At 38.0% G+C, this 60,948-nt stretch overlaps 1 pseudogene across 1 annotated transcript; it reads left to right on the forward strand.

Moving 5' to 3' along the window:
* Nucleotides 1-34,042: 34,042 nt before the first annotated feature.
* On the forward strand, nucleotides 34,043-57,141 carry LOC145132753 (uncharacterized; annotated as a pseudogene). The gene is made up of 5 exons (XR_013718230.1): nucleotides 34,043-34,114; nucleotides 54,845-55,752; nucleotides 55,891-56,120; nucleotides 56,241-56,705; nucleotides 56,822-57,141. The product of XR_013718230.1 is annotated as an uncharacterized LOC145132753 (transcript).
* The last annotated feature ends 3,807 nt before the right edge of the window (nucleotides 57,142-60,948 follow it).

Below are 60,948 nucleotides of genomic sequence, written 5' to 3' on the forward strand. Positions count from 1 at the left end.
AACTCGAGTTGGGACTTGTAGATCCAGAGATCTATTTCCATTTTCAACTTCTTCAAGGTAAATGCCCATGTCTTGACTCATCTATGTGTTCATTCATCTTTGAAATTGGGGCTTTTGTGGCTTTCTAAGCTATTTTCGCATTATGAAGTGTTGAGTGGGGTTTGACTTCATATCTGGGCCTTAAGAGGGGTCTCATGGCATAAAGGTGCCAACTTTAGGGCCATGAGAGCCCCATGCACATTGTAGAGCACTTTCTATGGATTTTTGAGCCAAAAACCCCATGCATGTGCATCAAGCTTGGAACTTTACGTGTAAAATGGACATTAGGAGGCCAGACCTATGGTTTTGGTGTGTTAAATCCCATTGTAATCGACTGTATAGAAATGGTCAATTCTGGAATCGGCGAGTTGTTCTTGGAACTCGACGAGTCGGAGAGCTTTGGGCACCAAATCCTTTATGTGGATGGATCAGTTGTTAGGAAGGAAGTCCCTTGGTTGTTTAAACACAAAAAGGGACCTGGACCTCATGGGACTCGGCGAGTATATTGAGCAGACTCGGCGAGTCCACGGCAATCTCCCAAACTTTGAAGATGGACTCGACGAGTTGTTCATACAACTCGGCGAGTCATAGACTGGACAAGTTCTTATGTGGGAGATGAACTCGACGAGTTCAAGGAGGAACTCGGCGAGTCGAATGAAGATGGTCCCGATGTTGGTTGAAGGAGAACCCGTCGAGTTCTTGCTAGACTCGACGAGTTGAGGCGGGGTTTATATCGAGTTAGAAGAGCATGGACTTGACGAGTTGGTAGGCCAACTCGGCGAGTCAGGTCAACTGAATGTTGACTTTGACCAATGTTGACTTTGACTGGAATTTAGTTGACCCTGGTTTGGGCTGTCGTGTAGGGATCGAGGAGTCAAGGGGAGTCGACTTGCACGCCGAGGATAGTTCAGACATTGCACGACATTGAGGTGAGTTACCTTCCAGTAGGGGTGGGTCTAAGGCCACAATGCCGGCCCACCAAAAAGTGGTATTTGGTATATGATTGTCTTTGTGATAATTATCTTGGTATGGTTAGGTGCATTGGTCATGAGACATGTCTGTATGATATGCAATATGTGTAGTAGGGATTAGCTTTCCCTGACATCGGTCTTTAGGACCGAAGGGTAGGTCAGTACCCAGTAATGCCTGACTGTATGTTCATATCTCGCTATTGTATGCTAGTGGTAGGGGGTGAAATAGTCCCCAGTTACCGGTTGAAAGATATCGATGGCAGTTACCGGTTGAAAGATACCGATGGTGCGTACCGGTTGAAAGATACCGATGATGATTACCGGTTGAAAGATACCGATGGCTGTTACCGGTTGAAAGACACCGATGATATTTTTGATGGGTTTTGTACATAACAAACAATCCTATGTGTGCATGCAACCCTAAGGTGAGGATCTATGTTTTCACTATTAGACATACAAGCATTGAACACAAAAACTAGAAACCCTAGGCGGCACATGTAATTTTCGAAATTAACATATAATTAGGGTTAAGATACATACCTTGATTGTTATATTGTAATAACAATCAAATCCTTGAAGATCTTGAACTTTGGTAGCAAGCGCCACAAGTGTCGCGCCTCTAATGGCTCACAAACAAACCTAGCAACCAAGAATTACTATGGAGAGAGAGAAGTAGAGTAGAATTTCGGCCCTTAGCCTTTCTTGGACTGCCTTAGACGAAATCCAACTCTATAGGGGTTTATATAGGTGATAAGGAAGGTTTAGGATAAGGCAGGTATATCTTAGATAACCCTAATCCCTTAACTTCCTCCCTAAGGCTTCCAAGGCACCCTTAGAGCCCAAGGAAACCCTAGGACACTCTAGATTTCGTTCCCCTACCTCTAAGGGAGGTTCTAGAATGCTCAATGCACAACTTTTGAACATTGTCACATTTAGTCCCTGTAGTTTCAATTAATTCCTTTAATCTCAAAATTAATTCCAAATTAATTTCTGATTAAATATTAATTAAACAATATGATTTCTAATTAATATATTATATCCACAATACATTAATAAATCATTTATCTTGATTATTAATTTATTAACCAAGCAATAAATTAATAGATCATTCTTCTCTCTCCAACAATTATCCTATTCAATTGCCAGGTTTGAAGGCAACCCAAAAGGACATTGCTACTATCAATTCAAGTACATAACAATTATAGTTATGGGCTTAGACACCTAATCCAACAACTTTATGGTATGTGGTATGATGGGGGAACTCACTAAGCTTTGTGCTTACAATTTCAGTTTTGGTTTCAGGTACCTCTTCGTCTAAAGGGAAAGAGTCGGCGGTGTAGCAGCGCATCACACACATGGTTTCCGCATCAGATTTTCTGGGATTGTACTCTGATTTTCATGGTTCCTGATGATATGGTTTTTGAGACATGACTTAATGATTTTATAATGATGTAATATTGACGATGTTTTGGTAACCTGTTTTATGATTTACTTAATTTAAAAACGAAATTTTTGGCCTCAATTTTTGGTATGTTACAAGTTGGTATCAGAGCCCTGGTTTGAGGGATTCGGACACACCCTCGGCAGTGTCTGAACTCAAACCGAGGGACTAGAAGATTTTTACAAAGAAAATGGTTTCCTAAAATCTAAGTTAAAGGATTTTGAGAAAGACAAGGTGTGTGATGCGTGCGACCGGCCGGGCTCGAGTAAGTTTCCCCAAGATACCCATACTTGTTATGTTATATGGTTTTGATTCTTAGAACTGCATGCTAGATAGGGCTAAGGATCTAGGAGGATGCCTTGTGTGCCTGATATGTGATTCTGTGAACTGCATGCTAGATAGGGCTAAGGATCTAGGAAGGATGCCTTCAATGCCTGTTGTATGAGCTGTATGCTAGGACTGCTTAGCCAGCGGTAGGACAGCCCGAATAGGTTATGCCTGATGTGGTTACTCGATGCACGAATGCTGCTTGCTTTGTGCTATAGGGGTTCTGGACAACTTTAATTAACTAGCGAGCGGATATGTAACAGTATCTGCAAGCTAGTTAGGAAGAGGTGGTGAGGACTCCTAGTGCAGCTGATGGCAGAGAGTAGGTCGGAGAGTGCCCTAGGGAAGCCTAGGATGAGGTCAGTGGAAAGGGTATCGGTGAAAGGGACTTGGTGAAGTCGAAGCAATCCTTGAGGAAAGTACGGATAGATGTGGAAGGTAGTATGGGCCCGTACTACTGAAAGCAGAGGATCCGTACTCGAGTCAAGGAGGGCCGAGATGGAACCAGGAAACTTGGAAGTGTGTGAGATCTCTCGGAAGTATATGTGACCCTGACAAACGTATGTTTATTTCAGAATGGTGGTCACGCGACATGGAGCGGGAGGTTCCGGATCTGGTTCAGGATCGGGCTCGGGTGCAGGATCCAAGCATGTGGATGATGGGTTACGCGAGTTCATCACGTCCGAGATCACGAGAGGTATCCTTGATGCGACCCCGGTTACCTTCGGGTCGATCAAGGAGGGGATCATCGAGTTGATGGAGGATCGCCTCCGATCATTCAGGAGTGATCTGGCGTCTAGCCAGACGGGCACGCGCATACTGTCCTTTAAGGACTTCAGAGGGAGTGGTGCGCCGGATTTCCATGGGGTGAAGGACCCCATTGCTGCTAGGAGATGGATCACAGACATCGAGTCTGCGCAGCTGACGAGCTTCTGCCCGGAAGGGTCGAAGGTTCGTTTCGCTGCAGGAAGTTTGAGGGATCAAGCCAGAGATTGGTGATACGTTGGGAGCCTCAGCCATTGAGGCTATGACGTGGTCAGATTTTGTGACCCGATTCAGGGCCGAGTTTGCACCAGCTGTGGAGTTTCAGCAGCTGGCCAGGGAGTTCTTGGATATGAGAAAGACTACGGAGACTGTGGCGGAGATCACCGCCAAGTTCCGGGAGAGGGCTTTGTTGGTGCCCCATTATGCGGGTGATGAGGACATGAGGAGGACCCGCTACCATGACATGCTACGAGCTGAAATTCGGGAGCATGTCAGTTTTTCAGCTTGCCCTAACCTGGATTCCATGATTGCCAGGGCTAGGGAGAGGGAGATTGATCTGGAGCACGTCCGGAAGAGGAAGGTAGAGGAGGGGCAGATGACGAGGGCTTCGGGGAAGAAGCCCAAGGGATCCGATGGTAGGCCGAAAGGCCAAGCAGGACGAGACCGCTGTGGGAAATGCGGTCGGTCACATGAGGGAGTTTGCCGCACCGGGCCGGGTTCAGGCTGCTATAAGTGTGGCAAGATTGGGCATTTTGGCAGAGATTGTACTGCCCCTACTCCTGCGATTCAGACATCAGACCTGATTTGCTTTCATTGCAATCAGAGGGGCCATAAAAAAGCCAACTGCCCTAGATTGACAGCAGCAGCGGCGCCGGCAGTGGCGCCAACTCCAGCGACAGCACGGGTTGTGGATGGCCGGAAGGTCAAGTCAGAGGCTCCAGTGGTTCGGAGCCGAGCATTTCAGCTGACAGCCGAGGAGGCACGCGCTGCACCCGATGTGGTGACGTGTATGATTTCTTTTTTATGCTTTTATGTTATGTCGCTGTGATTTTGATATATTGTGTGCCTTGTTTAGGATCGTTCCATCTGAACGGTATCCCAGTTCAGGTGTTGTTTGATTCGGGTGCCACCCGATCGTTTGTCTCTCTTGCTCTTAGCAAGAAGTTTCCTGAGTCTTCGGGCGTGTTGGATTGCCCTCTAGAGGTCGAGATTGTGGACGACCGATCTGTACGAGCATCAAAGGTCTACCGGGATTGTGTTTTGAGGCTGTTCGAGGAACGTTACCTGGTAGACTTGGTTCCCATACCTTTGCGGGGGAACAAGGTTATTATTGGTATGAATTGGCTGAGCCCCAATGGGGCGGTGATCGACTGCGCGCAACAGTCAGTGCGGATTAGAGCCCCAAGTGGGGGAGAGCTGGTGGTTCAGGGCGAAAGGCCACAGCGAGGACCAGCTTTATGTTCAGCAGTGAGGGCTAGGCGCTACCTCCAGCAAGGTTGCACAGGATATGTCGCCTATGTTATGGATACCCGGGAGGCGGGCAAGGCGACGGTGGGCGATGTACCCGTGGTGCGGGATTTTGAGGATGTCTTCCCCGAGGAGTTGTCTGGGGTACCTCCGGAGAGACAGGTGGAGTTCAGGATCGACCTAGTCCCTGGTGCGGCTCCGATAGCCAAGGCACCCTATCGGTTGGCTCCTCCTGAGATGCAGGAGTTGTCTACACAGCTGCAGGAGCTGTTAGACAAGGGATTCATTAGACCGAGCAGTTCACCCTGGGGAGCCCTGATTCTGTTTGTGAAGAAGAAGGACGGGTCGCATCGGATGTGTATAGATTATCGGGAGCTGAATAAGGTGACGGTGAAGAACCGTTACCCACTCCCGAGGATTGATGACCTCTTTGACCAGCTGCAGGGAGCATCTTGGTTCTCCAAGATTGATTTGCGTTCAGGGTATCATCAGATGAGGGTCAGAGAGGAGGATGTGCAGAAGACTACTTTTCGGACACGTTATGGTCACTATGAGTTTGTGGTAATGCCTTGCGGGCTCACCAATGCTCCTGCCGTGTTTATGGATCTCATGAACCGTGTGTGCAGACCGATGCTGGATCGGTCTTTGATAGTTTTCATCGATAACATCTTGGTCTATTCCAAGACGCGAGAGCAGCATGAGGAGCACTTACGGGAGGTTTTGGATACTTTGAGGAGGGAGAGCTTGTATGCTAAGTTCTCCAAGTGCGAGTTCTGGTTGCGCGAGGTGCAATTTCTTGGGCACCTTGTCAACCAGAACGGGATTTCGGTAGACCCAGCCAAGGTAGAGGCTGTGATGAGGTGGGAGCTCCCGAGGTCTCCATCCGAGATTCGGAGCTTCCTGGGACTGGCAGGCTACTATCGGAGATTCATTCAAGACTTCTCCAAGATAGTTGTGCCCCTGACCAGGCTGACAAGGAAAGCAGTGGTCTTCCGTTGGGGGCCTGAGCAGCAGGCTGCATTTAAGACATTGAGACAGAGATTGTGCGAGGCGCCGATCTTAGCCCTGCCGGAGGGCATGGAGGATTTCGTTGTATACTGCGATGCGTCCATCTCGGGTTTGGGCGCAGTATTGATGCAGAGAGGGCATGTTATTGCTTACGCTTCGAGGTAGCTGAAGCCTCACGAGGCGAACTACCCGACGCTTGATTTGGAGCTGGGGTTGTTGTGTTTGCCCTCAAGATTTGGCGTCATTACCTCTATGGGGTGCGTTGTACTATTTACACGGACCACAAGAGTCTGAGGTATCTTATGGGCCACCCAAATTTGAATATGAGGCAGCGTCGGTGGCTTGATGTGGTAAAGGATTACGATTGTGAGATCCTCTACCACCCGGGGAAGGCCAATGTTGTGGCCGATGCGCTTAGCCGCAAGGCAGCGCCGATCAGGGGTATTTGTCTGAGGATGACAGTGGTGACTCCGCTGTTGGAGCGAATTCGAGAGGCCCAGCAGGAGGCCATGAAGGAGGAACACCGGAAGAACGAACGAATCGTGGGCCAGGTTTCCTCCTTCGACTATGATAGTCGGGGACTGTTGACTTTGCACCGTAGAGTGTGGGTTCCGTATCATGGGGGTGTGCGCCAGGTATTGATGGAAGAGGCGCACAGATCCAGGTTCTCTATTCATTCGATTCAGGAAGCGGGGCAAGTTGGGCCCCTGGTATATAGGACCTTTCAGGGTTATAGCCCGGGTGGGCAAAGTGGCGTATAGGCTGGATCTGCCAGCCAAACTCAGTCAGATTAATAGCACCTTTCACGTTTCCCAGTTGCGGAAATGTTTGGCGGACGATTCGGCAGTGGTGCCATTAGAGGACATTCAGCTTGATGACAGCCTGAACTACATCGAGCGGCCAGTGGCGATCCTTGACAAGAAGTCAAAGGATCTGAGGAACAAGAGAGTGGAGCTGGTAAAGGTGCAGTGGCAGCACCGGAAGGGCTCGGAATAGACCTGGGAGCCGGAGGACGAGATGAGGGAGCATTACCCCGAGCTTTTCCAAGATCCAGTAGCAGACTTCGAGGACGAAGTCTAAAATAAGCGGGGGAGATTTGTAACACCTGGTATGTTTTTCTTCAATATTTTGTGTTTTTTTCTGGGACTCGACGAGTTGGAGGACCAACTCGTCGAGTAGAGTCGAGACTGCGGGCATTTTAAGTGACCGACTCGACGAGTCAGGAGATGGACTCGGCGAGTAGGTGCTGGAAGAGTGAAACCCTAAATCTGAGGGTTTGCACCCTATATAAACACCTTAACTCAGCCTCCCTTGTCCCTAACACTCTCCTAGAGCTGCATATCAAAACCCTAACCGTTTGTGTGTGTGTTAAGGCCATTTTTAGTTTTCTTGTGTGGTTTGTAAAGCTTGGAAGGAAGGAAGGAGCTTGGAATTCGAGTTGGGACTTGTACATCCAGAGATTTATTTCCATTTTTAGCTTCTTCAAGGTAAATGCCCCTGTCTTGACTCATCTATGTGTTCATTCATCTTTGGAATTGGGGCTTTTGTGGCTTTCTAAGCTATTTTCGGATTATGAAGTGTTGAGTGGGGTTTGACTTCAGATTTGGGCCTTAAGAGGGGTCTCATGGCATAAAGGTGCCAACTTTAGGGCCATGAGAGCCCCATGCACATTGTAGAGCACTTTCTATGGATTTTTGAGCCAAAAACCCCATGCATGTGCATCAAGCTTGGAACTTTACGTGTAAAATGGACATTAGGAGGCCAGATCTATGGTTTTGGTGTGTTAAATCCCATTGTAATCGACTGTATAGAAATGGTCAAGTCTGGACTCGGCGAGTTGTTCTTGGAACTCGACGATTCGGTGAGCTTTGGGCACCAAATCCTTTATGTGGATGGATCAGTTGTTAGGAAGGAAGTCCCTTGGTTGTTTAGACACGAAAAGGGACCTGGACCTCATGGGACTCGGCGAGTATATTGAGCAGACTCGGCGAGTCCACGGCAATCTCCCAAACTTTGAAGATGGACTCGACGAGTTGTTCATACAACTCGGCGAGTCATAGACTGGACAAGTTCTTTTGTGGGAGATGAACTCGACGAGTTCAAGGAGGAACTCGGCGAGTCGGATGAAGATGGTCCTGATGTTGGTTGAAGGAGAACCCGTCGAGTTCTTGCTAGACTCGACGAGTTGAGGCGGGGTTTATATCTTGTTAGAAGAGCATGGACTCGACGAGTTGGTAGGCCAACTCGGCGAGTCAGATCAACTGAATGTTGACTTTGACCAATGTTGACTTTGACTGGAATTCAGTTGACCCTGGTTTGGGCTGTCGTGTAGGGATCGAGGAGTCAAGGGGAGTCGACTTGCACGCCGAGGATAGTTCAGACATTATATGACATTGAGGTGAGTTACCTTCCAGTAGGGGTGGGTCTAAGGCCACAATGCCGGCCCACCAAAAAGTGGTATTTGGTAGATGATTGTCTTTGTGATAATTATCTTGGTATGGTTAGGTGCGTTGGTCATGAGATATGTATGTATGATATGCTATGTGTGTAGTAGGGATTAGCTTTCCCTAACATCGGTCTTTAGGACTGAAGGGTAGGTCAGTACCCAGTAATTCCTGACTGTATGTTCATATCTCGCTATTGTATGCTAGTGGTAGGGGGTGAAATAGTCCCCAGTTACCGGTTGAAAGATACCGATGGCAGTTACCGGTTGAAAGATACAGATGGTGCGTACCTGTTGAAAGATACCGATGATGATTACCGGTTGAAAGATACTGATGGCTGTTACCGGTTGAAAGACACCGATGATATTTTATGGTATGTGGTATGATGGGGGAACTCACTAAGCTTTGTGCTTACAGTTTCAGTTTTGGTTTCAGGTACCTCTTCGTCTAAAGGAAAAGAGCTGGCGGTGTAGCAGCGCATCACACACATGGTTTCCGCATCAGATTTTATGGGATTGTACTCTGATTTTCATGGTTCCTGATGATATTGTTTTTGAGACATGACTTAATGATTTTATAATGATGTACTATAGACGATGTTTTGGTAACCTGTTTTATGATTTACTTAATTTAAAAACGAAATTTTTGGCCTCCATTTTTTAGGACGTTACATGGAGATAAGAAGAGGAGGAGCATACTGAAGAGGAACACATTCCGGAGCCATACCTGAAGTCCAGAATGTGTAGTGATCCGGACCAAACCTTCATCTCCGGAATATTACTTGTCCGGATTGAAGTTGTTTTGTCTCTTGTGCATTTATTACTTTTGTCTTGTATTTTGATGTAACGTTTCATAGGACTTAGTCTAAAGTTGTATTAGGACAATCAGAATGTCAGGCTTATGCCATTTGTCCGGTCCTATGTAAACATTTGGGATAATTCGCTGTAACATCCACTCCTATAAATAGGAGCATTCAATACAAGTCAAACTATGGATCTTTCACTTACTTTTGGCATTTATTCTTATCACATTAAAGACAATCCTCTTGTTCTCCATTTATTAACTTTACTTTGATCATTATCTACTTGTTCTTAATTAATGCCTTGATCATTTGTTGAACTGATCATCTAAGACTTGACTGGTCTTTCTAGTATCGACTTGAACATCCATTATCAAGCAGACATTGATCTCAAGCATTCACTCAAGGTTTGAGTTCTCAAACCTTGTCCCTGCGCATAGATCTTGTTCTCACAATTGGTATCAGAGCTCGAGTGGTTGTCCTTTGAATCCATCAGATCAGATTATAGTTGGTTTGAATTTACCTTGGTATTTCAACCATTTCTGTGTTAAGGATAAAAGTTCTTCTATATACCACTTAAGCTTGAAGATATATTGACTTCAATGGCTGCTTCAAATCCTCAGCAAATGATTTCAATGCAAATCGCAAATAGCGTGGGTGGCCCTACACGTGCCCCACTGCTAGTTGTGGAAGAATATGATCATTGGAAAGTTAGAATGGAAAGGTTTTTACTAGTCAAAGAGAAAGGTGAACAAATCTGGAGATCCGTCAAAGAAGGCCCTCATGTTCCTATAAGAACAGTTGTAAGAGATGCAGCTGCTCAGCTCATGCGAGAGGATGAAGCTCGTCCAGCCCCTCTAACTGCAGATGATATTGAAAAGTTGCATGTTGATCAAGTTGCCTTCTCAGAAATGGTGTTTGGTGTTCCTCCATCACTCTTTGAGTACATCAAGTTATGGAAATCAGCCAAAGAGATTTGGGACACTCTTCAGGATCTGATTGAAGGTTCCGAAAATATGAAGGACAAGCGCCTCACCTCGGTTGTCAATGACTTTGATACCTTCACTACTACTCCAGGACAATCTGTAGCCTCAGCCTCAAACCGATATTGAATCGTAGTCAACAACATGACTGCTCATGGGATTGTACGAACTCCTCTTGAGTACAATCTCAAATTCATTAACAGCCTTGGTAAAGGATGGAGAAATGTAAAGTCATGTCTTCAAAGCAATGCTTCCTTAAAAAAATTGAAACTCTATCAACTTTTTGATGAGCTTCAAGGACATGAATCAAACGTTACATCAAAATACAAGACAAAAGTAATAAATGCACATGAGACAAAACAACTTCATTCCGGACAAGTAATATTCCGGAGATGAAGGTTTGGTCCGGATCACTACACATCCCGGACTTCAGGTATGGCTCCGGAATGTGTTCCTCTTCAGTATGCTCCTCTTCTTCTTATCTCCAGCTCCGTACAGGTTCCGGATCACTTCTTCTTCGGAACCAACAGCCTTCGGACTATGTACTTAGGATTGCTAGAGGTTCACTTTCAGGTTCCAACAATCTCCCCCCTAAGTGAACTTAGCAATCCAGCAATCTTAGTTCATTTCTTCCTTGATGAAGGTGTATGCTCGGAACAACCACTCACGCACTACAATGTACCAAGTCAGTTGACTTACAAACTTTGCCTTAACCTGTTTCGGAGCTTCAGACTTGGACGCCCGGGATATGAACTTTTGCAGCGCTTTGGTGGGAACTAGGTGTTTGTCAAGGACTCGGAAGAAGTCCTTCTTGTTTGTTCTTCTGGTGGTGTAGACAAACCCTAGAACCGATTCTTCAATTGGACCATCTGCAAGAATTTCGGCTTCCGAAAGAACAAAATCAATCTTTGCAACAAATTGTTCGGTTCCGTAGAGGTGATCAAGTTCGTAATCACAACGGCAGAACTCAGCAACATAGTCTTTGAGGAAACTGAGAGTTGCGTGGTAGGTACCTATACTGATGTCATCCTTTTGATTTTCTCTGAAGTAAGCAGCAAGTTCATTGAAGGAAAATCCGAATCAGTAACAGTTCTGGGAGTTGGTTTGTTCTGGAGGAGATGGAAACGGAACAGAGGACAGTTCAGCTCAAATTTTACCAAAATTTTTCTTCCAAAGCCTTGAACTTTGGTGATCCTCTTTCTTGTCCATGCTTCCTTGAAGGGTTGAGCATTTTTGGCGTAAAAGGTCTTGAGCCTTTCACGTTCTGTCCGGATGATCACTTCCGGATCATCGATTGGGTGGAGCGAAGCAAACTTCGTGTAGAATTTGCTAAAAGGAGAGAGAGGAAGATCCAGTTGATCAGTGTCATTTGAGGGAAGTTCATAGAAGAGTTCTGGGATGATTTCCTTTGCTTGAAGTATGCCTTCACGGGAAAGAGGAGAGATACCACGCATCGGATCAGGATGGTCTTTTAAGGCTTGAATCTGGATGCTGTCCTCTAGTGCCTTTTGAATTTCTTCCTCAGAACATCCAAATTTTTGTTTGAGGGGAGGTCCGGAGTGAAAGGCTTGTTGTTCGGAAGTCATCGGTTTCTTCCCTTTATCTCTCTGAAGAGCATCAATAACCATCTTCATATTCTCGTCAATGACAAATTCCGGAGTAGGAGTTGGAAGCGGTTCTTCCGGAATTTCATCTGGGGTCCGGAGAGGAGTGCCCTGGTCAATTGGAGCTATTTTTGGTTCCGGAATGGGAGTGGGAGACAGCATAGAGGGAGTGGCTCGGAAGGCTTGAGATATAAGGAAGGATTTTGCCTTGGCCATTTCAAAGGCGTCCGGAAGAGAGGATGGCCATGAGACTGCAGACCAAATCCTCTTTTGTTCCTCAGTTAACACCTTCGGAGTGGTTAACTTTGGATCTTGAAGACCGAGAATCAACCACTGCTGAAGGTTCCGGAGTAAATGAGTTCGGAATGGTTCCTCAGTTAACTTTGTAAGGTTCCGGAGTAGATGAGTTCGGAATGGTTGATTCGAAGTTGTCAGGGGCAACTCCACAAGAGATTTCATAAAAAGCAACAGCATCATTTTCCATTTTATCGAGATCGTCTTTGATGGGACGGCTCATGACTGGTTGACCTCCTCCTAGTCTAGCTGTAGCTCCGTCAGTTTGGACTGGTGTAAGAACTGGGACATGTGGTCCTTCTTCTACGGATCGCCATACATATCTACCAAGTCTCCTTAAGTATATTTCCATTCTCTGAGACCAGTGATTATATTCATTTGCCACCAATATTGGGGCTCGATTAGAACCACCAACACTGTTGGAAACATTCAGAGACAACGATTGTGCCATTTTTTCCTTTTTTGAAAAGTTTCTTTTTTAAGAATGAGCTTCAGTGGTATAGAAGGCTTTCTGAAAGTCAGAGTTTTGTTTCAAGAAGCAACCACTATGGCTCTGATACCAATTGTTGAGAGAAAAACTTGAGACACATTTGAACAAACGTTAGAACAAGTATAGTTGCGTAATAGTTTATCTCGAAGGATCTAAAAGCTCAACAATAATATTAATAAGTTAGAGTTAGATAGTTAGAGAGTTAGTTATGGAAAAGTAAGGAAATGTAAATGGACAGCAGTTGTTATATCAAGTATACACATAAATTGATTCATAACGAGGAATGCACTCAGACCAAGTTAGTAAATGAGATCAAACTTAGTGATTAAGTCACAAGTGACTTGCTCCGAAGAGAGATAGTATTCAGTTGTATTCAAGTGAACTTTGAGAGTAAGAGAGTGAAGACATAAGATAGAGAGTGTTTAAGATGCGTAATCAGATTGTCATTGAATAAGTAAGAATAAGCTCTATTTATAGAGTCTCAAGAAATACATTGGATCACATCTCTAAGAGTAGCCATGCAAGGCATACTAGAAAATAGAGAGTATTACAATAAAAGTAGATAAAGTAAGTTAATCTAGTAAGCAAGAGTGACTGCGGTTGATGATGACTTCAGGTGAGATTGCTGAGGATGATACCAATTTGTCACACCCCCAAACCAAGGATGGTGGAAACGTCCGGGGGGGTGGGAATGACTTCATGTATAGTATCACAACAACAAGTGTAATAGTGCTCATAGTAAATACAACCATCATAAATATACTTAAAAAAGTTACACCATAGTATGAGTTTACATGTTCCAAAATCAATTACATTATGATGACAAAAATGTATAAATTGACGTCTTGCGTCCCATCCTCCAAATGTTGTTGGTTACCTATTTCACTGGTTTCCTGAGAATACAAGTAGTTTTGAAAGAGTGTCAACAATTAAGTTGGTGAGTTCATAAGCTTTTGGATGTAGAGTTTGAAAACCTTTATTTGTAAATGTAATGTATACTTCAAGAAAAATCCAATGTTTTCCTTATAAAAAGTCGTGTAGTCTTAAATCCCAAGACCGAGTGTATGTGCGTATTTTGTACTTATAACGTATTCGTAATTGTAATGTGTACCCAAGAAAAATTCAATATTTTCCTTATAAAAATTCGTGTAGTCTTAAATCCCAAGACCGAGTGTATGCAGTTTTAGATAGATAAAACCCCTTTTTAAAGTAGAATTTTCCCGTAAACTTGAAATGTTGTTAACTCCCTATGTGAGTCGTTATAACCATACTATAACTAGAATGAACCTGCTACAATGTTTTTCAGACGTCAAGATCCTATGACTTTTGTAACCCGTAGACCTGCAGGTCCCGCTGTAGCTAGCAGCAAGGTGTGGGGTGTCAATCCTAATATAGATCTATATACAATTATCACGCTCTCCCTACAAGAGATTCTGGTTATAACTTACAGTAATTTTTAACCCGTACTCTAAGAGTACTGTAACACCCATAAAAATCATGCCAAATTTAAACTTTTAAAAACATTTCAAATCTATTAACCATTACAAAACTTGTTTTCAAAATGTATCATATCAGAGTATCCCAGAAACAAAGTCATAAAAAGTGAGGAGTTGTACGATCACACCTTCGCCTTGACGAGATATCTGAAGTACCTGAAACAATAAACTGAAACCGTAAGCACATAGCTTAGTGAGTTCCCCCAAAATACCAACACCATACAAATATAACCATATCATATAAGAAATACAAAACAGCATGCATAATGAGTCGTCAGCCTGAGTGGACCGCCTCGCAGGCCTTCAGTCTATCTGGACCACTCTCCGAGCCTTCGGCACGTCTGTACCACCTCGCAGGGCCTACAGCCTATCCGTACCGCTAGCCGGGCCTTCGGCCTGACTGAATCCCTTTGCAGGGCCTTCAGTTTATCCGGACCGCCCTGGGTATGTTGGCCTACATCACAAGGCAGGACCGCCTCAACCCAACCCCCAACCAAACAAACACGTGCATATAAATATCATACGCTAGCTCATTTCATATAACAGTCAAACCGATCTAACAGATCACCAATCATAGCAACATCCCAATAACCGGGATACAGACCTAACCGGTCACTAACATAGAATCATCCTATAACCAGGACAATCATGTGCACATAGATATCGTATAACACTAGCATGTATATATATATATATATATATATATATATATATATATATATATATATATATATATATATATATATATATATAACAATCAAACTGATCTAACAGATCAAAAAGCATAGCAACAATCCTATAACCAGGATATCGAACTAACAGGTCACTAATATAGCATCATCCTATATACCAGGATACCGACCCAACCGGGTCATTAAAGCATAGCATATCACCATCCTAACTACCAGGATGTAAATCAGTAAGCATAGCATGCAATAATCCGAATACAATCCATAAAGGGCCGGCCTTGGTGCCTTAGACCCTGTTGATATAGTGAGGATAACTCACCTGGCATTGCTGAAGTCCCGCAGGAAAAGCTCCCGCTGCTGGTTAACAGATTCCCGAACTGTCAACATCAAACAATACCCAATTAATGATTGGGTTCCAAGCCCAAGGTCCAACTCACACTACAAAAACCCAAAAGTCAAATCATGGCCAAAGCCCAGCACATGGCCCAATTTTCCAAATTGGGCCCAAGACTGTCACATAGGGCTTGTCCTAAAACCCATATACTTATTTAGTCCATTTGCTTATTCTTGGAAAGCCCATTAATAGTCCAATCGCCAAAGCCCGATAGAAAGGCCCAACACCAAGTCCAAGTGAAATTAGGGTTTCACATAAAATGACAATTAGGGTTAAGTGTTTCTCACTTAACCCATTAAGGACTTAATCCATTAAGTCCATTCTTGCCTTAGGTTAGTTTGCGAAAGATTATTAATTATTATTTTAGGTTTAATAAGTAATTCTCGTGTGTGTCCCAAGCAATTCCCACATTTAGGGTTTTATGCTCTTAGGGTTTTTCCAATCCAATACTAGCCCATTTAGTCCATTGGTTGGGCTTTTAGGTCCCATTGGGCCTTATTGGCCCATTAGGGTTCCATTGGGCCCACTAGGGTTTCTTTGGGCCCATTAGGATTTCATTGGTCCCACATTGTCCAAACATCCCACAAACGAGGTCCAAACGGAATCAAAGCACACCGCCACCCGACACGGCGGCCGGTGGCGGCAGGAGGCGGCAACCACCACCCTACGGTGGTGGTTTGGGTTTTTCTTTTCATTATTCCATTTTTTTACAGTGTACAATGCAATCTCAATAACACACACTAAGCTACACATACAACAATAAAATTACACACACACACATCCACCCTAGTGGTGGCTGGCGGTGGCACATGGTGGCAGCCACCACCTCACGGTGGTGGTAGCCTTTCTTTATGTTTTCCGGCCAAACCCAAAACACACACACCCTATCTGCTCACAAAACAACTCCAGCCACCCATCTGGTGGCGGCAGCGACACGGAAAGGCGGCAACAGGAGCGGTTGCGACGACAGCCACCACCTGCCGGTGGTGACAAGTTCCATGAGTCTTTTCCAAGCACACACGTCCACACGAACACGTACTCGCCGAGAGCTCCGCACTGAAGTGCATCCCGATCTCAGCCACTACCGTGGTGGCGCAAGGCAGTCAGCGGATGACGCCAGTCGCAACAGCCGCCTGGAGTGATGAATATGGCGACCGTGCAGCGGCAGAAGGAGGTGGGGAAGACCACTGCACATCAACCGCTCAGTGGCAGCAGCAGAGTTCGTCGATCTCCGTGGTTCACAGCCTCATTGGCGGTGTGGAGCGATAGCGCTGGATATTCCGGCGCTCCTCCGGTGGTTTGTGGCCTCGACAGCGGGGCAGCGAACGGCAAAAGGTGGTAACCGGCTTCGGATGATGCAACGGCTGTTGAGGGACTCTCACATGGTGGTGGCGGCTGGGGGATGGGAGGTATAAGGAGGGTGTCAGTTGTAGAGGGTTAGTTAGGGTTAGGGTTTCGTTAGCTTTATATATACCCGACAATGAAAATGTAGGGGTATGAACTCACCTTGAGTGGTTTTCTGAGATGGATGATGAAGAAAAAGGGTTTCAAAGTCAAGAACACTTGGTACAAGCTTGGAGAGTTGAAGATCTAAGAACAAATATGGCGACATTTGTTAAGAGAGATTCATAATTTGAGTGAAGGAGTGAAGAATGTTCAATGTAGGATGAGAATACTTACTGAATGTGGGTGAAAATCTCAAAATCAGCCTTGGAGTCTCGAGTTCTTAGAGATGGAAAGTGAGAGAGAAGTGTTTGCTTTTTGGGGAAAGAGTGAATAAAGTGGAAGGGGAGATGGGTTTTTCTAGCTTTTGATCAAGTTACCCAGCTGGAGGAGGGGTGTGAGAGGACAAATAGTTGACTAGGTAGGGATGAATAGTGACTGAGGGTTTTCCTATGTGGGTATGGGGGATAGCTTATGTCACACTTTATGGAAAGTCAACACTCTAACACAATATCTTACCCAACAGATATTATTCGTAGTTTAAGATCCCCACCCCCTAAATGTGATTAAAATATGATAATATAGGGTCTTATATGTCAAAATATGGGTTTGGGTGAAAATCCTATGTTAATATCATGAAAAACGAGCTTAAAACACGAAACTACTCGAAAACCAGAAAAAAGAAGCGAACTTACGAGACCAGACCGAAGGTTCGGTCCTATATGGTGAGAACCAAAGGTAGGTTCGGTCTATGGGCTGGGAACTGAAAGTGGTTTCGGTTCAAGAAGACTTGCATGCGAAACTGCTCGAGTGGGAACCGAAGGCACATGGGAAGCGAAATGGTCCGAAATGCACCGAAAGGACTTGTTCCGGACCGAAAGTGAGTTCGGTCCTATAAGGAGGGTTCGGTCCTAATAGGTTTCGGTTCTCAAGAGGGTTCGGTTCCTTAAGGGAGGTCCGGTTCTCAAGAGGGTTCGGTTACTTAAGAGGGGTTTCGGTTCTTTAAGGTTGTTTCTCCATTTATCTTCCCGTTTCAAGTTGTTTTCGAATAAATTAAGGGTCGGGATGCCCCGAGTGATTATAAAAAGTTAAAAGAGAGATTTGGGAGAGATTTGGGAGAGAGAGAGAGAGAGATATTTGGGAGAGATTTTTATAGAGAGAGATAGAGTGGGAGAGACTTAGAGAGATTTTGTCGGGGGCCTTTATTAGTGTTTTTCTTTGTAGTGCAAAGACCGTAGGCTTCGCTAAGCCTTGGTATGAGTGTTATATGACCCCGTAGGGTACTTAAAGGTGCCTTATTGAGCTATTACATCACTTACTCCTTTTAGAATTTTTAGATTTTCTGAATATTGAAAACTCTAAGCGATACTTTATATTAAGATAGCGAGTTGTAAATTAGTACACATAGGGTAAGTCCTATCACACAAGCACTAATTGAGTTTACCAGTTTGACTTGTTGACTTTATTTGACTTTGACTTGACCAGAAATTGACGGTTGTCACATGTTTGTCCCAGAACTTTCGCTTATTGCTCTTAGGCTTGTGGTCTGGGGTGTCCTTGTCAGCAGACACTCGCGGGTTCCCTTGATTACTATTGTGATAAGAATAACCGGCACCGCTTCCGCTTCCACTGGCGTTATTAGTATTAAACTGTGCCAGAACGGCTGTCACATCAGCTGTGACCGCAGCCTGAAAAGTAGCGGAGTCTATTTGCAGAATTGGTGCTTCGCCTGTTGGTTGGTTCCCTCGTTGTGAAGACATGAATCTGTTGCATGGCAAAGAATGATCTTGTGAGTAATGATGGTCATCACTAGATGCATTCCAACATATTAATTACACTTAATAGTTTCACGCTTTTCTGGACTATTCTCAATGTTTCTGACAACATTCCTGAGATGTGCCCATGATGGTGAGTGGAAGTAGGTATTGTACTAGTGATATTCAAGCTAAGTTATCACTGGTCTGAGTGTATCTGGTTCTGACGTTCATAGGGTTCTGGAAACAATTCATAAAAGAGTCTATGCAAAATAAACTTTATGAATTAGAAATGGCTATCCTCGAATGAATATATGTGACCTGAATAACTGTTACCAGTTGCACGAAAGAAAATAATCCTAACACATAATGTGAGCAGTGTCTCCACTGACTCATTAAGTTAAACAAGATTATTATTTATTAGTGTGACGCATAAGACGTGTTGGTTACTTTGGCTGTTCTTCCCTTGAAAACTTCTCATGAACCTGCTCTTGTTCCTCTTTGACTCTTCTGTTGACTGCTATGAGGAAGTAGTTACATCTATTTGGGTTTGTCGTGCGAGAATGGAAGTGACTAAAGAATCTATGAGATATAAATGAAACTTTATGGGGTGATCCTTAAGTAGACCTTCGAATAAGTGATCCTACTCCAAAACCACAACCAAACAAGGAACAGGTAGTGAAGCATAGATCACAAATTCTAAGTCTATAAAATCTCAATTATATAAAACCTTGGAAGTATACACTCCAAAATTATAGACCTATCCGTAAGGGTCTTTTAAATTATCACATAAGTTATTTATATAGTGCCTAAAATACTCCTATAGTATTTTAATGTAATGTACTTGGTATGTTTTAAACTTGTTGTCGTGTTATAGTATCATAAAATACTCTCATAGTATCTTAACCTTATGTACTGATCTAGAAATCCCTTGACTAGCGTTAGGTAAGTTTTAAGACTGTTGCAACACCACATCACTCCCAAACACATGTCGGTCACATCTCGAATGAATATAGTTGATCAGGATATATTGATCCTAGCTATGATTACATAACTATCCAGGTTTGACCGCAGTGTTCAACCTTTAAATACTTCTGTTTTGTTCTTCTTGTGATACTTGTTCTAGTATGTATATATGTATAAGCATGTATATATACTTTTATAAGGTATCATTATATTTAAAATATAATATTATCCAGAGCACTTCGGCCCCATTATACTTATAGTTGTATATCTTTTATCGGTTGATATACTTAGTTCACTATAAACAATGCTCTGATACCAATCTGTCACACCCCAAAACCGGAACGGCGGAAACGTTCGGGGTGGAGGACGTCATGTTTAGTATCACAAGTCATGCATCATAGTAATCAAAGTAACAAACAACCATTTCATTAGAAAGAAAGTGTTTACAAAGTATGTGGTTCACATAACATAGACTACAAAGTAAATAACAAAACAAGACATGAAGCTATTATGCTCCATCTTCTGAATCCCAGAGCGCGTACCTGTCTACTAGTCTCCTGAGAATACAAGTTATTTTGAAAGAGTAGATCAGCATTTAAACTGGTGAGTTCATAAGATTTTAGTGATATAAGTAAGTTGTAAGTTCTATTTAGAAAAGTTCGCATGTTCCTCCAGAAAATCCTATACATCCTGCTTTGATGAAAGATAAGTAAAAATGACACTACTATCCTTTCTATGAGTACTAAATGGATACAAGTTATATAAAATCCATGGTAAACAAACAATTGGTTGTGTGTATCTGCCCTAAGCCCACAACCAAACAAGGAACATGAAATGAGGCGGAAGGCACACATCCCATTGTTTGTTAGATCATTGTTGTATATAACCCTGGCGTATTCACTTGGTACTCACGGAGTTAACTGTAATAGTTCCTTTATATTTGATGAAAAGATTCTTTAAGAAAACCCTTATTTCTTTTAGTAAAAATGGTAACCACAATATTTCCTTCTATAATCACTTAGTTTATACTAGCTATATATAATCTAATATCGAACAGATAGTTAGTTGTGTGAATCTGCGCTAAGCTCACAACCAAACAAGGAACAAGAAGTAAGGCGGAAAGCACACATCCAATTACCTATCGAGTATTAATTATATATAACCCTGATGTATAAACTAAGGTTTTATAGAATTAACCACCTAAGGTCCTTTAAGTTATACTGGTTTAAATAAATGGATTTAACCCTTATTTCCTTTAGTAAAAATAGTAACCACAATAGTTCCTTCTATAATCACTTATTTTATACAAGCTATATATAATCTAATATCGAACGGATAGTTGATTGTGTGAATCTGCCCTAAGCCCACAACTAAACAAGGAACAGGAAGTAAGGCGGAAAGCACACATCCAACTACCTATCGGGTATTAATTATATATAACCCTGATGTATAAACTAAGGTATTATAGAATTAACCACCTAAGGTCCTTTAAGTTATACTGGTTTAATAAAATGGATTAAACCCTTTTACTAGTAAGTTTCTAGTTTTATCTACCAAATGTTCTACTTGAAAAGTATGTTTTGTACTAGAAAACGGTGTATTGAATTAGTGTACTTTGACCTGACCCATACCTGGTACTCCTTATGATTACTTGGTGTGTATATATATATATATATATATATATATATATATATATATATATATATATATATAGCTATGATCGAATAGATAGTAGGCTGGGTGAATCTGCTCTAAGCCCACAACCAAACAAGGAACAGGAAATGAAGCGGAAAGCACACATCCTTCTACCTGTTGGATCCGATTAATATATATCCATGATGTATAAACTAAGGAATCATAAAGTTAGCATTATGGGCCCCTTTCTACTGAATGTACTGACTAGCTTAAAACTAGGTTGTTTTATTAAGGTCATAATGTGATGTGGTTGTACCCATACTATACGCTCTCCCTGCAAGAGATTCTTGTTACAAAACGCAACTTCAGCAAACGAATTGCTAAGTCGTGTAATAATTTCACATTAAAGTTATCTTGATCTTGTATACCCAATTTATTATCACCTTTTGTTTAGAACAATGTGTTAGTGATCATTGGTATATCTTGATCTTGTATACCCAATTTATTATCACCTTTTGTTTAGAACAATGCGTTAGTAATCATTGGTATAATTTAGTATGTTCTTCTGTTATAGTATATAGTATGTTCTCTATGTTATCATGTATTGTATCTTCCTCCCTGTTTCTCTTTATAGTATGTTCTTTATGTTATCGTGTATTGTATCTACCTCCCTGTTTCTCTTTATAGTATGTTCTCTATGTTCTAGTGTCTAGTATGCTCTCTCTGTTCTAGTGTCAACTGAACCCCTAAACTATACCAGTTATAGTTTACTAGTATGTTTACTTTGAACTGTTATTGACTTGAAGAAAAGACTCATTTATCTACTAAGTTATAATTGTACTTTAAAAACGGAGTTTTGTATACTATAAAGTAACATAACTTTAAAAGAGTTTTTGAAATGTTTTGATCACTTATAAATACATAAGCAATCCTTTAAAAGATGTTTATAACAAAACATTTACACAATTATCATTGTGTCCAACTTGTATTCCCCCCCCCCTTAAAAGTATTTAAAACAGTTAAAAGATGGATTATAGGGGTATGAACTCACCTTATGTGGGTGATTCAATCGAATATGTGCGTAAGGATGAGAAGTTCCACGAATGAAGTCCCGAGACACAAACGAGTCCTAAATGACATATATGGCATATATTGGCATGAATATAGTGTGTAGAAGCAACTACATGCAAGGAAACACCCTTAGGGACTAGGAAACACTTGGACTAAGTGTTAGAATCACATGTGATTCATCAAAGGGTTGTTTAAGGCCACAAAATGGTGTGTACGGCCATGGAGTGTACGGACGTACACTCATGGTAAATTATGCACAAAAAAGGTGATTCAACAATAGGGAAACTAGTGGGTCTCATGCTCAACAAGAATATGAACTAAGTTGGCATTTTGGAGGCCCTTTTGGGGTGTTTTGAGGGGTGTATGGCCATACAAGGGTGTACGGCCGTACACTCATTTTGTTCCAGCTAAAAGGTCATTTCTAAGGTGTTAGACAAGATTATCCAACGTGTACTAAGCATAGGGAAAGGATACTTACGTTTTGGAGGCTCAAAAAGGTGTTCACGGCCACCAAGAACAAGTGTGTGTTCTTGGTGTTCTTGGTGAAAGATGAAGATCTAACATAAAAAGATGTTTTCATGGATGAATCAAGAGATGTTTACAACACCAAGGAAGATATCAAGAAGGGTAGAAGAATCACTTACGATTTTGGAGAATTTGGATGAAGAACTTGATGATAGTTGAGAGAGAAATCTGATTTCTAGACTTGGAAGTGTGAGAAATGACTGAAAATTGAAAGGATCCTCTAAATATGGGGGAGAGTGTACGGTCAACATGGGTGTACGGCCATACACTCGTGTGTACGGCCGTACACTCCCGTGGATGGAGTGTTCGGCTCGATTTCAACACGAAGAACTTTAGCTGACACTACCCTAAACCCATAGCTTGATTGTACTGAGCTTAGAACCCTTAAATAGACTCTAAAAATGCTAACTGATAGCAGAAACGGGTCTGACACTCGGTTGAATTGAATGGCTGGACTTTACAAGGCAAAAATTTCCGGGTTGTCACAATAACAAAGCAGCATAAGTCACAAAGACAGTATGCACAATAACACATATCATAGTATAACAATGTGACCCTCCGGTCAATAATGAGGACCCTCTGGTCCAGTATCTCTATGAAGACCCTCCGGTCACACAGTAACTACTACTCAGATATGTATAGTGAGAAGACTCACCTTGCGAGCAAGCAAGAAAATATCCTCGAACTCGAATCTCGAACTAGCCACCGCCTAACACATAGGGTAAATATCTCTAATTAATACTCGATTCTCGACTCTAAGTAACCACATGTTATTCTTCTCTCTCTAACTCTCGAATTGGGTAAAAGGCCATTTTACCCCTCCATGATCTCCATTACTCATGTTGACCAAACCCTAAAGTCAACAAAAGTCAAACTCGAGTCAACAGTCCATGTTTGACTCGACTCGTCGAGTGCACTCTTGCGACTCATCGAGTCCCCTTGTTTCCTTAGAAGTCTCAAGAAAGTCCAGCTCAACTCGTCGAGTTGACCCGCAACTCGCCGAGTTATCACACAATCAAACCCATCGGGACAAACCCTTACCGACTCGTCGAGTCGGCTCCTTGACTCGGCGAGTCCATTCGGACTCATATCTCATCTAGTCGTTTCCAAGGCAGAGAACCCTTCGCAAATTCTAGATCTGCACTCCTAAAGCTCATCAATCATGTAAAGTCACAGGCTTTACGTTCATACATGGCATTTTGAGCTTAAAATGCCAAAAACACCTCAAAAAGGGTTTTTTACTTAAGATCACTATTATGGTTGGATAAAGCAGGGACTTTTGGACTCTAGGGACCTCACATGGTCCAGATCTGAAGTTCAATCCCTCTCAATGAACATAAACACTCAAGGTCCTCATATTTAGGTGGAAAAACCCTAGATTCATAAAATCATGAGATCTATACAAAATAATGAGAAAGGTGCAAGCTTTATACCTTTCCCAGAAGCTCTGAAGAGGAACAATCTCAGATCTAGTAGCACCTTCTTGACCATTGGCTTGGAATTCTTCTCTTCACAAGATGCACCAAACACTCACAGTTAGCCAAGCACTCTTTCTCAAAGCTCAAAGGTCATCTAGGGTTTGTTCTCAAGGAAGTGTAGCCGAAAATGAGGCTATAAGTGCCTCTAAATAGGCCCCAATCCCCGAAAATTAGGGTTTCTCTGCCCAGCACCAACTCGGCGAGTCATCTCTCTGACTCGTCGAGTCCACTCATTAAATCCACATGGCCAACCCGACCCTACTCGGCGAGTCGGACTCACAACTCATCGAGTCACTCCATATATCTCAAAGATAAACACACATTAATGCATCTGAAAGTCCGGATGTTACAGTCAAAGTCAAAGTCAACTGGTCAAACCCACTGAGTCAACCCAGCTGATTCAACTCAACAAGGCTGACCCAGTACGAGTACATAGGGCGTACTCCGGAGGTAAGCATGGCGTACGCGAAGCCTCGTAATTGACCAGCATCGGGGTGGTTGACCAAGTATGCGCATGTTACTCCCATGTACGCGGGGCGTACCCTCGCAGCCTCTAACTCCATTAAGTGCTTAATGGCTCAAGCACTTAAGTCTATATATCAGATCTAAGGTCCAAATACACTCTAGAGTCATAAAGTTTCCAACTTTATGACTTTACAAGTCCAAAAAGTGCTTAACACAAGGTCTTAATCCATTAAGACCTTCTACAAGATGCATGAAGCAAATCTAACAAATGGGACCTCATTTTTATGGTTTAGGACCTCTCTTAGGGTTTGCAAGGACAGCTCAAATCGACAAGAACAAACCATGCACAAGATGAGACTTTTGGGACCAAAAATTAACATAAAAACACCCACAAATGTGATCTAGCAAACAAGTCATCAAGGTATGAACTTTATACCTTCTAATAATGGAGAAGGATGCAAAACTCCCAGATCCAAGCTTGCTTCAAGCTTTCAAGCTTCACCACCACCTTCCTCTTCCTTTAAACACACAAAAACTCACACTAAACCTTCAAATAGCTCAAATAGGGCTAGGGTTTGCAAGAGAACACGAGTATACTGATGGAGGCTGGAAATAAGAAGAGAAATGAGGCTTAATGTTGCTTAAATACCACCCAAACCCTAAAATTAGGGTTTCCTTCTTTAGCTAGTGTGCCCCGCGTACATAAGTGTACGCCCAGCGTACTAGGGCACGCCCTAGTACGCTCAGCGAAACAGATGTACGCATGGCGTAGTTCTCCTGCTAAAATTACGAAAATGCCACTAGGGCTTCAAGGCACTTCTCTTGGCACTTAGGGACCAAAATTTCATAAATTAAATTTATAGGGATGAATTTAGAAGTACCTTAACATCGGGATGTTACAATTCTCCCCCACTTGAACTAGACTTCGACCTCGAAGTCTGCTGCTGCGAACAACTCAGGATAAAGCTCTCGCATCTCAGCCTCTGGTTCCCAGGTCCACTTGGAGCCTCTCCGATGCTTCCATTGTATCTTTACCAAAGGTATCTCCTTGTTGCGCAAGACCTTCATCTTCTTTTCCAAATTAGCTACCGGCTTCTCAATATAGTTCAGGCGCTCATCGACCTGAATATCATCCAAGGAAATTTCATCGCACAGTTTGTAGACTAGAATCTCACTCTTCAACACTGAAGATGATCGACTTCGTAGCTTAAAAGACTTTGAATACAGAAATTTCATTGCCCAGTTTCAGACATCACAAATACTTCGGAGTTTCAGAGACATTTCAGCATTTGGTTTTCATTTTGTATCATTTTTATTACCGCACTTGCTAGTTGGTTACTATGTATTATAACCTTTTATCACTGTATTTGTATCCCTTATCATTTGCGATCATTTAGGGAGAGATTGTTAGAGCATGGAAATGATCCACAAATTATGAGTGATATTTAGGATAGTTAGGTTATTTTAATCACTTTATTGTTTGTAAGGTACCTCTCTCTATAAATAGAGAGGGAGTGGTCATTTGTTTATTGTGCACCAAACATGTAGTCATCTAGTTAAAGAGAGTATGGTGGGATCTCTCCCACCAAGTGTTCTTCATTTTCATATTGTAACTCTTTTTTTCTAGTAAAATATCAAATTACTCATCTTGTTAAGTTCTTCATATATTTTGTTATCATTATATCTCAAGATCATATTATTCCGCACAAGCCGATCATTCAAAATGGGTTCCTACAAATAAAATAGAATGTTTTATATTTCTGGGTTTTCGGATCCATCCAAGTCTAAAACCCGAAACTGGTTCTAATTACCAATTTTCGGTTCCATACCAGCTTTACCTGGTCTGATACCCATAACCGAACCGAAATTGGTTTCATTATACCGGTCTGGTTATCGGGTCTTATAATTCGTTAATTCCGGTTTACGGGTCCAAGTCAAACGGGTCGGGTTCGGACCCACTTTCATCCCTACATCCGACAACGTAGCAAATTTCACAATGCAGTTTACAGAAACCAACGATGGTGCAGGCGTTGCTTCCATTAAAACCGGTGAAACTTCAAACATTCCCTTTCGACGAACCATCCCACCACGACGTCTCCTTTCATCCCCCTTAGCTGCCGCCACCGCCTTGGCTGTTTCCCAATCCCCGACCATTTCTTGCCCTACTAGTCAAAACAGGAAAATTTGTTCACTTGGTTTCAAATAGTTGAGATTGGTGTGACTTCTTCTGTGTTCTTTAATTTATTCTGAGATGTTGAGAGCCTGAGATTGCTTTTGATTTCTTGTTTATGGTTTTGTGTTTTTCTAAGATTGGTTTTGGTATGTTGTTTATGATCCTTTTTTTCTTCTATTTCTTCTGAGATTGGTTCTGAGTAGCTGAGATTGGTTGCACCTAAAGTTAAATCTGATATTGGACACGATTTAACGATGGTGGAGACTCTTTAATTATGGCATGAAGAGGCTCTCCGATTCCGGCATAGAGGAGGCTTTTAAGATTGATTTTGTTTGGCGGAGGCTATCCAATTCTCAATTATTTGAATCTCACAGAGGAGACAATGATGAAGATGGCTGATAGTGATATAGGTATATGGTGGTGATGTAGGTGGTTAGTGGTAAGGGTGGCCAGAGAAGAGAAGTTTTCCGGGTGACTAAGTACAAGAGGGGAAGTGAGGATGTGTGTGGGTTTTTCTATTAATGGTCACCACACGTTACTTAAATTATATTTTTTCTAACATGTTTAATTAATATTTTTTCAATTAACTAATAATTTAAAAATGAAAAAAAAACTAGTAAGGGAAAATCAGTATTTTTATGTTGATTAGGGACCAACCACGTTAGAAAAAACAAATTTTAGCGATTTTCGGAGTTAAAAATAAAGTTAGGGACCAAACGTGCAAATTACCCCATACCATAGGGACCATTCGTGTAATTTACTCTTTTATTTTTATAGTCTTCTCACATTAGTGTTATTGCCTCCTCTTAATAATAATCTAGAAATTGTCCACTCCCCACTCTGTAGTGGACGCTAACAAGGTTTTGCTTAATATGTTTTATTTTGGGTGTGCAGTGGCGGACACAGGATTTTACAGTAGGGGTTGCACGAGAGAGTTAGGGGTTGTACAGTAGTAGAAAAAATAAAAATTTCGGCCGGAAAAGTTAAGGGTTGCCGGTACCACCGTGGACCACCCCTAGGTCCGCCGCTGTGTGTGCGGCGTTTTTTTTTTTTTAAGGGTGGTGGTGGGAATAGTGTTTAGTGTTACACAACGATGTATTTATTTATTTTTGGGGAGACCAAACTTGCCCACATATGAAAGTGTAGGGAAAAAACTTGCAAACATGCCAACGTACAAAAGTTCAAGTGGTTGAGAATATCGATGTTCAAATTTAAGGGGATAAAATTGATATTTTACAAAATAAAGGGATCGAAAGTGACATTCCACAAAGTAGGGGAGAAAAAAGCCAACATATGAAAGTGTAAGGGCCAATTTATCAATAAAAAAAATTTTGTGGCCAAAATGTAAAACAACAAAACCATAATCTAGAGACTAAATATATCAAAAATAAAATAAAATTTTATGGCTAAAGTATAAAATGTAAAACATATAAGTGGCTAAAGTATGAAAACATGTACACTATTCCTATAGAGTTTTGTTTTGATATACAGGATAACACTGGTTTGTGTACTTTTTAAAAAATGTTTTATTTTTATGTCTTTATAGTCGCCTCAATTATTGTTATAGTCTCCTCTTAATAATAAACAGACAAAATTTGAGAATTGGTTTGTGTACTTTTTAAAAAATGACAAATCGAGTACAACTTTGAAAAAACGCTTTAAATATTGACCTATGCTTTCATAAAGTTGCAACTTTGGTCCTTTTTAACACTCTTTCCATTGAATGTGGGTTAATCATATATTAGAATGAATAATTTATCCTTTTATAAAACCAAACACTCTGACACCCCTTTACTCTCCCCTCTTCTACCCAGATAACACGATTTGAATTCTTCAGACATTTCAAATAAAATCCATCATATAATCCAAAGTTTCCTTCAATGTTGGAGTACTTAAAGGTTTGATATTTACACCAAAAGGAATAATCTCCGTTGGATTATTGTATGCAACACTAAAGTTTGACAAGTATGTAAACTAAAAGAAATTGAGTAAGAACCCTTCATCTCTCAGGCTCATATTGTTCACCTTCATCAACAGGGCCGGTCCGCTGATTTTGAAGGCCCTGTGCCAAAATTAAAAGATGGACCATATATATATATATATATATATATATATATATATATATATATATATATATATATATATATATATATATATATAGGAAACTTATTGTGACCGTGATAATCATGACCCTAGAGAATTGATCAGTAAGCTAAATTTTAGTGATTCTAGGGAAAACACGATTTATACCAATAACATAACTTTTGATTGGAAATTTTTTCTTATGCCGCCATGAAGTTCCCTGCCTGCATGAAGATGTCATGAAGAAAGGAACAACATTTTTCAAATAGTATCTCCATTGATTTCCATTAAAAAAACAGAAGAAGGAAAAGCTCAAGAACCGGCTCATCGGCTCATTTGGTCATCTTTTTGCCTGATCTCATACTACTACTCATAATGATGAGATTTGGTGTAATTCCTATTAAAATTGATTTCATATAGAACACATTTTGATACAAGTTGTTTTGTCAATCTCAACCATTTGCATTTGCCATCCGAGTTGTGGAATATCCCCAAATTCAAAGGATTAATTTTATAATAACCGGATCTAAAGAGCTTACAACAAGACATGAAATAATAGAAATTTATGTCTATTACATGGTATTTTGATAATTTTTATTACTTTATTATAAACGGAAAAGTATGGTTAGTTGGTAGCTTTTGATTTTTTACAAATGCATGGTACTTGTACATTCTTATAATATACATGATTTTTTTGTAGATTATCATGAAGATAAATAAGTATTTTTTGTTTTATGTCATCTTTGTTTGTAACACGTTACGACAATCTTTAAAAAAAATGATAAACCTCATGTAACCTTTGGTCCATTATCTACTTTCATTTAAATGCTTACATTATGATAAAAAAAAATCACAAAGATAATATACCATAATGTTGAATGAAACAAATAGAAGATTGCAAACCTGGTCATATTTGAGGTCAAACTTCAAAAACTCTTCACTACAACTTCCCACCATATATGTCAAGTGCTTTAGGCTTAGGTTCATGACTTGACTTGTTAAAAGCAAAATCCTACATGAATGAAAGATAAATTAATAAATAAAGAATGAAATCGAATACCTATTTAACATATATATGGATAAAACTCACTTCGGTTATTCGTTTGACAAAGGTGCAGTAGGATTATTGGAATTGTTAACATGATTCATATCCACATATCCCTTATTGAGGGTTATATGGTTTTGTTGGCAAGGTGAAAATACAGACAATGAATGTAAACATGACCATTGGATTGAAACTGTCATCAAAATTATTGAATTTCTGGATTTAATTAGGAATATCCATGATCTTTGATCTAGGATTCAATCATCTAGGTTGTGTTATGTTCTATCTTAAAGGTTATAGTTTTCATAACCAAAGTACTCTATGTATATTCTATGACTCTACTTATCTTACAGGTAATACAAAATATGATGATAATTTGTAATGGTAGTTATTTTACTATGGACAAAATAAATAATAATATTATCCTTTTATCATTTTTTATTTAACAGCTTAACTACTTTTAAGTTATAGCCAATAATTCTAAATTTTTGAAAATTTAGGATTAAAAAAAACCATATTTAGATTATCAATAACCATTTGTTACAAGAAAACCGAGTATTGAGATAAATGTAAACACACCTAACTATCCCTAGGCCTACCTTTAAAGGAATTTCAGTTATCTTGCATTCTTAAGTAGCGCTAATCACACATCCAAACAAAGTGTCAAATAAATACCTTTTCGATAATGTCAACAAATACTAATAAGCGTATATCGTAATTAAAAAAAATTCTTCAAGTTTTAGTAAGATATGAAGGGTTTTTTTATTGTGAAAATAAAGCAAAAAGGAGGCTGAAAGAAACTTACACTCGCCATCACAATCGGTGCAATGACAGTCTTCGTTTTAGCCTTTGTTTCCTTTCGTATTTTTGAACAAGAAATTTGATATATATTTCTTGACAAATATACCACCAACGTTTGAACAAACCAAGCCTAGGAAGCTCTGCAAAATATAAACATATGAGGCTGTAACCGGTTGTTACTTGACTATACCTGACGGAAGATAAGGGGTTAAATGAGCAAATAGTACATAAACGATGAATAGCCATTTCTAGGAGGTTAAAGTTTGTGTTTCGCCAAACCAGTAATATCACTGTAAAAATAGTAAATCAGTTCACTAAGAACATTGCTAAACTCAAAAATCAGTTTACCTTTGAATGTATACATCCAAAATGAGATGCAAAGGTTCAACTATTGTGTCGTGTGTGAAGCATCCTCCGACTACAAACACAAGATTATGTATAAGACTTTCAGCAAAACAATCAAGACTTGCAAGAAAAAGAAGAAAGAGGAACGTGAAGAGGCCAAGAAGGGAATTGTTTTAAATGTTTACTTGGTTATCTAGTTTTGCATCCATCTCTATAATCATGCTTGCATGCATCCTGATAGACATTGCCTTTGAAATCTCCTAATGTGCTAAACTCATGCATAGGCTCATATATTGAGCATTCTTGCTTCTACACATTCAAAATATACTCTGCCACAAAACAAAAATCAACTTTCAATTACATCATCTGCAATATTTCACCCAAAATATTCACAACAAATTAAACAATTTTAGCAATACAAATATCAAGTGTTGAAATATTTAACATTTAAAACAAGGGTTAAAAATGAAATTGGCCAACCAACTACATGTAATTTTATCAGAATCGTCATTTCACTTTATTTTCTGCACATATAGTTCCCTAAACAAATAGACATTTGTCCTCTTACTCCTCTTTATAAAAAATTGCAAAATTTTTCATACTTAGTTGAGCTTAGATGAATTTGGTGATCTGTTATAATAGCATGTTGTTTTATTTTATTTGTACCCTTTTCACCTTCATAATTAGACATGGTGTGTAAAAGACAATAATACCCTCATGAATGAGTAAACTGTAAAGCTTAAACTTTGATATAAGCCTTCACGTGATGCTTTAACCGGACATCTAAGGAAAATTATACTTAAAAATATTTGAAATGACAATAACTTTGGAGAGATACAGGGAAAAATAAATAAGGACAAATATGTAAATATGTGGGAGATGGAAAGACTAACTAATAGAGTGGGAATCAAAATAAAAAAAAAAAACTAATTAATAAAAAGGTGGGGTAAGAAAAAAAACTGATAAATAAAAAACAACATTGAAGATGGGGTAACAAGAATTAACATTGACCATGTAAAAGGAAACTAACAACTATTATTATTATAAAAAAACAAAAGCAAAAACTTGCAGCGGACAAGGATCGAACATAGGCCCAACTTAAAATATGAGAATAGAAACCAACGCCCTTTGCCAGTTGAACGAGAAGACATTTTCCAATTTTAATTACGTAGGAAATATATATATATATTAACATGTTTACTATATAAGTTGGCTAAAACTCGGGCCCTCTTTTTTTTTCGGGGCCCTGTGCGGGTGCACACTTTGCACACCCTCAGGGTCGGGCATGTTCATCAACTTCATGTTCATGAGAATTTAGAAATGTCGAGTTGTATGTGTATGTTTTAGACTCAAGTTCTAGGTTTGTTTAGGTTTCTGAAATTAAAAACGCGTTCTTGAGATTGCATATTGAACGAAATCATATATGAAATCTGAAACGTGACTGAATCAATTTGTGGTGTGTTTTTTAAAGGAAGAGATAAGATGAACGATTTATAGTCTCTGTTTCCTGAATCAAAACTTGTTCTTGAACCTTCGGTCATCTTCATCATTCGATTTCTAGGGGTTGTTCATCAAGAGAAGAGAGATCGAAGATGATCGATTTCGAGGGTGTCTTTTGTTGGAAATTATAGTGGAAAATTGCAAGTTGGCAAGTTTCCTCTATCCCACATTGGTGGGGGAAGAAAATTTTAGTGGGTTTATATGCCTAATCCCTTGATAGGCCTTCAAAGGCTTTTAGTGGATCAAGGAATGGGCCAAGCACACGCGCGCGCCTAGCCTAGCCTAGCCTAGCCCTAGCCAACGCCGCGAGTGCGTGATTTAGGCGCACGACGCATCGGTCGCTGGGAGCTGAGGAGCTTTTATTTTTGACAAGTTCGGGTCAAGACGGTTTGACCGATCCGGTCAAATGGTTGACCACCGTTGACTTCGTGGAGGACAAGTCGGGATATTCTAGAAGGATTAGGAAACGACTTGCTTGGAGAGCAAGCCGTCGCCCTAGGGTTTTTGGGGCCGGCCTATGGGGGGCTGTTTCATGCCTTCTAGGGTTTCAATACCTATAAATACAGCTCCCTAGGAGCCGTATTGACTCACTCACGAAAATCGAAAGCCTCTCTCCCACTCTCTGCGTTTTTTCCTGGTTTCCGAGTATTCGCTTTGTTTTTGTCGATTTCCAGTGTTGTTGGAAGATCGATAGATCTGTATTAAATCCTGGGGTTTTACTCTGTTGCTTACAGCCAGTAGAAGCGAAGTAAAAACCTTTAATGACAGGAGTCTGATCCGTGCAGTTGTTTCAAGTTCAAGATCAACCATCAACAGGTCGGTTTTACTTTTCTGTCTTGCATTTAATTTCGTCCAACAACAGGACAGTCTTCTTCTTCCTTTCTTATAATCAGATCTAATCATGAAGGATTGATCTGGTTTTGGACGAAACTTGGTAAATATAACAATAATAATTGGATTTGTTATTCGCAACTAATTGATATATAATTCTCAATATTATTTGTCGGTTTCCTTCCGTGTCTATTAGTTTGATTTACAACATGTTTATATTCATCAGCTGATTTCTTGGGTTTGAACATCAGAGAATAGAGAAGATAGAACGATTTCCGAGTTACTTAGGCAAATCATTTTCACCCTGAACGATTTTATGAGTTTCAGGGTAAATCATGTTCATCAAGAACAAGAACAAGAATCCTTGTATGAGTTTCTGAACATGAGCACACAACACATGAAGATCTGAGTTTTGTTGGATTCTTGAACAAGAACACATGAATACATGAAGTTATGGGTTTTGTTTGGATTTTAAGGAAATATCTTTTAGAAATTGTCTTTGTGTTTAACAAGGGGATATTGTTACTTTTTAAAAAAAAGTAACAACTCTATTTCGACGGAATACTAAAGAAGGACCAAAGTTGCAATTTTTTGAAACAACATGTGCATGTTTAAAGCGCTTTTGAAAGTTGTCTTCAACCTATCACTTTCTAAAAACACAGGGACCCATTGTAAAATTTGTCTAATAAATATATGTGGAATAATAGAAAATAATGTAATGAGCTTCATAGTGCAGCACTTACAAAATTTGTCTTTCACTCTTTCAGCTAGTATTTCTTCCATTGACAGGTAAGAACATCTGCTAATTAATTATCTCTTGCGTAAACTTTATTGTATTTTTTATTTTCTTGCTTGTGTTGTTTTACTTGTGCTCTGTTTTGTTTTGTAACATTATGCTAGCTTCCTACTGGCATTCTTAATATATTAATGTTTTCTATGTTTTAATTTTTTATTTAAGTATTTGTGGTTAGAATTAGAAATCTTAATGGGTTCTTTTTGAAATTCAGCAGGCACTTTTGATCGATAATGATTCTTTTAACTACCTAATTTGTTTCATGCATTTCTTTGTTTGGTTTGTTCTTCTTTAACTTTTGATCGATAATGATTCTTTTAACTACCTAATTTTTGTTTTGTTTCATGCACTTTTGATCGATAATGATTCTTTTTGTTTACACTCGAATCCATTATAAAAAAAAGATCTACCTAGGTTTTACAGATTTAGTATATAGTTACCGAAAGAAGGATATGCCAGACTACATGCAACAAATAAGATCTACATAGTTTCTACAGATTTAGTATATATTTTATCCCAAAAAGAACATTATTAAAAAAGGAAACCAAATTAATACATGGCCTTAACAAAAATAAATAAATCCTTTTACAGATAGAAGATACAATAAATTATTGAGAAATTAAATATTTTCCTAAGGATTACATTTGTTATATTAGTATACTAAAATATTATTAAATTTTATTAAATAAAAGATTTGTAAGAACAAATATTTAATTTTCTTTGTAAGATTTGTAAATAAAAGATTTGTAAGAACAAAGATTTTGTAAGAACAAAAGATGGAAAAATATTTAATTTTCTTTAAATTATTTTCTACTGTTGTGCTCAGCCCTTTTCCACTGCGATCTGTCCATCAGCCCTCTCATCTTCGCCTAATCTATTTTGTTATTATTTAATCTCGTGTATTCTTGTATGTTGAAGTAACTTTAAGACCTTATTATTTGAATGTGAATAATAGCTTTCTTGAATAGTTATTGTCAATTGACAATAATTTGTTTCGTACTAAATAAACCCCACCAATTAGCTGAGTTTTTTTTTTTTTTTTTTTTGTCCCATCAACCTTTTCATTATTACATATTATTGTATTCCTAAATATATTATTATTATATATATATTAAAGTTATGAAATATTTTAACAGTAAAATAACACCTTTTTTTGTCAATTTTAGTCGTTCAACTTATAATATTGACCCTTCATCTTTATGCTTTTGTTCACAAAAAACCCTTTCACTTTCGTTTGAATTTTTCATAACCCACGTCTTTTATTACATATTATTAGTATTTAGTCTTTTGGCAGAAATGGTCCCTCATCATTATTATTATTATTATTGTTAGACAAAATTACACGATTGGTCCCTGTGGTTTATCAGATTTAACATTATCTTTTTGGTTTTAAATTAATGTTTTATTTATTATAAAATACTCACCCAATACCATAAACTCACCCACCATCTGCCATCACCACCACCACCGCCAAAATTACATAAATGGTCCATATGGTTTACCCATGGTGACAAATTCAGTCCTTACTACCTGAAAAGACCAAATTACCCTCACATTAACGGACAAAAAGCAACAAACATTCTACTTTACTTTACAAAGCAATATCTTCCGACCCCGGCAACGCCGGTGAATCTTTTCTAGTTTGATATTAAAGTTTTATCTTTGTTTATATAATTGAAAGCGTAAATTACAGTTTTGGTCGTTATAATTTGTTCAAAACATTTTAAGTCTAATTTTTTAAAATATGATAAGATGCAGGAACGTTATTTAAAGAAATTATAATTTATATCTATGGTTCATTTAAAAAGACTATTTTACCCTTTCTTTTATATATATATATATATATATATATATATATATATATATATACACACACACAAACTAGGTTAGAGACATGTGGAAACCACGGATTTATAAGTATTACAATCAAATAGTACTGTAGAATAGTATAACAGTAAAATAGTACAAAATTGAATTATAATGTTGAAAAAAGTTTTTATTTTTAAGTGAAATGATATATAGAAATATTTAATAAGGAAAACATTCAATACTTTATAATGAAGACTAAGAAAGGATAAAAGAATACTTTCGTATAATATATGATTGCTATTAAAAATTCATAACTACACTAACAATTTAAAACAACAATACTCAAATTTGAACTAAAATAATTTAAAAATCTATAAATATTTTTTTGTGTAACCCTTTTATTACATGGATGATAAAATAACTTTATAAACAATTATTTTTATACATGTGCCTTAAACAAAATCATTAAAAAAACAATAAATTAAAAGAAGTAACATAAAAGAACATTTTCCAATAATATGATCTAACTGATCATTTTAAAATTTATCAAATAATTTCCCAATAAAATCCAACATATTTCATTTAACTATCTGATCGAATGCGATAAACCCAAAACATTTTTCTAACATCTCGGTCCCGAGTTTTAACAAAGAAAATGAAAAGAAGAAAAAAGAAAGTATGAGAGAAAAGAAGAGAAAGGAAAGGAAAATAAATTTGTATTTCGTGTTCCTGAGTCGGAGAAAAGTGAAAGAAAAGTTAAACATTTTGTTCTTTATCTTCAAATCCGTCCAAATCAAAAAGAAAGTTAGGACGGAGTGTGATCATTCCATTTCCTTCCACTTCATTTTTTTAATGAAATTCGGGAACACTAATTTTTTTTACTTTCTTCTCACTTCCATCTATTTTTTTTTTCTCTCGTTGAGTTGAACTCAGGGGTGTAAACTTTTCCAATATAATTGACCAAGAAAAAGAAATTTAAAGAAAGGAAATTAAAAAATCAAAGGAAAATAAAAATCCATGGACTTCAATACTAGATGCAAACTCAAATAATGACCAAGAAAGAAAAATTTAAAGAAAGGAAATTAAAAAATCAAAGGAAAATAAAAATCCATGGACTTCATTAATAGATGCAAACTCAAATAATTTCCAAAAGATCCGGAATGATAGTTTTTAAAAAGGAGATATGTGACGATTTAAGAATTCTTTAATTAAAATACAGTCAAATATAAATCTATAAATAAGAAATATTAGGCTATAAATAATGAAGTAAAATAATGAAAAATAATTATTATATTATCTAATTAATGTTGTTTAATAAATTATGGGGAATGAATTTCAACTATTCCAAGTAACATCATTAGAATGAAAGAGAAAATATAGATTAATACTCTAGAAAGGTATCGATTGGCATATAGTTATTTTTATTTATCAGATAGTATATATATATATATATATATATATATATATATATATATATATATATATATATATATATATAGGCGCGTTCAAAATAGAAACATACAACTGCATTTTCAACCATTAGTTCAAATTATACAATTAAGGGTATAATAGTAAAATAACATAATATTTCAATAAAAATGAAGAATTAATGTTTCATAATTATAAATTATTACCATAATTAAATCTTGGTAAAATAAGAATTGATTACTAGATTAATTTTTCATTAATGAACATTTATATACATTTTTGAAATACTCATAAATTAGTTACATTCATACATCTTTATAACTAAATAATTATACAAGAATTCAAAAGCCCAAAAGTTAGTAATGTTCATAACTAAACATGTGAATACATTCATATTGATATATGTTCATAACTTATCAATTATACAAAATCATACATCCTCGTATATGAAAATTATAAAGAAAAACATACATGTTTTAAATTCAACATTTGTTACCTTCCAAACATTTATACAAAATCATACATGTTCATAACGATTAATAAATGTTCAAAATCTTGCAATTTACACATCATTACCCTCTGAACATCATCACTATTCTTTCCTTTGCATCAATATCCCGCTATAGAAATCGTCATTCCAGCCACCATTACACCAAAATAACAACAAATAACAAAAATAAGGTTGTGTATCTCACCGTAATCGATTACATGGATTCTTGATATACTTTATGTGTATTTCCGCTAGCAACATGGATCCAAACATTATGCACTATGAAAAATTACGAATTCAAGATATAACTAAATCATAAAAATCATCCAATACTGTGTTGAGTTAATTGGTGGAGACTCACCATTGTCTCCCACCCACTCCTCTTTCCATAAATTACTCCTTGATTTGCTCCACTAATTTCTCCTCTTTATTCCTTTTCATCTACTATAAAAGGAAGCATATGTTGAAGGGAAAAGATACACCAAAACACAACAAAAGCATATATAAGAGTCAAGTAACTTCTCTTATATATCCAGTAGAAATAGTAAGGAAGCCTTTTGTGCAGAGTCTTTAATTCGGCAGCCAAAAGCACGAGTGATATCTTATACTGAGTGATCAGATTACAAGTGCAGTTTAGCCTTGTATGATTGTAATTTTCTCTGGTGATAATAAAATCCTCTCTCTCTCGTTCGCCCGTGGATGTAGGTCAGATTAGACCGAACCACGTTAAATATCGTGTTCAATTTCGTTTGCAATTTTTCAGTAGTTTTATTCCGCGAGTTTTGCCGAAATCATTTATCAATTTTTCAGAAGTGCTTAACTTGTTTTGTTGCATTCCCAACAAACTGGTATCAGAGCTATGGCTGAAGATGGGAAAGTTAAGATCGAAAAATTTGATGGTCAAGATTTCGGTTTCTGGAAAATGCAAATTGAAGATTATCTCTACCAGAAGAAGTTACACCAACCTTTGTCCAAAGACAAACCCGAAGAGATGACGCAGGAGGAGTGGGACTTATTAGATCGGCAGGCACTCGGAGTGATAAGGTTATCATTGGCAAAGAATGTAGCTTACAATATTGTCAATGTGAAGACAACCTACAATCTGATAAATGCGCTGTCTAATATGTACGAAAAACCTTCAGCGGCAAATAAGGTTTTCTTGATCCGGCAACTTGTAAATCTGAAGATGAAGGAAGGTAGCTCAGTGACAGACCACGTGAACGAATTCAACTCAATAATATCAAGATTGATATCTGTTGATATTGGATTTGAAGATGAGGTCATGGCGTTGCTACTATTATCATCGTTACCCGATAGTTGGTCCGGCACAGTAACGGCCGTTAGCAGTTCAGCCGGAGGTGCCAAGCTATCATTCGAAGGTATTCGCGATTTAATCCTTGGTGAGGATGTGCGCAGAAGAAGTGCCGGAGAAGCTTCCAGTAGTCTTCTAAGTACTGAAGATAGGGGAAGAAAGACCAACAGAGGAGGTGGTGGTAGAGGAAGATCGCAGTCAAGAAAGAGAGGTCAATCGAAGAACAGGAAAGATATTACCTGTTGGAACTGTAATGAGAAAGGTCATTTCAGAAATCAGTGCCCAAAGCCTTCGGCAAACAAAGGCAAGAAGGAAGTAAATATGGCAGCAGATTCTGAAGATGATGCACTCATTTGTTGTGTTGAAAACTCAACTGAATCCTGGATCATGGATTCTGGTGCGTCGTTTCATGCTAGTCATTCCAGAGAAGTAATGCATAATTTTAAGCAGTACAAAGGAAAAGTCAGATTAGCAGATAACAAGAGCCTGGATATTACTGGAGTTGGGGATGTGGTCCTCAAGACAACTTTGGGTACGAAGTGGACTTTGAAGAATGTCAAGTTCATTCCAGACTTGAAAAGGATGTTAATATCTGTGGGGCAGCTTGATGATGAAGGTCACCATGTTACATTTGGTGATCATCAGTGGAAAGTGACAAAGGGAAACTTAGTTGTTGCTAGAGGTCAGAAGCGGGGTACACTTTATATGGTGGAAGTTTCTGATACTGAAGCACATGCTGTTGAAGAAGTTGGGACATCTACTCTATGGCACCAAAGACTTGGCCATATGAGTGAGAAAGGAATGAAGATGCTAGCCTCCAAAGGAAGAATACCAGATCTAAAGACTGTAACAGTTGATTTCTGTGAGCCATGTGTTCTTGGTAAACAGAAGAAAGTTACTTTCGTGAAGACTGGTCGTCCACCTAAGTCCGGGAAGTTGGAGCTAGTACATTCAGATGTTTATGGTCCCACTACAGTTTCTTCAGTGGGAGGATCCCGATATTATGTTACTTTCATTGACGACTGCACAAGGAAAGTTTGGGTTTATTTCTTGAAGCATAAGTCTGAAGTTTTCAGCACATTCAAGAAATGGAAAGCTATTGTAGAGAATGAAACAAACTTGAAAATCAAGTGTTTCAGATCAGACAATGGGGGCGAATACAGTAGCAAAGAATTTGTTGATTATTGTGCTGACCAAGGAATCAGAATGCAAAAGACGGTTCCGGAGACACCTCAGCAAAATGGAGTAGCTGAGAGGATGAACAGAACATTGAACGAGAGGGCTAAAAGCATGAGACTGCATGCAGGTTTACCCAAGATGTTCTGGGCAGATTCGGTCAACACAGCTGCATATTTAATCAACAGAGGACCCTCAGTTCCCATAGGGTTCAAGATTCCAGAAGAGGAATGGCAAGGTCGGGAGATTTAACTCAAACACTTGAAGGTATTTGGTTGTGTCTCGTATGTTAAAGTTAAAGACTCGGAGAGAGACAAGCTAGAGGCAAAGGCAAGGAAGTGCACCTTTATAGGTTACGGGTTGGATGACATGGGGTACCGCTTCTGGGATAATGAGAATAAGAAAGTTATCAGAAGTCGTGATGTGGTGTTCAACGAAAATGCTCTATACAAGGATGAACTTGCAAAAAGCTCCAATGGTGACAAGCAACCAGAAAAGAAGGATCAAGTTGAGTTAGAAGAAATCTCAGACGATGACGTTGTAAAACCTATTAGTACTCCAGAGATAGGTGAAAGTTCAGGAAGCAGTGGGAGCTCTGATGTATCTGGAGATAGTGGGAGCACGGTGGATAGTAGTTCAGAAGATGAGGTTGCAAATGATGCAGAAACCGAAACTCCTATTATACGTAGATCCACTAGAGCACGAAGACCTCCAGTAAGGTATTGTCCTTCAGCTAATTACTTGCTGTTGACTGAGAATGGTGAACCTGAATCTTATCCAGAGGCCTTAAGGATGAAAGATTCCATACAGTGGAAGACGGCTATGGAAGACGAGTTGAGCTCACTTGATAAGAACCATACTTGGTCCTTGGTCAAGCTCCCGGCAGGGAAGAAAGCACTGCAGAACAAATGGGTGTTTCGGGTCAAAGATGAGATTGATGGCACTAAAAGATACAAAGCCAGATTGGTAGTAAAGGGTTTCCAACAAAAGAGGGGTGTTGACTACAACGAGATATTCTCCCCAGTTGTGAAGATGACTACAATCAGAATGGTCTTGGGAATTGTAGCCTCTGAAGATCTCCATCTAGAGCAGCTAGATGTGAAGACAGCTTTTCTCCATGGTGACCTGGAAGAAGACATCTACATGGCACAACCAGAGGGTTTTCCCACAGTTGGTAAGGAAAATCTGGTGTGCAAACTGAAGAAAAGTCTGTATGGATTGAAGCAAGCTCCAAGACAGTGGTACTTGAAGTTTGATAGCTTCATGCAGAGGAGTGGGTATCACAGATGTGAGATGGATCACTGTTGCTACTTGAAGAAATTCAACTCCTCTTACATCATCCTGTTATTATATGTTGATGACATGTTGATCGTTGGATCCGACATGCAGGAGATCGACAAGCTTAAGAAGCAGTTGTCCAGAGAGTTCGAGATGAAGGACCTAGGGACTGCTAAGCAGATATTGGGTATGAGCATAGCCAGGAACAGAGTTACCGGTACATTAAAACTTTCACAAGCTAAGTACATCAAGAAAGTTTTAGAAAAGTTCAACATGGAAGATGCTAAAGCCAGAAGTACACCTTTGGGAAGTCAGTTGAGACTCTCAAAGAAGCAATCCCCAAAGACGGAAGAAGACAAGAACCAGATGGCCAAAGTTCCCTACGCATCTGCGGTAGGTAGCTTGATGTATGCAATGGTCTGCACCAGACCAGATATTGCTCAAGCAGTGGGAGTTGTGAGTAGGTTCATGTCGAATCCAGGAAAAGAGCATTGGGAAGGAGTAAAGTGGTTGTTACGCTACTTGAAAGGAACAGTTGAGGTTGCCCTATGTTACAGAATAAAGGGGGTGGTCTTAGAAGGGTTCACCGATGCAAATTTGGGTGGATGTGAGGATTCGGGTAAAAGCACAACAGGTTATGTGTTTACAATAGGAGGTACGGCAATCAGTTGGATGTCCAGGTTACAAAAGAGTGTTGCTCTTTCAACCACAGAAGCAGAATACATGGCTATTGCAGAAGCGGCCAAGGAGCTTATATGGTTGAAAACGTTCTTATTAGAACTTGGATTTCAACAGGAGGATTGTGTACTGCATTGTGACAACCAAAGTGCAGTTCACCTAGCTAAGAATCCGGTGTTTCACAGTAGAACGAAACACATTCAGATGAGGTACCATTTCATTCGAGAGTTAATCAGTAATGGAACTCTACATCTGAAGAAAATCCTTGGAACGAAGAATCCAGCAGATATGTTCACCAAGGTGGTTACCACTGACAAGTTGAAGTTATGCATGACTTCAACTGGCCTTCCAGAAGTTTGAGGAGGAAGGCATGGCAGATAACGAGAGTGTGTGTGTGTGTGTGTTGCAAGAGCTGGATGATAGAGAAGACCGTATGGTTCAAGTCTCCAAGTGGGAGATTGTTGAGTTAATTGGTGGAGACTCACCATTGTCTCCCACCCACTCATCTTTCCATAAATTACTCCTTGATTTGCTCCACTAATTTCTCCTCTTTATTCCTTTTCATCTACTATAAAAGGAAGCATATGTTGAAGGGAAAAGATACACCAAAACACAACAAAAACATATATAAGAGTCAAGTAACTTCTCTTATATATCCAGTAGAAATAGTGAGGAAGCCTTTTGTGCATAGCCTTTAATTCGGCAGCCAAAAGCACGAGTGATACCTTATACTGAGTGATCAGATTACAAGTGCAGTTTAGCCTTGTATGATTGTAATTTTCTCTGGTGATAATAAAATCCTCTCTCTCTCGTTCACCCGTGGATGTAGGTCAGATTAGACCGAACCACGTTAAATATCGTGTTCAATTTCGTTTGCAATTTTTCAGTAGTTTTATTCCGCGAGTTTTGCCGAAATCATTTATCAATTTTTCAGAAGTGCTTAACTTGTTTTGTTGCATTCCCAACATACTGTTGATCAAATTTAAACAAAACATTAAAACAAACATATACAAAAAACACAACGAGGAAGCACAACTTAGGAAAAAAATATATTGGAAGTGTAAATAAATGGGTATTTGAGTGAAATTAATGATTCTTATGTTGGGAATGCAACAAAACAAGTTAAGCACTTCCGAAAATTGATATAACGATTTCGGCAAAACTCGCGGAATAAAACTACTGAAAAAAAATTGCAAACGAAATTGAACACGATATTTAACGTGGTTCGGTCTAATCTGACCTACATCCACGGGCGAACGAGAGAGAGGAGATTTTATTAACACTAAAGAAATTACAATCATACAAGGCTAAAATCTGCCCTTGTAATTTGATCACTCACTGTAAGATATCACTCGTAATTTTTGGCTGCCAAAAATTAAGGCTCTGCACAAAAATAATACCTCACTAATTTCTTTTCTGTGTATATAAAATCATTGTGTTGTGTTGTGCATTTCTTCTTCTTGCTGGTGCATATATTTATACTAACAAGAGCCGTAACTTTAATTTTGATTCACACATATGTGAAATATAAAGCCACAATTGTTGAAATAAATTTGCCGTCCATTAATCCCTTTTGACCACGCACCAATAAATGAATCGTAGAAATTTCCTTCTGCCGACATTCACCAATTTACTCCTTCACACGTGAATAAAGTAATTGTAAAGTTTCAATATTGGCCCTTGAACTATGGTATTTAAGGCTCTACTAGTCCCAACAATCTCCCACTTGGAGACTTGAATAACATAGTCTTTTTCTGCCATCCATTTATTGCAACATTCCTTATCACACACTCTCTCTCTCTCTCTCGGTCTCTGCCATGCCTTTTTCTCAAACTTCTGAAAGGCCAGTTGAAGCCATACAAAGCTTCAACTTTTCAATGGTAACCACCTTGGTGAACATATCTGCTGGATTCTTCGTTCCAAGGATTTTCTTCAGATTTAGAGTTCCATCATTAATTAATTCTCGAATAAAATGGTACCTCATCTGAATGTGTTTCGTTCTACTATGAAACACTGGATTCTTTGCCAAGTAAACTGCACTCTGGTTGTCACAATGCAATACACAATCCTCCTGATGCATTCCAAGTTCTGTTAGAAAGTTCTTCAACCATATAAGCTCTTTGGCTGCTTCTGCAATAGCCATATACTCTGCTTCTGTGGTTGAGAGAGCAACACTCTTTTGTAACCTGGACATCCAACTGATTGATGTACCGCCAATCGTGAACACATAACCTGTTGTGCTCTTTCCTGAATCCACACATCCACCAAAATCAGCATCGGCGAACCCTTCTAAGATCACACCCTTTCTTCTGAAACATAGGGCAACCTCAGATGTTCCTTTCAAGTAGCGTAACAACCACTTTACTCCCTCCCAATGCTCTTTTCCTGGATTTGACATGAACATGCTCACAACTCCCACTGCATGAGCAATGTCTGGTCTGGTGCATACCATAGCATACATCAAGCTACCAACTGCAGATGCGTAGGGAACTTTAGTCATCTGTTCCTTGTCTTCTTCCGTCTTTGGGGATTGCTTCTTTGAAAGTCTCAACTGACTTCCCAAAGGTATACTTCTGGCTTTAGCATCTGCCATGCTGAACTTTTCTAAAACTTTCTTGATGTACTTAGCTTGTGAAAGTTTTAATGTACCGGTAACTCTGTTCCTGGCTATGCTCATGCCCAATATCTGCTTAGCAGCCCCTAAGTCCTTCATCTCGAACTCTCTGGACAACTGCTTCTTAAGCTTGTTGATTTCCTGCATGTCGGACCCAACTATCAACATGTCATCAACATATAATAACAGGATGATGTATGAGGAGTTGAATTTCTTCAAGTAACAACAGTGATCCATTTCACATCTGTGATACCCACTCCTCTGCATGAAGCTATCAAACTTCAAGTACCACTGTCTTGGAGCTTGCTTCAATCCATACAGACTTTTCTTCAGTTTGCACACCAGATTTTCCTTACCAACTGTTGTGAAACCTTCTAGTTGTGCCATGTAGATGTCTTCTTCCATGTCACCATGGAGAAAAGCTGTCTTCACATCTAGCTGCTCTAGATGGAGATCTTCAGAGGCTACAATTCCCAAGACCATTCTGATTGTAGTCATCTTCACAACTAGGGAGAATATCTCGTTGTAGTCAACACCCCTCTTTTGTTGGAAACCCTTTACTACCAATCTGGCCTTGTATCTTTTAGTGCCATCAATCTCATCTTTGACCCGAAACACCCATTTGTTCTGCAGTGCTTTCTTCCCTGCCGGGAGCTTGACCAAGGACCAAGTATGGTTCTTATCAAGTGAGCTCAACTCGTCTTCCATAGCCGTCTTCCACTGTATGGAATCTTTCATCCTTAAGGCCTCTGGATAAGATTCAGGTTCGCCATTCTCAGTCAACAGCAAGTAATTAGCTGAAGGAGAATACCTTACTGGAGGTCTTCGTGGTCTAGTGGATCTACGAATAATAGGAGTTTCGGTTTCTGCATCATCTACAACCTCATCTTTTGAACTACTATCCACTGTGCTCCCACTATCTCCAGATACATCGGAGCTCCCACTGCTTCCTGAACTTTCACCTATCTCTGGAGTACTAATAGGTTTTACAACATCATCATCTGAGATTTCTTCTAACTCAACTTGATCCTTCTTTTCTGGTTGCTTGTCACCATTGGAGCTTTTTGCAAGTTCATCCTTGTATAGAGCATTTTCGTTGAGCACCACATCCCGACTTCTTATAACTTTCTTATTCTCATTATCCCAGAAGCGGTACCCCATGTCATCCAACCCGTAACCTATAAAGGTGCACTTTCTTGCCTTTGCCTCTAGCTTGTCTCTCTCCGAGTCTTTGATTTTGACATACGAGACACAACCAAATACCTTCAAGTGTTTGAGCGAAATCTCCCGACCTTGCCATTCCTCTTCTGGAATCTTGAACCCTATGGGAACTGAGGGTCCTCTGTTGATTAAATATGCAGCTGTGTTGACCGAATCTGCCCAGAACATCTTGGGTAAACCTGCATGCAGTCTCATGCTTTTAGCCCTCTCATTCAATGTTCTGTTCATCCTCTCAGCTACTCCATTTTGCTGAGGTGTCTCCGGAACCGTCTTCTGCATTTTGATTCCTTGGTCAGCACAATAATCAACAAATTCTTTGCTACTGTATTCGCCCCCATTGTCTGATCTGAAACACTTGATTTTCAAGTTTGTTTCATTTTCTACAATAGCTTTCCATTTCTTGAATGTGCTGAAAACTTCAGACTTATGCTTCAAGAAATAAACCCAAACTTTCCTTGTGCAGTCGTCAATGAAAGTAACGTAATACCGGGACCCTCCCACTGAAGAAACTGAAGTGGGACCATAAACATCTGAATGTACTAGCTCCAACTTCCCGGACTTGGGAGGACGACCAGTCTTCACGAAAGTAACTTTCTTCTGTTTACCAAGAACACATGGCTCACAGAAATCAACTGTTACAGTCTTCAGATATGGAATTCTTCCTTTGGAGGCTAGCATCTTCATTCCCTTCTCACTCATATGGCCAAGTCTTTGGTGCCATAGAGTAGATGTCCCAACTTCTTCAACAGCATGTGCTTCAGTATCAGAAACTTCCACCATATAAAGTGTACCCCGCTTCTGACCTCTAGCAACAACTAAGTTTCCCTTTGTCACTTTCCACTGATGATCACCAAATGTAACATGGTGACCTTCATCATCAAGCTGCCCCACAGATATTAACATCCTTTTCAAGTCTGGAATGAACTTGACATTCTTTAAAGTCCACTTCGTACCCAAGGTTGTCTTGAGGACCACATCCCCAACTCCAGTAATATCCAGAAACCGAAATCTTGACCATCAAATTTTTCGATCTTAACTTTCCCATCTTCAGCCATAGCTCTGATACCAGTTTGTTGGGAATGCAACAAAACAAGTTAAGCACTTCCGAAAATTGATATAACGATTTCGGCAAAACTCGCGGAATAAAACTACTGAAAAAAAACTGCAAACGAAATTGAACACGATATTTAACGTGGTTCGGTCTAATCTGACCTACATCCACGGGCGAACGAGAGAGAGGAGATTTTATTAACACTAAAGAAATTACAATCATACAAGGCTAAAATCTGCCCTTGTAATTTGATCACTCACTGTAAGATATCACTCGTAATTTTTGGCTGCCAAAAATTAAGGCTCTGCACAAAAATAATACCTCACTAATTTCTTTTCTGTGTATATAAAATCATTGTGTTGTGTTGTGCATTTCTTCTTCTAGTTGGTGCATATATTTATACTAACAAGAGTCGTAACTTTAATTTTGATTCACACATATGTGAAATATAAAGCCACAATTGTTGAAATAAATTTGCCGTCCATTAATCCCTTTTGACCACGCACCAATAAATGAATCGTAGAAATTTCCTTCTGCCGACATTCACCAATTTACTCCTTCACACGTGAATAAAGTAATTGTAAAGTTTCAATATTGGCCCTTGAACTATGGTATTTAAGGCTCTACTAGTCCCAACATCTTATACAATGTTTAGTTTGTAAGGAATCAATCTGATTGTTCATACCAAAATGTCACAATTCCTTTTAACTCTTACACTTCAATATCTACCACAACTTAGTACTTCGCTAAATGATTACTAAATGTTTTTATTTGCTGATTTGACTCCTATTTTTGATGAAACCAGAAAAAAGTCCCTTTACATCTTGCACAAAATGTCTTGACGTATTGATACAATTTTGTTAGAAATTCGGGGTAATAAAAGGCTTGGAAATTCTGAGAATCGTGTGTACACTTTCAGATTAAAGTATTTGGGTGGTACTCCCAACCTTTAATCGGATAAGATTCACAAGATTTTCAAGAACAAAGAATATGAAGTATTATTTTCATGATTGTTGTTGTACCAAGAAAATGATGACTAAAATGATTAAGTACTTCATTTTTTCTGAAAACTGTCAATGCAGTTTTCTTTGTCCAAAAATTACTCCAACTGTCAAAACCAGTTTATAACAGTCATAAACTGTCACTAAAACCGGATCATTAATAAAGGTCAAAATGAAGTCAAAAAATTGGGTTCATTTACAGAAAATTCAGATTTCTAAAACATTTTTTTTATATAGCAATATAACTGTCAAAACCAGCTCGACCCCAGCCAGGGGCTCTGGCCCTTGGACCCCGCCAGGGCTGCCGCCCATTCGACCCCGCTCCCAGGGGCGCTGCCCCCGGATCCCCGTGTGTTTAGCGGCTTCGCCTCTAAATGACAATCTACTTTGAATCTTGAATGAACTTAAACAAATATGCACTCCGCACCTTCCTTACTTGTTTAATATTCATCAAGATTGATTTTTTGTCAACAAGTCAATCCATTACACTTAATACACATTGATGATACAAAATCACCCACAAATTTTAAAATCAACAAATCAAATAAACTAAAAAAGTAGTTAGCAATGATAGGCATGTTTTGGAATTATCATTGAAAATAATAATCAGTCAATCGATTGAAGTTAGACATGAGAGACTAAATTGGTTAGCAAATAGTAAAGCCATTATCAATTAAAAAAAATATAATAATCAATAAATAGGTACATGATAAGGTGAACAAAAATAATGAAATATTATTTGAATAATTAGAGAGACACGATTGTAGACAATGTTAAAGTTGAAAAAAAAATATCATAAATCAATGAGTTGAATACTTAATTTCATGTGTATTGCGATCCAAATCGATTATGGAATGAGAGGTGAATCAAAGTTTTACAAGATATGATGAGCCATGTAATTTTTTAAGACATGAGATAGGACCATATATATATATATATATATATATATATATATATATATATATATATATATATATATATATATATATATATATATATATATATATATATTCTAGTTCTTTATATAATTTAAAATTATATAAAAATACATATGTTTTAATATGAGTAGCTAATTTATTTTTAATTAAGTATGTGTAAGAATGACAAATGCTTATATAACATCAAATTTTGATAGACAAAACATCATCACAAGCAATTAATTTATTTTTAAGAATCAAGTTTCCATGTCAAAAAAAGAAAAATATTTAAATTTTCTTAGGAAGATCAAATTTAGAACATATAATTCTTTTATTATTGTTTGACTTTTAAGAATATAGTTTAATATACATTTTACAAAACTTATTTGCTAAATTAATTTCCACATCCTACGTCCGTCACATATTATGATTTATTTGTAAAAAAGTAGATCATTTTTGGTTCTATTAAATAATATTTATTTTTATTAATTATTATATATAATAAAAAATTAACTTGGTTAGGAATAATAAACTTTTAGGTTTTACATTTTGGTCAGGAATAATAAGGTTTATTTTTAGTTTTGGTTAGGAATAGTAATGTTTTACATTTTTAGTTCTATTAAATAATGTTTATTTTTCATAACTATTATATATAATAAAAACTAACTTGGTTAGGAATAGTAAACTTTTAGGTTTGGTTAAGAATAGTAAGCTTTTCTTTCAAACTTTAGCCAATAGTATACTTTTGTAGTTTTAAATTTTTACCATAAAAGTTTTTATTTTAAACTTTATCACAAAACTTTCTTATGTTGATAGATTTAGCCATCATTTTCCCCCTCTCACCTTTATCTTCACTATCGACCTACATCCTCCTCCCCACCATCTGCCACCCACGTCATCCAATAACCAGCAAAACCACAAAAGATATTTTCTTACTGAACGATGATTACAAGTTTAAAAAACAAACCTAAATCTCAAAAATCATAAAAAAGATGATTACAAATTACATGTCGATGCATACCTTTGTTCATTAGAAATATGTCAACTTCTGTCCTTTGGAAAAAAGAAAAGCAATTGGTTGTGGTTGTCGGATAAGACAGATCGAGGGAGAAAGGAAGAGGGAAAATGGCCATCATAGGTAATTAGGATGCACTATGATCGAGATCCTCATCGGAAAGCAAGCGTGGAAAGATAGGGGAGTAGACACCCTCCGTCAAATTGAGTACCTTGAGGAGCTACCTATGATTGCAGTTCCCATTTCTTATATCCGACTCTTCTCCAACACCACCGCAAATCACGATAATGAGAAGAGGTGAATGGTGGGAAGCCATGAAAAGGAAGAGGGGGGAATGGATGTTTTTTTTATAGGTAAGAGAGAGGGGTGAAGTGCCAACGATGGTTGGGGTGGGCTGCCGGAAAAGAAGAAGGTGAGGTGGGGTGGTAGTGAAGGTCGAAGGGGAAGGGGGGAGGTGAGGGGGATTATTATCGGTTGCAAGGGTATCCGATTTACTTTTTCTTTTTTAATAATTATTAAAGTCGTGAGATTTTTTTATTATTATTAAAATACTAAAAAAAATAATTGATAATAGTAAAATAGTCTTTTTCAATCCATCAAAGATCAAATTCACGGGAAATTCTTGATTTTGCGACAAAATTTATGGAAAATTTCTGATTTTGGACTTCTATGCAAGTTGAAAATTTTTTGAACAATATTCACAATTTTTTGCAAACTACAATGATCAATTTTGCAGTTTTATGTATTTTTTATTTCAAAATATAATAGATTGAGAGAGTTAGGGGCTTGATATAGTTTAGTCTCAATATTTTTCAGGAAAGTTACACTTTAGTCCCAATATTTTAGTGATTTTATGTTCAAAAAAAAATTCTTAATATGTCATTTCATGTTAAAAGAAAAAGGACTTTTTTAAACTTTTTTTATTCTAAATATTTGTTATTTAAAAACAGTTTTTATGGTAACTTAGTATATTTGAAATAATTGGTTAAATAGAAAGGAAAATATTATTGATTTATGATGTATAATGTGGGATTATTACGACGTGTACGTCATGGCCTAAAGGTTTGAGGTGTCCCCCCTTCCCTTTCTAAAATTACTCGTCTCTGCAAGAGTATTAAACTAGAAGGAGCGGTGACATAGGTTTAACATGACAAAGACCCTCCACCTTACTTTTGCCATACAAAGGGAATGGTGTATGACAATAAATTGAGGTAAAAAAGAAAGGAAATTGTCAGAAAAGTCCCAATATTTTCAGGAAAGTTACACTTTAGTCCTAAGAATTTTGTTTGAACATAAAAGTCTCGATTATATCATTTTGGCTCAAGTTTACAAAAAATTCTTTCTTTTTCTTTTAACATGAAATGACATATTATCGTGTTTTTATAAATAATCGGGACTTTTATGTTCAAAGAAAAATGTTGGGACTAAAATATAAATTTCCTGAAAATATTGAGACTTTTCTAACAATTTCAAAAAAAAAAAGAAGAAATGGGGAGAAAAGAGAAAAAAGAAGAGGAAGCTAACATGATAATGACATGTTATGGTTCCATGCTATCTTGTCATTTAAGAAAGACGGTGTATGCCACACCACGTAGATATCACCTATAACATTAGTGCTCAATTCCCTCTAATCTTAGAATTTGTCTCATCTCTCTATAACATTTGCTAATAACAAATCACATCTCCATAGTTATATAAATATTTATGTTAATTTTTTTATTAATAGCAAATCATTTTTAATTAGTTAGCCATTTATATATTTTTTTTATTTTATAGTACAAAATAAAATTGTTTTTGTTATTTTTATTAAATAATTACTTGAATATATTATGAATTAATATATTATATTTAATTTCTTTTATAAATAGTTTTACATAATTTGGCCATTCCATGTATGTTTATAATTTCTTTTTATAATTTAAACTTGATAAAAAATTACTTACAATTATTATATAGTTCTAATTCAATTTTATATTTTCAATTATAATTGTTATTATGGAAAATTGCACAAAAGACTAAGTTTTCATAAATATTTGACACAGTGTTATTTTTTTTTACAATTAAGACACTAAGTTTTCACAAATGTTTAATTTTGACACTATATTTTTAATTTGTTTCAATGTTGACAATTTGACCAATCAACCTAGTTGCCAACTGATGTTACTTGGTGACATGGCGTTGACATGACATGCCGACTTGACATTTTGGGTGAAAACACTTTTCAATGTGTTTGATCTTCAAGTCACGTATGGAACACGATGTTGTTGCAACGATGTTTAATTTGTCAAATTGGTTCTATTTGATATGATGATGTTGTTTTATTTCAAATTCTCATCGTTGTGTAAGAATTTTAGTGACTTTCTCTATGCACGCACTTGTAGGTATGAACAAGTTCTAATTTGTTGTCCATCGACTGTCATGGTTAGTAATCACATTCTTTTCAAAATAAAAGGTTCCGATTATTCGTTTGTTATAGATTTATGATAGTAGTTAATGCTTAGATTTTGTTGCGTAAAATGGTCATCACTAGAACTTCTTGTCTTAATATTCAGTTTGTTATTAAATCCACAGCTCGAGAGAACACTTTTCTCCATATAATCTTTCATTTCCTCTAAGAAGTTTAGAGCATCTGCAATGTATTGAATTCTTTAGAGTTCAGTAAATAGACACACATGAATTGTTCTATAAAGACAATCCAAAAGTGGAATATCAAGCCTAATCCATTATTTACTCTACACACTTAAGACATATCTTCAATTCCCATTAATCCCAAATTTACAATGAATGGAGAGAATTGTAATGCTGACATAACAGATAAATGTAATGCATTACTTGACTAACACACTTGGAATTTGGCACATCACCCCACAAGTGACAACATCATTAGATGTCATTGGTTATTTTATCACAAGTTTAATGTCGATGGTTTGTTGGAAAGATTTAAGGCATTGCTTGTTGTTAACAGAAAAATCCTAATAGGATGGTATTGATTGTTATGAAACCTTTAGTTTGTCAAACCGACCACAATCAAAATGATTCATAACATTATATGGGTCGATATTGGCCCATGCACTAGACGTCACGTCTCAAAACACGTTCTTACATGATACACATAATGAAACCGTACACATGTACCTACCTTTAATCCATCCTACCCCAATCATGTTTTCAAGCTACGCAAGTCCTTCTATCGCTTAAAACAAGCCAACAAGGATGGTGCAAATGTTTCGTGGTTTAACGGTAATGTTGGCGAACGAATGTCCAATCCCTCTTTATACTATGTAGTCTAGCAGGTGCTCTACAATACCTTACATTTACAAGACCATATATTCCATATTCAGTTCAACAAATATGTTTATTAATTTATGCACACACATCGTGATCCACATTACGACGCTTTAAAACACATCTCATGATACTTTAAAGGGACCCTCGAACTTGGATTACATCCATTTCCATTAACACCATATCAACCTATTTCTTATATAGATTATGACTAGGTGGCTTTCGCAATACATGATGGTGTACCTTCGAATACTGTGTCTTTTGGGTAAACATTGTAATTTCCTGGTCCACAAAACGTAAAACCACTTTGTCTAGATCCAGCACCGAAGTTAAATAACGTTGGGTCACCAATAAAATCTCTAAAACATGTTGGTTGTGCAATCTTATCTTAAAGTTATACATTCCCATTCGTTATCCAACGTTATTATACAATGACAACATCTCAACCGTTTAGTTGTGTTGCAACCCGGTTCAACATGAGCGGGAAAAACATATCGAGATTCACGTATATTTTTCATTCATGAAAAGTTTCCCTCAGCCATATCATAGTACTTCACATTCATTCCACCCACCAGTACACAAGCATTTTCATGAAAGAGTTGCCTCGTTTACTTTTCCATGAATTCAAATCCAGCTTCAGTATCTCTACACTTCATGCTCAAATTGTATGGGCCTATTAGCCGATTTACATAATTAATATATATTCAAATGTATTATACTCATCTAGTTCTTTGTATAGTTTTATACATCATGATGTCAGTTGTAACCTTGATATTTATTTATGAACGAGAAGAGGGCATCAATTCATTCATGTTAATATTTATTAAATATTAATAATTTTTCAAGCATCCATAATTGATCAACCAATAAAAATAGTACATTAATCAAACACCAACTCGTACAACAACATCCTTTTTTTTTATCTAAATTTGATTTGATTATTAAATATCACATCATCAACTTCAAAACACACCTTCAAACTTATATATATCCATTAAGACTTATAAGTTATAATATTATTTTTATTTAATTTTACATATGACACCAATTCATACGTGACAATAAAAATTCTTTGAAACGTCGACAGGGCCGGTCCAAACGTATATGACACCTGGGGCGAAAAGAAAAAAAATGACCCTTCAAAGACAAATATAATAAAGATTAAAAAAAATATCATTTATTCTTCATTATAAACGTGTTCAATTAGCAATAACAAGCAATCAAATTTGTTTATCTTTTGAGATAGTTTGAGTTTGACCAAACTTTATGTCCTAAAAATGATTTATGTAATAAGTTTTTTAATATATATACACTATATAGCCTAGAAATTTTGGGCCCTTTGGAGACGTGGCCCTGGGCGTTCGCCTGGGTTGCCCACCATCTGGACCGGCCTGAATGTTGATCAACTTACCAATATCTGAGTTATTAGCATTTTGGGTTTATCTTTGCAGATATTGTATTGCTTATGGAAAAAGTGCGACATTTGGAAATACCGCTCGAAAATATAATCCTAGCTACAAAAAACTTTGATGATGAAAATTTCATTGCCAAAGGTGGATTTGGGAGTGTTTATAAGGGAAAACTCCAATCGTCTAATGGTGTCATTGATGTCGCTGTGAAGCGATTAGATCCTAATTCAACACAAGGGAAACATGAATTCATGATGGAAATTACAACTCTTTCTAGTTATAGACACAAAAATCTTGTCTGTCTGGTTGGTTTCTGTTACGTAGACAAGGAAAAAATACTTGTTTATGAACTTGAGAGTAGGGGAAGCCTTGACAAATATATACAAAACCCAGTCGACCTTACTTGGATCAAGCGTTTGAAAATATGCATTGGCGCCGCTTGTGGCTTAAATTATCTTCATGATGAAGTTGGACAACAACATAGAATTATCCATCGAGACATAAAGAGTGCAAACATTCTGCTCAGCAAGGATTGGGAAGCAAAGGTAGCTGATTTTGGATTATCTAAAATAGCTCCCGCAAATATACAACACACTTTTCTCGTAACTGCTGCTGCTGGCACATACGGCTATCTGGATCCGGTGTATTATCATTTGGGAGTTCTAACAAAGGAATCTGATGTTTATTCATTTGGGGTGGTACTATTCGAAATCTTGTGTGGACGACTAGCATTTTTAGAAGGATCTGGGTTTCTAGGTCCATTGGCTGAACGTAAGTATAAAGAGAACAAATTGGATGATATCATTATTCCTAATTTGAGGAAACAAATGAAGCCAAATTCTCTCAACACATTCGCTGCCATTGCATATCAATGCTTGAAGACAGATCGAAGTGAACGTCCAACAATGGCTAGAGTCATTGAAAAACTCGAGAAGGCATATGAAATTCAAGTAAGTTTACTTATGTCGGATGCTTTATGTTTTACCTTGTTCGTAATATTTTACACACAAAGTATAATTTATATTTAACTTGTTATATTTAATTTACTCTCGGTAATTAGCTATTCCTTTGTATGTTATTTTTGCAAGGCTTCTCTCAAAGCACCAGAATTGGCTCGAGTTGGAATATGGGGAACAAAATCTAGTGGAGGTCCCCAAAATATTTGGGAGTTCATACTTAAAAAAGATCATAAACTGAAGATGATAACTATTGATCATGGTGATCTAATTTACTCTCTCATGTTCACTATGAATCAATGGGTATTTTGTACACTTCCAAAAAGGCTGGTGGTTGGAATGGTGGAGAAACAGTCTCTGAGGTCTTAACAAACCCACTATTAATACAAATATAATTGTTCACTTGTTTGTTTATATTTAAACATTTAATAAGAGTTAAAAAGCACTGTTTTTTTAACAATATGATTCTCGGACTTGGCTAGGTTATGTTTGAAGATGATGAGGAAATAATTGGCATCGATGGAACAGTTGGGGTATCAAGAGGGCAATATGCTGGTTACACAATAATTTCATCACTATCATTTCTTTCGAACAAGAGGACTCATGGACCTTTTGGTCGAGTAACAAATACTCCTTTCTCTGTTCCATTGGACAAAGGAAATTTTGGTGGACTTTATGGCCTTGCAGGCTACTATATTGATGGAATCGGTGTCTATATGAAGGCTTCATCTGACGAAATCACACAGGTTGGAGTTTGGGGAGAAAAATCTCTTGGAAATCCTGAAAACCAGTGGTCTTTCCAACTTGAGAGAAATCATCATTTGAAGAAGATAATCATAGATCATGGGGATCTCATATACTCTCTCATGTTCACTACTGAATTTAGGGGCGAAGAGCAAACTTCTAACAAGGCTGGTGGTTGGAACGGTGGAGACATAGTCTCTGAGGTACAAACCTCACTTAACGAATATGTATCGTTATATTTGTTATCATTTTTAAATATGACGTTTGCTATTTTTGTTGACATGTACTTTTCGTTTTCTATTTCTCTATTATGGCTCAGGTTACATTTACGTGGGACGAGGAAATTATTGCTATCAATGGAACAGTTAGTGTCTCGAGGGGAACCTATGCTGGTTATACAATAATATCGTCACTCACATTCGTCACCAACAAAAACACCCATGGACCTTATGGTAGTGTAACTGGGACCCCTTTCACTGTACCATGGGACAAAGGTTCATTTGCTGGATTTTTTGGCCATTGTGGCTATTATATTGATGCCATTGGTATATATTTGAAAGCTACTATATAAGTAATTAGGTTATGCTAAGGGTAAGCAATAAAAAACCTTTTGTTGCTATGACGCATTGGGATTCTTTCACACCCTTTGTTGCTATGAATTATTGCTTTTTCATTGTCTTTGTCATGTAGAAAGACTTTAGCTTTTTGTTACAAGTCTCTATATATGGTTGATTTAGGGTGTTAAAAAATATTCCTACCTAAACATCCAATTTAAAAATCCGAAATTATCCGAATATTCAAATATCCGGTTTTTTGGATTTGTATTCGGATAGTGAATTGTGAAAATTTCAGATATTTCGTTATCGGAAATCCAAAATACATAATATTTATTTTTAAAATATATTTTTAAAATATATTTTTAATATATGACATTATTTAGTTGAAATTCAAAATTACTAACATTATTGTGTGTTTGCAATTGTCTTTCTTCCATCCCCTTCGCTATGCAACCTTCACATATATTCAACTCGGAGATCTTAATATCATCTATTGAAACTTTAAAACTTTTTTTATTTGCGTGAGGTAGTTTTTGGTGGTGTAAATGTTTGGTTCTAAACTTCTAATGCTAAACTTCTAATGGTAATTTACTTTATGTTCATAATTAATGATAAACAAAACTTATGTAAATTTCAATGACGAGGGTTCTTTTTGATAATTCAAGTATGTCCGACGTTTACTTGTATGAGACAAAATTACATAAATGGTTCATATGGTTTATCAAATATTATAAACCTAGTCCTTGTTAATTTTTTTTGACGAACATGGTCCATGTGGTTTGCAAAACTTATATGAATGACCCTTTTTGTTAACACCATTAGTTTCTTTCCATTAATGTGAGGGTAATTTGGTCTTTTCAGGTAACAGAGATTGAGTTGTGACCATGAGTAAATCATAGGGACCATTTATGTAATTTTGTCTATATTTTATGTCTATGAGTTTGTGACTTTTCCATCATTTTACTGTTTTAAAATGTTAATTTGATATTTCACTTTGAACTTTGTAAAATATTATTTTCACCCATCTTTTTTTTAAACTTTCGTGTTTATCCCCCATAATATATATAGTTTGATTTTCCTTAATAACTTTTGTTTGTTAACCTAAAAAATTATTTTTTACGTGTTTATTTTTATATGTGTCAGCATAAATTCAAGGTGGTCAACATTTCAACGTGAATTTAAAACTTCCGTTTGTTATTTAAAAAAAACACTTACTTGTTTTTTGTGTACGTGTCAGTTTAAATTCGAGTTTGTCTACATTTCAATGTAATCTTTTTTACGTTTTCGTGTTAAATTTTTTGTACGTTTTCTACGTATGAGTCAAGTTACAAATAATAAATTTCGTTCACTAACTTAACAAAAACATATTAAATTCGAGTTTGTCAATGTTTCCATGTAATTTCTTTTTTACATTTTTGTGTTTAGTTTTATTTACGTTTTCTACGTATGAGTCAGATCACATTAAATAACTTTCGTTTGTTAACTTAAAAAAACGTATTATATTCAAGTTTGTCTATGTTGCGACGTAATTTTATCTTTATTTTTTTGTGCTTGATTTTATGAATGTGTCCTACATACGAGTGAGGTCATATAAACTACAAGAAATACAGACTTTAGCGGCGACACCAATAGTGGCGACAACGACTTTTAGCGGCGACAAATTGAAAAGTCGCCGCTAAAGGCCAATGTCGATGCTATTGGTGTTGCCGCTAAAGGTCCAGATCCGTGCTTTGACGTTCTGGTAAACACGAATCGTCCGATCGTATTTCTAATCCAACGGCTGGGGTGCTCGTGGAACGCACAAACTCAATACCGACGACTTTTGTCGCCGCTAAAGACCTACAAATGTCGCTGCTAAAGATCGAAAAAATGACGCGACAATAATTTCCTACGGAGAGTTGCCGCTATTGATAGAATTCGCTGCTAAAGCCCCAAATGTCGTTGATAAAGGTGTCGCCGCTAAAGTCAACGCAGTTAACCCCAAAAAAATCGACGATTTTTTCCTTTTGCTCTTATGTTGACTCTATTCGCTGCTGCTGCGTTTTTCTTCTGCCTCTTCTACTTACTTCCATCGATTCGTCAATTAAGTGGGTGATACAAGCTTAATTTTCCGGTGGGTGAATCGGCCACAGAAGATACCGGCGGAGACTATATTTTCCGGTGAGGACCATTTCTCCGGCGACATTACTCAATTTCCAGCGACTGAGAGGTATTTCCAGGTTAGTTTCCTTTCCATTTTCTCTTGTAACATTGATTTTAAACTTATTGTAGTGGTTAATTTCAAAAAAATTGTCAATTTCAGTTTTTTAACTGTGTTCCCGACCACCACCCGCGACTACCAACACCACCAGACCATTTTCGTTGATTTCCGCCATCATAGGTTCTGTTTACTTCTATTTATTGTGATATTTGAGTTTAATTGCAACCTATGTGTAGTTGTATAAATTATATGAAAATTGGCATATGTGTGTATACTTGATATCTGTATGTGAATCTATGTATATTTGGTGTATATATATATATATCAATGTATGTGTGTTTGATGTATATGTGGTATATGAGTATTTGGTAGAAGTACGATGTTATTATCTATATAAGTGAAATTATGTGTATTTGGTATAAGTAGGATGTTATTATGTGTGTATGTGAATGTATATGTGTTTGTTGTATATGTGGTATGTGAATGTGAAATTTGTGTATATATTTGGTATAAGTAGGATGTTATTATTATATATGTGAAAGTATGTGTATTTGGTCTAAGTAGGATGTTATTATGTGTGTATGTGAATGTATTTGTATTTGGTGTATATGTGGTATATGTATGTGAAAGTATGTGAATTTGATGCTCTTATGTATTATGTAAAGTATGTGGTTTTGGTATAAGTAGGATGCTTGAAACATCCCAAAAATACAACCCAAAAATTTTTGTTTCAATATTACTAAAACCCACAATATAATATGTCATACGATAAATCCATGGATCATGTGTCTCAAAATATCATAATAAGTTTATCAATTCAACAGATGTCAAAACATATCAAAATATCTGAATAAAACTCCCAGGATAAACTGAAGCTGTGGTGTGTGCCATGCCATCATCCCGAGCTCTTCCCCTTACTAGCGGAAGTACCTGAAACCAAAAACTGAAACTGTAAGCACAAAGCTTAGTGAGCTCCCCCAATCTACCACATACCATACAATAACATATAAAGCAACTACTGGGCCTTGCCCACTGCATCGGACCGAAGTCCGGAAACTGCATTGGACCGAAGTCCGGAACTAACCAGGGCCTTGCCCTCTGCATCAGACCGAAGTCCGGAAACTGCATCGGACCGAAGTCCGGAACTAACCAGGGCCTTGCCCTCTGCATCGGACCGTAGTCCGGAAACTGTATCGGACCGAAGTCCGGAACTATCCAGGGCCTTGCCCTCTGCATCAGACCGAAGTCCGGAACTGACTGAACATAGCATAGCATAATCATAACTACTAGCATAAACACATATACTGCATACTGCATTAGCCCAAAGTCCGGAACACATAACACAAGGACATGCTTGAATCACGAAGACATCAAGCACACTGAACTACTGCATCGGACCGAAGTCCGGAACTACTACTAACTAAACGGGTCGGCATTGTGGCCGTAGACCCGTTCCTACTGGAAAGAAACTCACCTCGTAACGCTGGCTGCTGAGGTGCTAAATCTAAGACTGTCTGACTGCTGCTCCGGAACTCCCCGGCTACAAATCCCATAAACACTAAATCAAATACTAATAACTAATCTCAGGGTAAAATGACTATTTTACCCCTGGTCAAGGCCAACTTCTTGGTTAAAGTCAACTTCCAGTTGACCGGACTCGCCGAGTTGGGCCGCCAACTCGCCGAGTCC

This window comes from Lactuca virosa, chromosome 8, assembly GCF_052849685.1.
Source record: "Lactuca virosa cultivar CGN04683 chromosome 8, Lactuca_virosa_CGN04683_v6, whole genome shotgun sequence".
NCBI lineage: Eukaryota > Viridiplantae > Streptophyta > Magnoliopsida > Asterales > Asteraceae > Lactuca > Lactuca virosa.